The sequence below is a fragment of the Neopelma chrysocephalum genome, unplaced genomic scaffold (assembly GCF_003984885.1).
Source record: "Neopelma chrysocephalum unplaced genomic scaffold, ASM398488v2 Primary Assembly neopelma1_23b, whole genome shotgun sequence".
In the NCBI taxonomy this organism is placed as follows: domain Eukaryota; kingdom Metazoa; phylum Chordata; class Aves; order Passeriformes; family Pipridae; genus Neopelma; species Neopelma chrysocephalum.
Window position 1 is genome coordinate 1329272 of NW_020897692.1, and position 70898 is coordinate 1400169.

Genomic DNA, 70898 nt, shown 5'->3' on the forward strand with positions numbered 1-70898 from the left:
AAACAAGAACCTGTCAAATCATGTCTCTTCTGTGTTTAGTAATTGGAAAGCAGTGTCCTTCCAGAATGGAGTAACAACAGCTGTCTGGGTAATACTTCAGTGAACTTTCCAGATAAGACCTGGGAATAGATTATGAAAACGTGGCTTCTACAAAGTGACAGTGAATCTTCAGATACCTAGTACCCTTTCAGCTGTCTCCAACTGGCACTGGTATAGCAATGTACTCCTGTTTCAATATAAATATATACTTGGTGTGCATATGTATATCCTCTGAGATATATACACACGCCAAAATCCATCACTATATATTCTCATTCTACCTAGTAGGAAAGTGATTTGCAAATACTTCTGTATTTAGTAATTTTTCAACTTCATAATTATGACAATGCACAGCATATAAGCTTGTATATGTACAGAGTTTAAGCATAACTTGGTAAATTCTGTCACTTTTGGTTCCAAACATGAATTTGTTTATCTGTTCCTGAATACTTTTCTCACAGGAGGAATAAACTATAAATTCTTTTTGCACTGTGTGTGTGAGTTGGACAGTAAATTATGACTTTTGCTCTCTGGACTTCCTTTTGTCAGCTGTGGGGGACAGCAGGTGTCCTAGTGGCAACTGTTTTTTGTAGAGTCCTGTATTGTCCTGGTTTGAGTTGTTACTTCTTTTGGTAATTTCTCATTTCCGTCCCAGTGAGTAATAGATGCATTTTAAGGTAAAGAACGGATGACTACTGTGAAGTTATGTGGTAATTAACTTATTTAATAAGCACTTACTTAAATACTAATTACTTCTGTAACATTTCCATTCTGTCTGACTTGCTCTTTGGTAGAGAAAAAAAAATGTTTATTTCTGCTTACTGTTTTCATTTATGGAAATGTGGGGGTTTTTGTGGGTGAGTTTGGGGTTTTTTTGTGGGGAAAAAAAACCACAAAAAACCCCATGCCATCCATATTACTATCTCTGCCACGTGTTGTCATACCTATCTGCCTGACTCTCCTGTTCTCTAGTTCTGTTTCAGAGGTTCATCCCACCTGCATTCACTCTTTTGCATAAGAAAATGGCACAATCTGCAATAGCTGCATTTGCTCAAACTGCTGAGGTATATTTTACAGTCACATTACCTGCACATTCCTGTGCAGGCACTAAGGATTGTTAGGCCATACAACTGATTGTCATAACAGAGTGAGCCCCCAGTTGCACAGGATTTTATTTTCCAAAGGAAAACTCCTCTGTTTAGATCAAAATTAGGCTATGCATTTTGGCTGAAATGATAATTTTTTTCCTTCCACAAATTAAAATTGTTTCAGTCCACACAAAAGTAATAAAACTCAGAGAAACCAAGCAGTCAGCTTTAGCCATCTGTATTCCTAACCACATCTTAACCTGCACCTGCACTAAGTAAGTAAGAAAGAAAGAAAGAAAGAAAAATAATGTTTAGAGTTGGTTCAAGTACCTTAATTCTCTTTTAGGTCCTTATCTTCCCATACCCTGCATCTACCTATACACACCTTCCTCCTCGTTGTATGTAACTGATTGAAACTCAGAATTAGTTCTCGGTAACAGTCATAGTAACTAGCAACTAAGTTTCACTTCTGTGACATAATCTTGCTAGGGGAACACAGATGAGTTTATTTCCTCCACCTTAAAGCAGACTGAGCATTCCTCGTTTTTCTGACTTGCGTAAAACTACTGAACGTAAGTAACTGTATTAATCTCCCACTTTTTAGCCTAGATCTACCTCCCTAGACCGCAAAACTAGGAGAGAAACAGAACAAGGTTCTTGACCTGTTACTTCTTATTTTTAATGCTATTTTCAGGAAATTCTTGAGGTGGTCTTCACTTCTTTTTAACTGGAGTTTACAAACTGTTTGGGCAGCTGAAATTTTCCTAGACATACTGACTAGTATGCCATAAAAGATGCTGGCAGGATTATCTCATTAACAGCCAGGGAACGTTTCCTTGTATTAAGGTATTTTATAGAACATGGAAAGAAAGTGGCATGAAAAAACCCAACGCCTTTATCCAAGATAGCCGTCACTGTTGCTCCTGAATGAAGCTTTTTGAGTTGAAATATTAGCAGGAACTCTAGTAAGCACAGAGTCAGGAACAGGTATGAAAATATTATAGATGTAAATATTCTCTAAAAATGAGGGCAAAGGTGAAGTCATGCTTTCAAAATGAAAAAATTACAACTAATGCAAGATGTCGTATAGGATTTTAGATGCAAGTCACAGTGTCCTTTAAAATATAGGTTTGGGCGTGTGTGTGGGTGTGTGTGTACGTAAAATTTGGCTCCAAAGCAACTGATTGTACATAAATGTGTATACTGAAGACTTGCTATAGTTCCTTATCAGGAACTGCAAGAGAAGCTCATAGCATTCTGGGAAAACAGGGGTGTACATCCTTTGTGTGCTAGAATTCTGTAGTCTAGGAACTTGCAGTTTCCTGCAACTGCCAGCTGTGTACATGCTATTGAAAAGCTACATGTTTTCAGAATTTAAGTGAAGGGCTTGAAAGTTTAAGCCTACTTAAAATATCTTATTTTACCAACCAAAAATATTTTTAGGCCTACAGTCTCTACTCTTTACAGAGCTACACCATACTTTTGTGGCCCCCCACCCCAAGAAAGTGCAGTAGCCTGCATCTTCACGTGGAATAGCTTCCAAATGGCTTTCTCTTTGTACTACCCTTCTCTTCTCACAAGGGCACCGATGTTTTCTTCATCAGCCTCATCTGTTCTTTTTGTTTTCAGGGTCTCCATAAGCCTCTGTGTCAATGTTTTTCCTTTCATTGATCCTCAACCATTATATAGTGGTTCCCAGTCCCATCTCTTGTTTTGTGTGAACTCACAAAGCTCTTACAGGAAGAGTTACTGTAGCTGAAATCTGGCCTGTCCCTACCACCACACTGGCTCTACCTACAGACTGCAGTACAGGTAATTGAGAAAAGCTGTGAGTCCTGAGCAACTCTCTGCTGACCAGTCACAAGACAGCGCCTTTAAAACAATGAGGAAGAATGCAAATTAAGTATTTCCTCACTCCTCAGTAAGTAAACCTCATTTATGGGAAGTACTTGATTTGCATATGGGCAATTGGACCCCCCTACAAAAGTTTATCCAAAACAGAGGCACCAACAAAGTCCACTGCATCAACTAAGGAGTTAGTACAGATTATAAGTCTTTTTTCCTCAGAAAGAACTTTGTTATCTTTGGATTTATACATAATTTATGCCAAATGTGGCAAAACGTGATGGGAAATTTTATTATATTAACCCACCTACACCGGTACATGTACAGACATCATGTTTGCATAAGTCTATTCTCCTAAGAGAGGGCTACAAATAGTGGTGAAGGAAAACCAAACAAACCCTGAACTTTGCTGCCCAAAATGTACACACCGTAATTGCCTTTGTTTAGAAAATGAAATCCACGCAGTCTGCCAAACCTTCCTCCCTTTCCCCATCTGCACCCTCTGTGTGTATCAATGAAGTGCTCTTGCTTATGGATTTCGAGTGGTAGCAGGTGAGAGTGGTTTATAAATTCATTAAAAGGCTGAAATGTCTTAACTTCACCATTTGCTTCTCTTTAGACTTCTTTTTTATAGCAACACAAACTGAATCATAAAGGGACATGAAATTAATTCATCTACATTCTCAACCCACTATAAAAATCTTATTTGAACATATTGGTAACAAACTAAGATTTGGAAAGGAATATTTTCTTGAGGAGAAACTAAGATGTATTAAAATGGGAACAAAGCATTTGAATACAACTCTTCTGTTAGGAAAAATTAACAAATCCAATTTTAATGAAAATAGCACACCGGAGAAAAGAGCTTTACGGCAGCCCTGATTAAACAAAGATCTGATATTCCTCAGTTTTCAACAGCTGGACACTCTTTTGCTGTACCCTGTACACATTTTTGCATCTGTACAAAGGTTTACATATCCATGTGAAAGAAATGCCACTGATTTTCTGTAGAACCATTTCATTCTAATTATTTTAGAATGGATTATTGTTTCTTCTGTATCTATTTACCATGTCTTAGGCTGTCATTTTGCCAGCTGTTCTACCTGTTTGTACCTTTCCTGTTGGTGTATAAACAAACTGCAGAAATGGTGGGAAAGTGATTATTCAAAATTATTCATAATCTATTTTTTTGTAAAGGGAGATTATAAAATGTATTTTCAGATGGATGTCTATTAGTGCAAGTCAAAGCACTTCCCTTGCACGAGATTATATAAATCTATATAAATTATATAAAAAGTCTAAGTGAATTTTTATGTTACAACATTTGCAATACATTGCAACTACTTCAAAGCTACTTGATATACATTTCACTTATATAAAGTTATAAATACTTTTGTCTTCATGGATAGCAGTAGAAAAACTAACTTTTTAAGTGTCAAGAATGTTTCTTACATCTATGGCAGTTTCCAGTATTTTTCTAGTGCTGCTTCTAAAAGAAAACAGAAAACCACTTGTTTTGAGTAGGTTTACGACTTCTTAACAATTGCCTCATTTCTTTGCTAGCTTAGGGGGTTTTTTGGTTTTCAGCTGTGTAACCTAGGGATCATTGCAGTGAACTCTGTAATGAAACCACCATGTCAATGGCTGCCATTCCCCATTTAGCCATTCCACAAAGTTGAGTTCTGATTCTACTGTCATTTATGCATAGGGATAATCCCTGATATGTTCATGTGTGGCTGTACTTATACAAAAGACAATCCAATTAATCAAAAAAAACTGTTGCTAAGTCCAAAATACTTGTGAGCAATAAATCAAGTATGTTAAAAGTTTCATTTTCTTTTCATTCATTTCCTTTTTTTCATATGTTTGAACCAATAGTCTGTCTCTTCTCTGCAGGTATTTAAGGAACAAGTAGTATTTTTAGAATTCTACTACAGTACTGATACATGATGCATTTTTTATGTAGATTTCTAATTCCAAATATTACTAAGTAAACAGGGTCTTACAGACTGTATTTAAAAAACAAACACAAATCTGATCAGTTTTCCGGTCTATCCGAGGTGCTTTAACAAGTTTCTCAGAGTAAAGCTGCCATTTGTCATCTATTAATTTTGTCTTTTTGTCTGTTATATAGTATTTGACAAACATGTGAATAAAACATCCAGCCATTTGGAAAATTACATTGTTTATAAGCTGTTTGTTGTACAACTGAGTTCACATATTTTTTCCTTTCATCTTGTATGACGACATCACTGCCCATGGAAGAGCTCCCTAGAGATGATTCCGTATCCTTGAATACTTAAGCTACCTGGCTTGTTTCCCCTGCCTTGCCATCTGTGGCACAGGGCACAGATTAAGACACAGTTTGTTCCCTTTACAAGAACTGAGTTCTGTAATTCTGTGGTAAGACCAGGACCAAGAGTGGGGCTCCCTCACATCCCCAGTTTCAGTAGCGGCTGAAAGCTTGCCCATCCATAAGCACCACTCCACGGTTCCAGCTGGAACCTGGAACTTGGTTCCCTGTTGTGTCAGTCATCACTGGACCCACTTAAAACCTCTGCAACACTCCTGTCCATGGAAAGCCTTCTCGATCCTACCATTCCTTGCGACACAAAAAGGGAAAAGTCCAGAACACTTCAAATAACAGTAACATGTAGCATAAGTGGCACCGACAAATCTTACAGTGAAATCAGTACAAAAGTTTCTTGAAGCTTTTGATTTTTTATAGATTTATAGAGGATAACTTACTCTGTTACTCCATGTGGGTGTTAATGTTTACTTTTTGCAATGATCAGAGAGATTGTGGATGTTTTAGGCATTTACATCCATGACGCTAAAGAAAGGGAAGGCAGTGATCGCAGCAGTAAGTAATGTGCCGGCTAATGAAAATCCCTGTCCCACAAACGAATGCAACCACTCAGTCCTTGCCTACGGGATCACCCCCAGTGTCCATAGAAGAAGAGCTTTGCCGTTTGCCACGGGTGATTTTGGTGTATCTTTAACCATTAAACTAGGAAAATTTCAAGGTAGATCTCACGATAACTTAAAAGTTAATGTGGATATTGAGAATAAACTACTTAGGACAACAGTCCTGCTTCACGAACGCTCCATATACGCATACACTGACCTGACTTGGCATGCTGACACTCTGCAGCTGTGCAACACTGAAGTTACTTGTGTATTTCAATGTAGGATCCTTGCCCTGAGTCTGTCCGTTTATACCACTTATGTCTTCGTACACCGTCTTTTTGTACCTCTTCATGTCGACTCCACCCTCCGCACTGGAAACACTGGAAACTCTCTGACCACCAGTTAGACCACCTGCGGAGGCCACGGAGCTGATGAGCTTCCCACAGGTCTCCCCACATTAGCGCAGCCGGGGAGGTGAATCCTCCCCACGGCTCCCAGGCAGGAGCGTCCCCGCCTTCCCGCCCCGCCTCGGCTGCCATGGAGAGCCGCCAGCGGCAGCGACCGCCGGCGCTGCCCGAACTAAAGATGGCGGCGGGGCAGCTCTGCCCTACCCGCCGGGGGAAGGGAAAAGAGAAGAACCACCCTACTGCCCGCGAGCCCTCAGCAAAGATGGCGGGACAGGCGTCCATGTATGGCAGGCGAGGGTCAGCACCGTTACACGCTTCACTTCCGGGTGCGCGGCAGCGGGCGCCATATTGTCTTGTCCGTGAAGACGAGGAGCGAGACCGAGGGTAGCGCGGCCGCGGAGCGGCGGCACCGGCGGCGGGAGGCAAGGGAGAGCGTAAGTAGCGGGTCAGGCTGTGCTCGCCAGCGCTCCCGGGGGGCAGGCGGGTGTCGCTGACCCGATCTTCCCCCTTCGCTCCTCCTCCGAGCCGCGCCGGGAGGGCGCCGCGCGCCGCGGCGGCGGCAGCCGCTCGCCAGGCGTGAGGAACAGGCAGCACTGCCAGCGGGAACCGGCGGCCTGGACGAGAAGGGACGATCCTAGAGTCGCTCGCCCTCCCCCGCCGCCCCCCGGGGGGGGCGGCGCGCTGCGCATGCGCGGCGGGAGGGCCGATGGGACCCCCCCCCCCGGGATCCCCCCGAGATCCCCCCGGGATCCTCGTGCTGTGCCCCCCCCGCCACGGGGTCCCGGTGGGCACGGGCCGCCGCCCGCACTGCGCATGCCCCGGGGCCGCCCCGGCACGGGGCACCGGGAGAGGCCAGAGTGGAGCGCGCGGCCCGCGGGGACAGGAATTCCGGTAGTCTGGGATGCTGGGAGCGCGCACCCGGCCCGGCCGTGCCGGAGGAGCCGCCGGGTGCGCGGGGGAGAGTGTCCGCTTGTTTTAGCCGATAACCCAGTTAGGGAAGCAACATGTGCACCGGGATTCGGTAGTTGGCTGTGTCAGCAGCTTGGCTCCTGCGGATGAAATGTATTTGCAGGATATTTGTGCTGTTTCATGCGTTTCATGGCCGTTCCTGAGTTCGTTCCACTGGAGGGCTCCAGAGAACTAAAATTACCAATATCCTCACACGCAGCAGCAATTTTAAGATACCTGGACCTGGTTCAGTAGCTTGGCAAATGGATCCTCAGACAGACCACGGGATTGGAAGACTTTTTGGTTTCAGCACTTCCCCACGCAGGTTTTCTGTACTTCTTTAGACAATCCCACAGAGTTGTTGAAGTGAAGTTTGATGGGATGTGCTAGGCTTTAAGTTAAGGATGGAACCACAAAAATGGTCAGAGGGCTGGAATCCCTCTCCTATGAAGACAGGTGATGAGAATTGGGATTATTCAGTCTGGAGAAGTGAAGGCTCCAGGGATACCTTACTGTGGCCTTTCAGTACCTAAAGGGGCTGAATAAGAAAAATGGGGAAAGACTTGTTACCAGGGCACAGGACAAGGGTCAACAGTTTTAAACTGAAATATAGCTTTAGACTGGATATAAGGAAGAAATATTATAAGAGTGGTGAGAGAGTGGAACAGGTTTTCCAAAGAAGCTATGTGCCCCATGATTGGAAATGTTTAAGATCAGGTAGAATAGAGCTTTCAGCAGCCTCGTTTCCTGCAAGATGTTGGACTAGATGGTCTTTGAAGGTCCCTTGCAACGCAGACCATTGGATGATTCTATGATGTGCTACCCCAGCTGAAATTTACCAGGTTTCTGTAACAAATTACAGAGTATTCATCCACCTTGGTTGTTGTTCATTTCTTCTCTTAGGCTTATACCTGTAAATCTTTTCAAGCAAACAACTTTATTCGAAGGTGTGGGATACAGTGGTAAGTGTTGCCCTAAAGGATTTGTTTTAAGGCAAAGGGTCAGCTACCTTTCAAAGGTGGGTGAATGGTGGTCTTCAAGGCATAAGGCATGTCTGCATAAGGCAGACAGTGTTCAAACATCATTTTACCAAGACAGGGTTACAATACCAGTCCAGCCAAACTGTTGTACTGTTGGTAGGAGTAAGAAACCCCTTTTGAATTTTGAGGTCAAGCTGCACTAAAGGTGGTGCCTCTTGTGGGGGTTATAAATGCTGCAGCTCCCCTGACTGTGGAACAGAGGAGGAACTGAGGGCCTCAGATTTGTCCAGGGACAAGTTGGTGCGATAACTGACCATTCAGTGACAAATCAGAAGACAAGCCTCCTGAGTTCTAAATTGTTTGGTACAGCAGCAAGCCTTGTGTCATCTCTGCTATTATGTCATTACAAGACTTCCTGTATTGTCCTTATCTCATAGGACATGCAAACTCCTGCTCTGATAAGAGTGGTTTCTCCTATTTTGGCAGGGTTTAGGAATCCACAAATTTAGCACAGTTCTGCAATTTTTGGGGGATTAACTCACCTTATAAGCTGTAGTGGTAGAGTGGAGTCATAGCCATGTTTAATTTTTAGTTAGATGCAGGATTATGTAAAGATACTATGGAGACAGGAGTGCCCAGTCTCACTTCGTTTCATGACTGAGGTATATTGTGATCGTAAATCTGCCTTTGGTGATGCGTAATACTGTGGGTAGGTGCTATTAAGCATTTTTAGTTTCATCACTAGCTGGTCCTTCATTAAGTGACAAGTATATTTATCACTGGGGGCAATACCTGCTCATAACCAGCGAGGAATAGTTGTTTGCTTGCTTAGTTATTGGTACTATACGTTTTTTGTGCAGAGCATGTTGATCAAGGAGGAAGTTGCAGATGGACAGTTCACTTCGGGGGAAAAAATAACGCTATGTTACATGGCTAATTGAAAATCTAGCATCAGGATTTCCAGCGGAATGATACATGAAAAAAATGAGATCAAGACTTCTTTTTTTTTTTTCCCCCAAACTCAATAGATCCTTGACTTAAACTAAAGAAGTTATTATGATGTTTCTGTGGTAGTAAATATTCTAGCAGTGGGTTTGGTGCTTTATGATAATCAAAACGTGTTTGTCCTTACGTCTTTGATATACAAAAAATAAGGAAATTTTACCTGATTTGCCAATATCTGGTCCTTTTGTTCTTTTTAAAGAGTTGGCTTCAGCTCAGTGGATATGTGGATTTAAGTTTGAAATAACAGACCTTGGAAGCTATACTGTTTGAGTGACTCACTGAAGAAGATTTCATAGTACTTTTTTTTTTTCCTTTTTTTTTTTTTTTTAATTTGGCCCTTGTTCAGCCTACTTCATCTTGGTAGCACTGTAAATATTAGTCAGATGTGCTGACACGTGAACCAGGTTCTGGAAAACTTCATAGATACCGAACCAGCTGTTTTCATCAGTTGTTTTTCTTGTTCTGTATTTTGGATCTTGGTTACACATCTGGAAAGCCTCTATTCTTCAATCTGAGAAAGAACAGTTCTGATGTTAAAAAATGCAGTGGAGTAACTGAAGTTGACTTCCACCATTTTAGTGATACACAGCTGTAAATGGGCTGGAAGAATTTTACATGATTTTTGACTGGATGTCTTGCTACAGATGCCAGCAGGCACATTGGTGTAGCTTCTGGTCCTCAGGAGAAGAAAAGATGGGCATTAAATGCCTGAAACAATATTGGGTGGTGCTGTAGATGATGTATAGAAGTCTTTGCCAAAAAAGTGTGATGGGTGAAACAGAGTAGCAGGAAAGACAGTTACTTTAACTTTTTCTGATTTATTGCAGACTTAACTCAGGCCATAAATATTTAATTTCCCAATCAGTAACTGAGTATAATATAGTAGTAAATATTAACTCTCCCAAATAAAATGGAAACTGGTTTTGTCTGAGTGATGGCATGCAGTTGTTCTGACTCTGAATATGTCTCTGCAGCCCCTCTATAGTAACTTCTAGGGTTTGTTCCTATCCAACTGCATAGAATGCAGTGCTTTTCCACACTCCCAGATCTTTTCAACTTCAGAGGTGTTCTGAATTACCTGGGTCTCCCATGTCAAGACCTCCAGATGATAATTCTTGTGACACCCTTTCTGCATTAAATTATTCTTTATGGAAGGGGTGCTCCTTTTGGTATGTGAGGCCATTTTTCCTTTGCAGTTCTCTCTTCAACCACATCTGTTATGTATGGATTCTTACAGAAAAGTATCCTTTATTCCAGTGACACAGTCATGGAAGAAGTGCTGAATTTACATTTCCTTCCAGTTTGGAGTACATTGAGATAGATGTTCTTGGAGTTCGTACAACATGTGTCCTTTATTGTTTTCAGATTCCATCTCAGTTAAATATTGATAATACCATGGATGAGCTGCTCTATGTTGCATGTTTGGGAGAAACGTGAACTGTTGGTGTATCCCTAGAATATTTATTGAGGTCCTTCCAACTTCATCAGTGATGTCTGTGCTGTCATGACCCTTTTGAAGCAATAGCATAGTGGCAGGAAGGGGAGGGGGAAACATCCCCCAGACAACACTTGAGCTTGAAGTCATGGAGGTACTGGTCTGATTCCTGTCTTTTTATTAACTGCTTTGCTCCAGGTGTTGTGAAGGTATGATTTGATTTATCCTGTTTGCAACTGAACCGTTCCACAAAATTCATCATGGAAGTTCATCATAAGCCTTCAGTCACTGTGCTAAAACTCCACAGAGTCAGTAACAACTATCTTGAATGAAAGGAAAAGGTCTTACATTAGAATAAGGTGCTCACGTGAAAGATCTGTGGGTTCCAAGGAGCTCTGCTTCTGAGACGTTTCCGTTTTCCTTTAAATCCATGTCCACAGACTATGCTTTTGAGATCCTTCTCGAGGTGTGATGTGGATGACTTCTGCAGTCCAGGAATTCTACAAAGAGCATCAAGTAGAGACTGATGTGCCTTTGCTGCTTGTGTTGTCTTAAGCTCACACCAAGAGATTACCTAGCTAATGAAGCTGATTATTTAATATTAATTTGTTTCCAAACCAGTACTTGCAGTTTATGACAAATCAGGACTCCTATCCCTTGAGGTCTTTCCCTTCAACTATTCTGTAAACCTGAATATAGTCAAAAAGTCATGGCTGCACTGGCAGGTTATCTTAGAGGAGATGGGACATCTGCTTATTTGTTTTGTTTTTGGTTTTTTTTACCTGGATATCTGACCTATGAATGGAGTATCAAAAAGGAGTGTGTTGTCTTTAAACCCTGGGGTGCCAAGACTAGCTATGTAGGGGTTCTCAAGTGTGCAGTGTGCCCTGGAGTTTCAGCTTCTTTGTTTATTTAGATAATGAATACTTCTTTGCTAAAGTGCAATGGCTGTTTGGAATGCCTGCAAGACAAGATCTTTAGTCATTAGAAAAACCTCTGCAGCCATGTATTGGAGCTCAGTTTACAAGTAAAACTTGTTAGGCCATCTTGTGTCATATATTGACCTACTCTTCAGGAGCGATGTGTCCTGTGATGCAGCAGCCTCCCCAGAAATCACTTGATTATTGGCTGTGGTTCTGTAGGTTCCAGAGTTATTAATCCACCTGTCTACGGGGTTGAATAAACCGGACTACCGGATGCTGAAGATCTGGTCAATCGATGTTGATGTCTGATGTAGGAGTTCCCAACCGGAATGTCCAGCTCATGACACTGCAGAAGGTGCATGCCACTCTCCTCCTAGGGACAGCCTGAGTCGTAGGCCTGATTTCTTGGGAGTCGAGTTAGTCGAGCTTCTAACAAATACCTCATGTAATTTCATCTTCCAAAGAATACTTGTTGCTCATTGCTAAGATATTTGACTTCCATGAATTTCCTGGAAAGTCATTCAGAATCTCCATATCTCTGCTGCAGAAACCATGGATGTGTGAGGTATTCTGCATAGTTTCGATTTTGTGTAACATTCATGTTGAGGAGAAGCATATTGTCACAGTAATGGGAATTTCTTAGAAATAGCAAGGAAGTGTCTGCAGGAAGTCCTCATCTGGGCAGCTAGGTGTGGTTAGTTATCTTCCTGGTGGCCTTCTGGAGTGGAGCTAACTTCCTAAGTCTTTGTGCTTTTTGTCTTGGACTAGCTGTGTGAATTGGAGCAATTCAGATTATCCATTAAATTGATTAAATTGTATTAAATTGATAAAAAAGATCTTGATTATCTTTTCAGGGGAAATGTCTTGGCTTTTTCAGCTCTAATGCAGCGAATGTCATAAGGCACTAAGGAAGATAGTATCTCCGGGATAATAAGAAGGCTTTGTCTTTTGTCATTCACAGAACTGAGTCTTGACTGCTCCTTTCCATCGTTGAGAGGTCAGGGCATAGCTACCTCTGCACAAGTGCGTTTGGACTGGATAACAGATTTTATGAGCTTACACTATGAAACTGCCGAGGTAGAGTTGTTTGAGGAATCTGAGTGAATCTGTTACTGCTCAAGGGCTGTTGGCGGCCTTGTCTTAAAAATGACCCCATCTTCGATATCAGTGGGCAGTGAGCTGCAGTGGCCCTCACCAAGCACTGTGCTATTGGGAAATTCTCAGGAAACCGTGTGCTCTTCTTAACAGGTTGCATTCCTATTGGTGTCAAAATCTAATTTGCTTTAAGATAACTGTGTTTTGTGGGAAGTGCTGGGAGGAGTCTCCCGGAGTTAAAGGTGAGCTTGTGAATTATTTCTCAAAACTGTGTTTACTGGTAAGTACCTTCTAATTGTATGCTTTTCAGTGTGTGATGTGTCTGGACATATCATACCACTGCATCAGAAAATATCTTATGCAAACAAATGGACAGGTTGAAGGAGATGCCTTTTTTCCCTAAAAGAGCAAGTTAATACTGAGAGGTAATCTGTAACTGAGCTGAAGTCACAATCAAGGAGAGGAGTGGAAAGGGGCCTTTTAAAATATCTGATCTTTCTCTGTCTTTATCCAACAAAAAGTTAGGTTCAATACTGTAGTAAAGAGTTTGACAACAAGTTTAAATTTCTTCTGAGTGCTATTGGCTCTCGGAAGTTGCTGGAGATCAAGGTAAGTCCAATCTATGTTACTGTCTCAGCTTTTATCATTAGCAGGGGAGCCTTCCCCAGCAATCCTCTCAAGAGTGGCACTTTTCATACCAGTAATTTGCTTTAATGAAACTTCAGGAGATCCTGGCCCAGCCTTTGAATAGGAGAGTTTTTTTTTTTAAAATAAGCAACACGCAAAAGAACCTATTTCAGAATGTTTGCTCTTAAAAACTCCAGCAAAATTTTGAGATATAACATGAACTTTTCATAATAAATTAGGTGCATGTAACTGAAATTAGATGCGAGTTGATGAGGTGTTTTGCTCATGTGATTGTGCTTCTGTACAAAACAAGAAGAATCCTGAATTGGCTTCTGTTTCTTCATTGGTAAACAGATTTTTAATAGATTCAGGTTCCTGTTCCTCAGGGAATGGCTCTTGAAGCACCAATAAATGTTCTTTTGTTTGTTTGTATTAGCTAGAGAGAGAGAGAAAGCAAAAAAAAGGCTATGTCCGGTTGAATTGGAGGGTAGAACAGCTAAGTAAAAAAACCTTAACCCATCATCATGAAGGAGGGTAGTAGCTGCGTTTGCCTTTGTAATTAGGTACCTGTAAAATGGATCCATTCTTTGAACCTGTTTGCTTTTCAAACCTGTTGTGTGCAGTAATGATGTCAGAACCAGTGTGTCCTAATGACTTCTCAGTTGATGTACCCCTCTGTCAGTGTCTTGCTAATGTTTGAATTGAGTAGATTTTAGCCAGTATTCATCTTCCCCTCCCCCCACCCCCTTTCAGTGGAAAATAAGGCCTTTCACTGCGATTTGGATGCTCTGCTATGTATTTGGCCTTGTGTCACTAGTGGGAAATAGGCTTAGAGCTGTCCATTGTGTTAGGTGAAGCTTCTTTCTTTCAGGTGATACTGCTTTGGGAACTTCATTGGGAATTAAAACTTGTTTATAATTCGTGGGACAACAACCTGAGTTAGTGCTGGCAATGCAGATTTTAATAAGGTGAGAAAGGACATTGATTCTCTTTTCTGCATTATTAATTACTTGTGTCTCAGGAAAATAATGTTTGTTTCTTGTCACATACATTAGTACAAGAGGTTTCAGCTATTTCAAGCCTTGAAGTTACTGATTTGTTGGGAAAGAGGCACTGTTTGTTGGATTGGGATTTGTGTCCTCATTCCCCACCTCAGTACTGGGGCTGAATCCCTTGCAGTAGTTTTAAAATTACCGAGAACAAGCTCTGTTTTCTTCATTGTGTTTTGTGGGTTCTTTTTGAAGGAGTTTGTGCCCTTTTCAATATGTGGCACTGAGGTTCAAGAGTGTTTTGGTAACTCTCACATCTGGTTTGTTCATTATTGTATGACTTGGCTTGGTCTGTTTTTATTTTTGACATCTTTAAAATAGCATCAGTAGCAAAAGAAACAGTCAGTGATGTGTGATGGGACAATACCAAGAATCTGTTGAAAAGTTCTTGCATGCTCAGTAAAGTTTCACAAGCAGAATACAAAGTTTCATTACTTTTATGTAAAGAAGAGTAACATCAAATAGCCTAAGTACTTGTTTAGTTACCTTTTAGAACATGATAACTGAAAATGAAGAGCTTAAGCCAGGGGCCTTTTTGCCTCTGAAACTTAAAAGCAGATGAAACCATTAAACACTGCAGTGCTTAGCAAAACAATTTTTGAAGGTGATAAACCATCTTTAAATGCCTATAGCCTCCCTGTAGTAAGTGCAAAAAATTATATCAAGTACCTTTTTCATGTTTACCTTATACTAGTTGATGAAAACTTGGAAAAAATGCGGGAAAACAAGTGGAGAACAAAAAAGCAGGGGAGTCTGTTTCTCAGAAGATGATGGTGTCCTGTTGTTCCAGGTCACCACATAGACAGAGGCCTTAGAACAAACCTCTTCTGTTCACTGGCTCTGAGCAGTGCATTCTAAAATACGTCATTTAGTCTTCATTACTTAAATATTTGGTTACATGAGGTCTTCTCTTTTAGCCTGTATATGTTAAGATTAGTTTTATAAACATTTTAAGATGTTAATTTTATTCCTTCCTTGTCCAGTTCCTATTTTTGTAAAAACACGTTGCTCAATAACCAAGATGGGTTGAAATAAACAGAAAATTAGAAATACTTTTTGGCCAGTTTTCACGTGATATTTGAAAAAGGACTTCTGCAGGTATAGTTGCATAAAAAAAGTGATGTCACTGCTCAAGCACTTGTGTGGTACATATTTCTGATTAGTAAAGGATGTTTTTATACTGAATTTGGTAATAAGTCTGTGTACTTGAAAGCCAGCATGTTTTATAGTTGCCAGTCTATGAAAAATCAAGATTTTTTCAGGCAAACAGTAAAAGTACAAATGCAATACAGAATTAAAAGCTTTCAAATACAGTTCACAAACTAAAATTATCAGTTTCAAATGGCAGTGATTTTAAATCAGTCTGCTCTGGATGGCATAAATTGAATTAATCAAATGTTGAAGTTCTTCAAGGTATTATACTGTTGTTGCTGTCTTGTCATACTGTTGTGCATCAAAATAGAAACCAGTTCCATGCCTTGACCTATTGCTTTGCACTTCCCCACCTGATTTCTCTTCCCAGAATAGCAGTAATAAGGTGAAATAATCTCTCTAGGGAAAGTTGAAGACTGGGAGCCATATTATATTGCAGAGCCCTGGAGAAGCAGCTATGTATGCTAACAACTAAAACCCAACTGCGTTTTTCAGTCTGGCCGTGAAGCCAGCTGGCACTGAGTGAAAGCCTCTGATCTTCCAACCAGAATGGACTTGTTCTAAGTGCTCACTGGGTCTCAGGTTCGTGCTGACACCTGAAATGTGCTTGGGAGCAGCCCAGAGGAGTGCTGGGTGGCCTGGGGTCAGTGCTGTTCTGTAATGGGGAAATGGTGGGGTCCTCCAGCACCACTTCCCTTGGACTTGGCCTCAGTGTCCTAGGGCATGGTAACTTGCTGACAGCGAAGCTAGGAGGGGACTGAATGCTGCTGCTGTCAAAGGTCACTGTCTTCTGTGTCTCTTAGTCACCATTTCGAATGCCAGTTGATGCAGCTGCAATGTAATTTATCTCCCCCACAAAATTTATTTGAATACCTTTTAAAATAATAAGGCAGTTGCTGTCTTGAACACTGGTTATACTGAGATGTGGAGGCATTTGTTACTTTGGACTTTCTTAATGATCTAAAGTGGTACTTCAGTTTGTCCACAGTGAGGATCAAGGCCTGAGAATAAAAAAATAAAGGTCAGAATACTACGCATCCATTTGAGTTGAGAAACAGATAGGTAATTGTGTTAGCTAGAACATGTTAAAAAAAAAAAATCCAGAATGCCTAAGATTTTAGGACAGAGATAGAGCCAGTTCAGTAAAAATAAATCTCATCTGATCCTATCAAGTAAATCTGTGTGTAGGAGGTTCCAATTCAGTTGAATTTGTAGAGGTGCTTTTAATAGTGTTACACTTTCATAAGAGAAATTGATATTTAACAGTTTAAGAATTTTTTTTTTGCATTCAGTTGTACGCAAAGCTGTCTCTTACATTATTAGTGAAACAATTTAAACCCTTTGCTGAGTTTATTTTAGTGTAATTTCACAAACTTGTTGCAACATACCATGTATGGAGGTAAGTAAGTGCTACCAGAATGACTGAAATATATTTTTGTTATTGCAAGTGTGATTTAACAGCTAGAAACAAAGAGAGCAGCACTGTGAGGCTGTGCAGTGCAGTGGGAGTCTTGAACCCCAATTGTTACAAATTTAGGATGTAAACAAGTTTATTTTGACAATTGAAAGAATTTGTATCCTAGATGGAAAGATGAACTGAGAGGAGATAGAAACAGTTACCTTTTTCTTACCTTAGGGTGAAAATAGTATGAGAGGTTACTTCTTCATACATATGAAATATGTATATATGAATACCCAGAGAGCTAGTTGTGGCAAGGCCAGCTTAAATGTTGCTTTAAGTGCATTAGTAGCTACCCTTACACTCAACTGGTGTAAGAAAGTTATTTCCTAGGTACAGATGAAAATTAAAAAAAAAAGAGAGAGAGACAAAAGAAAGGGCAGGGTCTGCACTTATTAAAGGTTTGAATATCATAAAAATATAACTGAAATGGGAAGAAGCCACCATACTTTATTTGTCAGGAAAAGATAAAGAAAATAATAAAGTAGGTTTAGCCCAGTGCTCCCCTATGGCCAAAGTTGAACTAGTCTTGTTTAAAGCTGCCTCAAAAAAGGGCATTTGCTACTGAATTTTTCAGAGCCATGCATGTGTAATTTTTGTGCAGTGTTGAAAGTAAGTGGTCTCAAAGGTGATCTACAGTTTTTTAAGATAAAAGATTTAATTTGACCAGAAGTATGCAAAATACGAGCTTGTGTTCCTCTCTGCATGGCCCCTGATGTTACATACAGCTCTTTGTGTTGTGCAGTTCTGTCTAGTGATGCTTTCTTCCTATGCAGTCATGCAGTTATTTATGTGAGTGGATAAGCACTAAGCACAAGATGCTTTTGCAAGCAAGATCCACTGTAATTGCTTTCTCTGCCTGCCGAAAGCAGGCTCTGCCTGGGGTCTGCATGTGTCCTGCTCCGTAGGAGCGGCTGGGGTTGTGTTCCTGGCTGGCCACCCAAGTAGCACTGGCTGCTTTGAACTGGTTTGGTCTGAAGCAGACAGGCTCTGTTAATCTATTCTGTATCACACTTGGCTGTGAGCCATGACTAGATCTTGTATGCTGCTCCTGTGACTTCAGGGAATGAATTTTTGTCTTTCTTTTAAGTTTGGAGCATTTGAAACAACCTACATGGTTGATGTTTTAATGGCATGTGCTCAAGGATTGTATGTTAAATTCCATGAGGATATATTTATTGAGTGGGAAGCCTGTTGAGAAGTTCTTAACAGACTGGGTAGGACAAAGGGAGTCTCACTCAGTGTGTTCCTACCCATACTGGGTTTTGGGAACAGCTTCTTGAGAGAAGTGTTCCCAGAACCATGCCCAGTCTTTGCCTTCAGAAAAGCTGTTTGGAGCAACGTAGGTGGCCGCTGTCAGGTCCTCCATGTGTAGCAGGTCAGGTGTGCGCCAGAGGTACGAATAACTGGAGGGAACTGGAATGCCATTACAGGCGCACCTGCCTGGACTGCTGTGCCTCAGAAAATTCTTGCAAAGCTGGTCCTGGAGGACCACTTACAGCAGGTTGTGGAGCTTTGCTGTCTGGACCTAGGGCTGCTGCTCCTTGCTCAGTGAGGATATACAGCACAGCAGAAATTGTTTCTCGTGATTTTAGGGGACCATGTGGTAATTGTGCAGTCATATTTATTTTTCTTTCTCAGATTTGAAGGAATATATTATTTAGAAATTATAATGAGCCTGTACAATGCATAAAATGCATGTCGACACCATCTTGTACCTGTGCAGTTCTCCAGTGCAATCATTAACAATGTGTTTTACCATTTGGTGACTTCTGTCTTGCTTAACAGCCTTGCATGACACTTGTATAGAAAAATACACATCTTTTCCCTAAGAAGCAGGCAAAGACATCAAGTAATGCCTTTCATATTTTGACTTGCTTTAAATTGCATTTATTGTCAGATGAGTTCTTGTCTTATAAACTTGTCATATCTCTCTTTGAACATCATTTTGTTGTTAAGTTCGTTGCAAAAATACAGAGAAAGCATACTAGACTTCTGAAATCTTACAGTAATATTTTCAGATATTACTCTAAAGGATGAACCATTTCCTCCAGCTTAAAATATTAAGCCAGCATTGCTTCAGCTTGCTTTGCAAGGCTTAACTATATCTGCAGTTATGTAAGTTTCAGTTATGTGCTATTTCATGGGCATCTATTTAAACATACAACTATTATTTTTAGTTGAAATATAGACTATATAAAGACTTAAAAGATGTGGGATCAAGGTGGACAACCTTGGCAGCAATGGCCTTTGAACCAACAGCAGTGGATGCAGTCATTTCAGCACCAGCAAGATCCGAGTAAGTATATAGAAAGCTTTGTGGATTAATTTTTTTAATCTGTTGTCATTTGAGTTTTTGAATCTTTGTTACAGAGCATGACACATAGTTGCCCTTTTGTAGCTGCTCTCAAGATAATACATTTATGATGCTTTTCAGAACTCGAAAAAACAGAAAACATACGTTGAGTCCAAATGCTTTCACACCATTAATATATAATATGCAAAACAGAGGCAAGCAGCCTGAGTTATCCTAAACAAATTATCAACATTTTACCAGTCATACAGATCAACATTTAGAGTTCATTTACTTTTACAGAATCTATATCCCTGTCAGTTGTTTAGCCAAGTTGAATAATTTATTTGAGAAAATCTGCTTTTCTGTTTAGTACCTGTGTGGCAGAAGTACAGGTATAATGCAGATATATATATATATACAGAAAAACTCTCATTGGAAGACTACTGTGATGTTTGGTTTAGGTTACAACAGTGATAATCATGATCTCTTGTTTGGAATTTTTTTCCCCACCAAACACTTTAAACAACAGAACATAATATACCTTAAATTGAGAATGAGGTGACAACAATTCAAAATTTCAAGAGAAATAGAGAAAGAGATAAAGAGCATGGAGGTGTGTATTTAATACTAGGGCAGAGTGATGAGGCACACTGGTTTTACTCTTACTTAAATTTCTGTTAAATTCACTGGAACATTTTCCTGACTTGACAATGAGCAGAAGACACACTAGTGTTCTCATTTGAGAGTGAAATTTATTTACTGGTAGGAATGGCAGTAAAGAAAAAAATGGGGGAGAGAACTGTAACATAATATAGCAAGGGTTATACAAAGAGTATACATTAAAAAGTCATTTTGTAATGATGTATCTTTCTTGCACTCCAGTCTTCATTAATTTAGAATTTAAGGCTATGGATATTTATTTCTGATGTCAAAATTAGCTCACTTATGAAAAAAAGTGCATTTACTACCACCCATTCAGTGCTAATGTGAACCTAAAAATAATGTGCCTTATGGCATTTTGAACATGTGCAGAGAAACTCTACTTCAGCAAGTCTGTACACTGACATTTGCTTTGTTTCTTTTACTGTACACTGTGAATAAGTTTTAATGGTGCTCACAGTACTTGCTGAAGGTAAACGTTGCCCATTTCTCCTGAGCAATTAGACCTGTAATTAAAAAGTGGTGTTAAACTGTATTAAACTGTTACTGTGAATCGTAACCTTTTTAATTTCCTCTGTTTATTTTAGGCCAAATTGACTGGGCTGCATTAGCTCAAGCATGGATTGCTCAACGAGAAGCCTCAGGGCAACAGAATGTAGTGGAACAACAAGGAATGATGCCAAACGGACAGGATATTTCAGGAATAGAGTCTGGTCCAAACAACCATAATAATTTTCAGGGTGATCCCAACTTCAACAGAATGTGGCAGCCAGGTTTGTTTTCCCTCCTGTTCATTCCTTTTTTTCATGTAATGACATTTTATTCTTGTAAGACATTTTTGGGTGTGAATATGCCCTGTCCCTCAGGTTTCAAGAGGCAAAACTACCAGTTGACTAATTAACAAGTATCACAACTGCTACTTTCCAGTCAGGTGTTCTACAAAATGGGTTACAGTACAGAACAGTTATCAGAAGGGTCTGATAACACAACTCAGTAATAGGTTTATTCTATCCCTGTTGTAGGGATATGAATATTGTAGAAAGATGGTCTGAATTTCTTTATATATTTATTTCACTGGATCTTATTCTTCTTCTGTGTTACTCAGCTTTTCCTTAGTTTAAGCAATGTTATTCTTAATGTGTAAAAGTAGTCACACAAAACTGGATGGCTAGCCAAAGTTCTCTTGTATATTTACTCTGTTTCTACAAAGCTTCATCTTCCCTCTGTATCCTTCCAAGTTTCTTTTTGGATCCAAAAGTCCTTTGCACACCACTAATAAAAAACTAAAATGGCAATCTGAAAACCTAACCGGCAGGCAATTGATTTTGAAGGGATTCACGTCCCACTAGTGCAAACAGCATGTGTTATATGTTACTTGCAAGCTTTCAAGTCAGTTTGAACATGCAAAAAAAGAACAGCAAGTAGAAAAACTATGCTAACACTTTTTAGTTGCTACAGTTATGGATCCCATTAGGATGCAGATGGGAAGCACAGTGAAAATTAGAAAAATGGGCTAAAGAACTGGATGGAAGGTGAAAATTAACCTGAGAGGCTAGATATTAATTCTGTTACTGGGGGAAGTTACAAGGTAGCTCTGTCTATAGGTATCTGTACAGCAGACATAAGTTTTCTAAGGAAATCAGCCAAAAAATTATGGCCACATGGACTATTTATTCATTCCTTTGACTCTTTGCATTCTGTTAGCGAATTGTATGTTTGAGGGCTTATGACTAGCGTATGCTAGAACCTCTGCTAGGTATTGGACAATCCAAGGAATCATCCATTATCAAGACACAAGACTTTGGAATGTAGGTTTCAGTGGTTGTGCTGTTTACAAAACCATTTGCTTTCCATAGTAGGTGCTTCAAGTCTATTATGCAGAAGAATAAAGTAGGTAATTGCTTTGAAAGTTGAAGTAGAGAAGTAGGAGCAGTTTTTTAACAGTTTAAACAACATGTAAATCCTGTGGTGAAGTCACTGTCACTAAAAATTTATAAAAACAAATTTACAGCATGTCTACATCTGTCCAATTCTGTCCCTCCACTGCATGTTTTCGTTCAGCTGCAGCTATTTGTATTTTCTTCATTTAGTTGAAGAAATTATTGACAGTATAACAGTCTGTAGATGGATGATTCTTTTGAATTTTATTGTCTGTGATGCTGTGAGGAACGTTGTGATAAATACAAGAACACTGAGTGAGTGGTGACTCATGTAAATTATACTAACTTGGTATTGAATTGTATTCTAAATCCTAAACAGAATGGGGAATGCCTCACCAACCCCCTCACCCACCTCCAGACCAGCAATGGATGACTCCAACCCCAGGTCAAATGGAAATTGTTCCTCCATCTGAAGACAGCAACAGTCAGGACAGTGGGGAATTTACTCCTGACAACAGGCATATATTTAACCAGAACAATCACAACTTTGGGGGACCTCCCGATAACTTTGCAATGGGGCCAGTGAACCAGTTTGACTATCAGGTGAAACATATTTGTTGCTTTAATATTGTAGACGCGCAGAGTCCCTTCCGTGGATGTGTTCCTCTAATATCATCTAGCGGCGACTTTCATTCTTCAGTTCTGCAAACATCTACAGAATCTGTTATCTGCTAAGATACATTTTTCCCCAGTACTTTAAAGAAGAGCCTTTGGAGTTTTCAGTTCTGTTCAGAGGCCAAAGAGTTTTATTTTTCTATAGTAGTAATGAGAAATGGCTGTTGTCTTAAATGTTAAAATAAATCACTGTGTTCCAGTATATAAATTAACATTATGTAGCTTTGTGTTTAAAAAAAAAAAAGAGGAGGAGAAGGAAGAAAAAATAAAGTTCAGAAAGATATATTTAAATACACTAGATAATGTACGATAGGAAACAGCCCTGTATTTGCAGGGAGATAGACTGGATGATCCATTGATCTTTTCCATATCTATCTACTGTGATTCTTTGAATAAACAATGGTATTTCTAAAGAAATCCACATCCAATTTTTTTCTTCATTCTGGTATATAAGTCGCATAGCATAATAAACCTGTAGGTGGTTTTAGCACTAATAATGGCAGGAGGAATTGCACAAAATCTTTAAACACAAAGCAGTTTTGTATCTTCCCTCTATTTTCAGTATTTTTCTTTCAAAACACTTGATATAAATGACAAACTGTACCTGTTAAAAAAACCTACATCCTGTTCATAAGCAAACGCAAGGGAAGATGGGCAGATATGTTTTTCTATCTTCTGGGCTGTTTTTTTCTTGTAATTCTGTTGTTCAGCAGTATTGTTAGGTAGTGAACAAATAATTTTCCAATATATTAGTTTATTACAATAATAATATTCTTTGTTTACTATTATGGTACAAACTCTTAAAATTAATTTCTCTAAATACTACAGAAAACTTGTTTTTGCAGTGAATAAAAGAGAGATGCTTGACCTGAAATTGTAGTGGGAGAGTGCTTCAGCACTAGTGACTTTAATAGTCAGTAGAATATTTGATGCTATAACTTTCTTCCTAAACACTCTCCTCTTAAATAGTTTCATTAGGCATTTCTGGGCAGCAAACCTTAAAACAAATAACTCCTCCTCTCGTATGCCTCAAGAGTTAAGGCTTTTGGATTGTGTACAGCTTGTCCAGAACCCAGGATCTATACTAAAATGACATAGTAATGAATTTAATATTTTAATCAACCATACTAATAAGATCCGTGAATGAATACTGGAAAATGCACAGTGGAAAATTCTTTTGTAATAAAAGGTTGAACTTTAAATTTTTGTCCTTATGTTGTAGCTAAACGGAAGGACTGCTAACATAGCTAGACTTTTAAATCTTAGTTTTGTATACTCTTCATTTAACTGCATGCTCTGATACTAAGCTGGCAAGGAACTGATGGAGGCACATGGTGATTATAGGCTTAATGTTTAGCACGGTATAAAAGGAGATCGGTTGAAGCCCTTTCACCTTTTTAGTATCCCTGCTTAAATCTAAGTTTACTCATTAAGTATTTAAAGGAAACTTGTTTCGTGGGGGTCACAGTAAAAGAGATTGAGATCTCAGTAGCCTAGAAATCGTGGATTCCTACTTGCATGGATTTTTGTAGACCGACTTGCTCACATGCTGCATTTGGTGTTACCATGTGAAGAAAAATAAACTGCATTACTCTTTCAGCATGGGGCTGCTTTTGGTCCACCTCAAGGTGGATTTCATCCACCTTATTGGCAGCCAGGACCACCAGGACCACCAGGTCCTCCAGCACCTCCTGCACCTACTCAAAATCGAAGGGAAAGACCCTCATTCAGAGATCGGCAGCGTTCACCTATTGCGATGCCTGTGAAGCAGGAGCCTCCACAGATTGGTACATGTTACCCACTCCTTAATGAAAAAATGTAAAACTGTGTTTTAAAAAGAATTGCAAAATTTGAAGACTTTTTCTTTTAATGGAAAGTAAAAGAGCAGGGAAAGGAAAAGCCATTGTAAATGGTTTTTTCCCCACGATAAGATGTGTAACTTGTTTGAGTGGGGGAGGTGGAGGGTTTGCTTCTTTGTTTTGCAGGGTTTTTTTGTTCTTTTTGGGGGGGGGGAGGTTTTTTCATCTTGCTTAATTGTAAACCTTGCTTATGTAGATGCTGTGAAGCGTAGAACTCTGCCTGCCTGGATTCGAGAGGGCCTGGAAAAGATGGAAAGAGAAAAACAGAAAAAATTGGAAAAAGAGAGAATGGAGCAGCAACGTTCACAGATGTCTAAAAAAGAAAAAAAGGAAAGTGAGGAGGCTGAAGAAGGGGATGGCCCACGGTTACCTCAGAAAAGTAAATTTGTAAGTAGAAGGGTTTGCTTTTTGCTCAGGTTTGTATTTCCTGAAAGGTATCAACTTTTTGGTTTCTTCAAAAGAGAGACTGTGTATTCCTGATTACCTCTTTGGTTTTGTTGCTTGAAGTAAGGTTATGCTGCTACTCTGTTGATAATTACTTGCTGTTTTGAAGTTTTTTATGTCTGAGAGGTAAAATATATTATTTGATCCATAGTAGCAAAAAAACAATGATGAAATTGTTCTTTTCTCCTTTTTTTTTTTTCTTTTGGAACATACAGAGTTTTTGAAAGCCTGAATTCTAAGTCAGCAGCTGAAAAAATTCAGATACCTGTATTTTCTAAACTGAGCCCATTTAGGGGACCTTGCATTGCCTTCACTTTAGTAGTTATCTTGTTTGTAGTGCTAAGTACATGTCTGGCAGTGAACTGACAGCTATGTATTTTCTTAGCTTATGTGGGTAGAGGTACCTGTGTATTTTTTAGGAAAGGAGAAAATAAATAGTTTTATGATAACTGTAATACAGATTTCAGTACAAAATAAACTAAGTTGACTATTACAAATAGAAAATAAGGAGCTTGACATCTACGTTTTTCCTGAAATGTATGATGCTGTTCTTGTAGGACAGTGATGAGGAAGATGAAGATGCTGAAAACACAGAAGCTGTAAGTGTTGGGAAAAGCAGCAGGAGTCCATCCCCAGCTCCTCAAGAGGAGCAAAGTGAACCAGAAATGACAGAAGAAGAAAAGGAGTATCAAATGGTATTAATAATGTAGTTCTCACTAAATGTTTCTGTCTAATTGCTCATATTATTTGCGTATATCAAAGTAAACCACTTTTTCCATGCCTGATATTGTCCTTAGAGGTACAGTGCACATCATACAGATATTTGCATGTCTCTTCATAATGCTGCCTTTCTTATAGAATCAAGGATATAGGTTATATAACTCATGTTTAGCACAATAGTGAAAGAATATAACAACTGTAACTTTTACATTGATTGTTATTTATTCTGTGGTTTTGTTTCACTTGTCAAATATCTGAAAACTTTAGTTATTAAGTGCACCCATCTCAAATCCATGCTTCAACCTCAGTTCACGTGAAAGGGAATGTAAGAAATGTATTCTTGCGAGAAAGAGCTAGAATCCTAAGTCCTAGACCAGCAACAGTTTCACTTTGTGTGCAGAACCTTTGTACTTTGAAATCACAGTTGAATGCTAATTGTACAACTGAAACCTTGTTAATTAAGGCCCTGAATTCTAATAAGTTTGATGAATATATTTTTGTAAAGCATGTGGCCAGACTGAGCATCTTGAAGAACAAGCTACCACCATTTCAATTTTTGTAGTAAATATGTAATAATAAAATCCTCTGTAAGTAACCTCTGATGATTTTTGCAGGCAGCATACCAGAGAAATGTGCTAGTTATTTTTTGAAAGAATAAATGGGATCAGTCTAATTACATTTCTGATTTACATATTCATTTGTTGTATGATCTTTGACATTAGGATCAGTGCCCTGGATACCTGTGTGCAATACATGCAGATACAGTTCACAGTCAAAATACAAACCTGAAAGTTTTGAAATCAGGTCACATTTAAACAGTTTCAGTCTTAGGTTTTTTTAGTCATGTCTGTTTAAAGAAATCATTAAATAAAATGTGTAGGAGACTACTTTCATAGCTATCAAAAGAAGTGAAGTCCTATGTATATAATTTGAATACAGCATTTATTCAAGATGTTTTGGCCTTCAATTGTATATACCATTTTGTTCAGATGATGCTGACAAAAATGCTGCTGACAGAGATTCTCTTAGATGTCACAAATGAAGAAATCTATTATGTGGCCAAAGATGTTCACCGTAAAGCAACTAAAGGTATGCCAGCCTCTGGGTTTTGTTTTTTTTCTTTTTAGTTTCTTCTGCGAGTATTCTATATTTGCATGTCTTTAGAACATTTAACCTCCATAGTTCTCCCTCAAGAACAATTCCAGTATAATGCATCCAACTTGGTAGAGTTCCAATCCAGTAATCATGTACTGTTGTCCTGTGCAGTGTATTGTGAGTTACTTCAGTTATTCCATTTTTTCATGCAATTCATTTCAGTTAAAATGGTGCCTGTGTGTCAATGGCTCCTGAGTTGTAGCTGTTTCCTAATACTATCATCTTTATCTCAAGGCTGTTCAGAAGTGAAAAGAGATGAACTTTGAGTCCTCAATTAGTAATTAATTTGCTTTCACTATTAATGTGTATTGTATTTACATAACAGATTGTTTTAACATAACAGAGTTAATCTAAATATGTAACTACTGAAATTGAAAATTCTGTGCAGATGCTGTAACTTGGAAAGTGATTTATGAGTATATATTTGGGTTTTTTCTGTTCACTGTTAATTTGCAGTTAAATTCTAAATCTTCGTGGTCAGAAAATCTGGAAGTGGTTTTAAATGGATGATACGTTTTTAATGTTTCTTCTCTCCCTCCAAAGAACAGCAATAGTAGTAGATTTAACAATACCATAGACTCATGACTATGAAATCGTGGCTATTTGTGTTAACATGTTGTTCCTGTTGTTGATGTGATACAAAGCTCCTGCAAAACAGCTGGCACAGTCCAGTGCACTGGCTTCCCTTACTGGACTCGGTAAGTATGTTCCTTATTTTTGAGAGGGCTTAAAGGGGGAGTTTTGTTCTTGCCTTGCATTTCTAGAAATTGTATTTTGAAACTATATTTTAACTGCCCGGGAGTATGGGTCACTTTCTGATAACTTTATCATTATCAGCACCTTTGTTTGTTTCACAGGTGATCCTACTGATATGTAAGTGGGATAGTGTTTGGAGTAAAGGACTAGGCAGTTAGTGTATGAGAATCTTACCCTAATTTTGAAAATATGTAAAACTTTTAGATAAATTTACATTTTGAAGTGTGATAGTTTCAGAAGCACACTGCAGTCTTTAAAGAGAGGAATACTGTTTTATATTTTTCTCCTCTCTTGATCCATCCAAAACAGAGGGGAAAGTTGATAGAAGAGTAATGTGAAAGTCTATAAATGAAAATATTACAATCTTTGTAATTATTATTTTATTGAAAAGCTACATAAGCGCAAAGGCTCCCATATCATATATTACCATAAACAACACGGGAAAAATAGATTGAAATTCTGGCTTGAGAAACAACTGCAAAAGATCTTTCCCAACATTATTTTTATCATCTAAAACATACTACAGCAGCGTCAGTGATCAGTTATATGTTCGTTACATGTAATTTTGATGAATTAGATTGAATGTTATCATCACAAGTATTCACGTTACAAAACTAAGTAAAGATTCTAAGAACCTTAGACTGAAAGAAAGTAAAATATCTCTGTGTCAGATTTAAATTGACTTTATCCTTCTTATCAGTCCAGTAGTTATTAATCTCTGGGGGAGAAGAAAGCCTGTTTCTGTTCCATGTCCATACCTATCAAAGTCCAGTGTTTGATAAATCAGTATAGAAAAATTGATATGGCATTCAGAATTTCTGTAGCCTGGACTACAGAGGCGGCTGAAGTCATTTCAGAGGTGTCTTCTGGGAAAGATCCCAGGCATTTTCTGTCCGGTTGCTGATACAGAGGCAGGCACTATTACAATCTTCACAGGGAGCTTTTTTGCCCTTCCATACAATGGAAAAAAGTATCGTGATCATAGTGGTTGCTTGCCGAAAATAGACAAGCTGTTCCAGAAGGAGTAGAACCAGACAGTGAGCGTCAATGCAGATATGGGAGCCTTGAACACACCAGTCAAACAACATTGGCACTTACCAGAATAAAGTGACTTCTTCAGAGAAGAGGAAGTGAAAGAAGGGAATGTTACTCTCCTCTTTGCCTCACAGAAATATTAAGAACAAAGCTTAACCTTTCCTCGTGATAGACTGGGCTTTATGCACGCAGGTGGACTGGGTGGTTATGGATCAGGAGACAGTGAAGATGAGAGGAGTGACAGAGGCTCTGAGTCATCTGATACTGATGATGAGGAATTACGACACAGAATCAGGCAAAAACAGGAAGCGTTTTGGAGAAAAGAGAGAGAACAGCAACTACTACTAGAAAAACAGCTAGAAGGTAAATCATATAGTGTCTTCGTACTGTGCTGCTGTATATGGAGTTTGCTACTTAGTATATTTAAACTGATGGAAGAGAAAATTCATTTTATGCCAAATGTAGAAATAATGTTATTTATTTTTAATTAAAATGTTTTAACAAAAAAGATGTTTGAGCTACTTGATCAAAATGGGGTTTGCTGCTTTCTTGTTAAAAAGAAAAAAATGCATATAGCGTTTTCCATAAATTTTTCCACTTCAGCGTATAAAGGGGAGGCATGGTGCATAAATGCATGCTCTAGATATTGTACTGTACAGATATTGTATAAACAATCATAGCACTTTATAAAAATGCACATGTGTGTATACTGTATTTTTAAAAATTATTAATATCTCAGTTGTGCCTGGGGGATAAATTTCACCTTTCTGCTTCGCACTGCAGTTTATATAAACTTGATTCCTTAAGGTTGAATACTCTTTAGTATATGAAGCACATTTCACATCATCTGAAAAACTTGCTTTTCTGGTACATAATCTCAGGCAGCATGTCTTTCAGAACGTACAGTGGGACCTGCAGTTTCTTTGAACTCATTGACCTCTGTTGTAGTTGAGGTTTGTTTCCATATGCTGCATCCTCATAACTGGGTTTTAACCTAAGAACAGGGAAAAATTACTGAACTCAGTCAGTTGACACTTAGCCTATGAAGAAGGTGGTAGGCTTGATTTAAAAACAAACAAAAAACCCCCCCAAAAACAACAACAACAATCTGTGATTTACTTCTGCTTTTCCATACAAGGTAAGGTTTATTCTTTTGTACTAATAAGGTAGGTCAAAAGGGTATCACAGTCATCTTGCAGTGCTGAAGAGCAGTCTAGATCAACATATGAATTCAATGTTAACAAGTCATGAACCAAGTTCATAGGCTGGAGGAGAAAGTGCTATTATGATTAGCACTTTAAGATTGATGATTTCCTCCTTTTACTTTTTATTTTAAAGGCTTGGAAATAAAACAGATGCTGCTGTTAATGAAAGGCTGAATTAACTAAGCTTTTGGTTTCCTTAATATTCATGTTTCTCTCTGAGTGTTTTAAGATGTATGCATAAAAGGGTAGTCATATGGAGAGTGACCGAGTGGTGGCTTATGACCTCTGTCTTCCCGGTACACAAAACCAGATACCAATGTGGAAACATCTCCATGGAACTACTTCCAGAAATAGAAATCTAGAGTAAAGCAGCTGATTCTATATATCCAAAATATGGAAGAATACTAAATGCAGAGTTTTGGAAAGGCAGAAGATTTCTAATATACTATACAGCATCTTCTAACATACACTGGCTTTTGCCTGTATTGCCTAATAACTTGGGGACCAGATGGAAATGTTTTCTGGGTTAGATTTGACCATCAGCTGCCATTTGAATCACTGTGTGTTTCTAGATGCAATTTTATCCCCTAAATCAATTCAGCAACTGATAGCCCACATCAAAAGGCCGTGTTTTGGCTAGAAATGTTGTATGTCACTTATTTTTTTCTGGGTTCAATTTAAAATGGGAAGGGGAGATAAACTTGGCCAGTGATGCAAAGGATCCTAGGTTGAATAGAAATAATTTTTTTTTAAATTTTGGAAACCTCTGGAAAATGTTCTGAGGGTCTGAAATCATGGCCTGATACTCATTATGTTACTTTCAAGAAATGTATTTTTAATTCATCTGTTGTCATCTTACCATATTTATCATATTTGCTGACTGCCAAACTTACATCTAATCTCAGCTGACATTAACTTTTCGCTTTGTGCGAGCTTCACCAAGTACCTGTGTTACATGCTGTGGTCTTAACATTTGAGCTGGGTCTTAAGCAAAGAATTATCAACAAGTCTCCTTTTTTTAATCCTATTCCTTCCTTTCTTGGAATTCATCAGTTATAAAACCTACAAAGAAAAATGTTGATTGTTCATGCTGGTTAGCATTTAGGATTTAATCAAAATTATCCTTGAAAAACACTATATACCTTATATTTTATTTCAACAACCCAGTATGTCACTACAGCAGAAGGTACTCCTCCTAAGACTGTTTTGGGCACCGAGGCCTACAAAGTATAGAGGTACAGCCAACATTGTTCTGACGTTGAGAGGCCACTCATGTGCTGTGTGGGAAATACAGCTTTTTCAGACCAGCCAAACCCAGATAAACACAGCTGGAACGAAGGCAGGAAGCATCAGTTCCGCTAGAGGGGTGTTGTAGGATGGAGAAGGAGAGAATCAGGTGTGCAGAAAGGTTGCAAGAAGGAAAAAGTCGTGTGTGTAGATGAATTCAGGAGGCCTGGTGTTCCAGGGTATTTGTTTGAGAACTTCTTCTTAAACCACTGAAACATGAAATAACATCAAGGACTTCTAAAACTGTCTAGGCTGTACACATTTTCTAAACCAGGACAACTTTTCTAGAATTATAAGAAAAGGAGTGGTTTGGTATGGTGGTGGACAGTGTTTTAATTTTAAGTATTATGAAGGTGCTTGGAAATTTGGTTTTGTCAAAGTAACAGTATGGAAATTATTGACATACTGCTCCAAATTGATTGCATTATTTCTTCTGTGTACCTTTTTTTCAGAAGAGAAGCTACAAAATGAAAAAGTTTCAAAAGAGATGAGTGAATTTATCAACAAAGAACAAAATAGTAACTCAGCATCACAGGAGGCAAAAGAAATTGAAGCAGATATGATTCATGAAAAGAAAAGATCTCCAAATGCAATCACACCTGATGTAGAAGTTAAGAAAGAGGGTAAAGACAGGACAGGAAGGAGTGGGTCCAGAAGCTCCAGCAGTGGTAGCACTAGCAGCAATAGTAGGAGCAGCAGCAGTAGCAGCACAGTATCTAGTTCATCCTATAGCACTAGCTCAGGTAGCAGTCGCAGCTCTTCACGTTCTTCCTCTCCTAAAAGGAAGAAGAGGCACAGTCGCAGTAGGACGCCATCACATAAGGTTAGGCGCAGCAGAAGCAGGAGTTACTCCCACAGAAATAGGAGAGAGAGGAGTAGGAGCAGAGAGAAAATACGGGAAAGGAGAAGATCTAGTAGAAATCACAGTGCTGAAAGAGGGGAGAGGCGGAGAAACCGGAGTCCTTCAAGAGAGAAAAGCTGGGATAGACGTAGAAGCGGTAGCCGCTCAAGAGACCGGCGAGCCAACCGTGCAAGCCGCAGCAGAAGCAGGGACAGACGTAAAGCTGAAGACCAGCGTAGAAGCCCAACTGGAAATAGGCACAAACATAAAAGTGAGGGTAAAGATCAAGACAGGAAGAAGGAGCAGGGTGGAGGTGTAGATAAAGACAGAAAAAAGAACAGAGAAAGGGAGAGAGATCAGGAAAAAAGAAAAGATAAGCCCAAAAAAGAGGAAAAAGAAAGTAAGGCTGGCAATCATGATGACAGTAGATTAAAGAGAAAAAGAGACAGTGAAAGAACTTTCTCTCGCAGTGATTCAATATGTGTGAAAATAATAAGACAGGATTCCAGACAGGAAAGCAAAAAAATTACTACCAAAGACAGCAAAAAGCGGTCAGGCTCTGAATCTAGTGCGAGAAGTAGTTCTGAATCACCAGGAAGCAGTAAAGAAAAGAAGGCTAAGAAATCAAAGCATATTCGGTCATGCTCCATGGAGAAATCTCAAAGGTCTGGTAAGAAGGCAAGCCGCAAACACAAGTCTAAGTCACGATCAAGGTAGTATACTTTTTAAGTATTTTGTCTGACTTTTAAATTTTTTTTTATATTCGTCTTCATGTGTTCGGCATATGAACTTTTTAAATACAGTATGGTATTTATTAAACTTTTTGTCTTGGGCAAAAGTAACTTTGAAAAATCTTTTAAAACTATTAATTACTAAGCCTAAAGTGTGTGGGGGTTTGGGGGTCTTTTATTTTTTCCAATTAACTTTTCCCCCCTTTTCCTTTATTTTTCAGATCAACAACTCCTCTTCGTCGTAAACGCTGAGGAATTTATGGCACCAGTGCTATGACGTTTAAAAATTCCATGAGTTATAAAAGGCTTGTCTCATTATAGAGGCACATTGTGGCTATGTAGGTGAAACCAGAATCCTTTTTTTATCTGTACATAGGTGTATTTTTTCCAAATGCTGCTCAGAATTAAATACCTAATAGGATTTCTTTGTATTACATTTTTTCAAGAACGGTAGTGCTTATTAAGACTATAAAACAGGCCATTCTCTTTCAGCTGTAATGTTCTTAAAATTACTATTGAATGTACTGTGATGTCAATAAAGCTCTTTAGTTAATTTTTGTTTAAAATTCTTGCACCTGAATTTTGTGTTAAATGGTAGAAAGTACTTAAAAAAAAAGGCAGCTTTTTTGGTATAACAAATTTTTAAAGTACTTGAGAAAGATTTAACATAAAACACTTGTCACAATATGTAATTCATGGATTTGATGAGATTATTGGGGTTGTGGAAGAACAGAGCAAAGACGTTTTCCTTTAGATATGTGTAATAGATTTTTAATAGCCTTTTTTTTTGGTCTAGCAAGTACTATATGCTGTGTGTGTAAAATATGGGTCACTGTAATACAAGCTATACTTAAACAGACTGAACCCCATTAGGAATATGTGCGACTAACTGATCTCATGTGACAGTATTAAGCTCTGGAACTATATTCCTCACCCAGATTTCAGAAAGAACTTTCTGGATGTTCAGGGATATTACACGAACATATCTCAGAATTTTAGATGTTTTTATGGAATATGTTTACAAATGTCACTGAGTACACATTAGAAAACTGACAATAGGTTAACTTTACATTTTGGCACATGCATTAATTAAATGCATAGTGAATATTAAAGCTGGTTATTTTTGTTAGCATTACGACAATTGCAATTCCTGTAAGGATAATACATTGATTAGACAGCAATTTTTGGGTAGTCAGTAAATTTTTGGGTTTAGTATCACTATAAAGTGAAAGAGGTCACTGATTATCTACTTTGGGAAATTGACTGTTAGTAACAAGAGTGTGAAATAATATCCGTTAAAAAGCAAACCAACAATACACAACCTTAGGTCAGTGACTGTTGCAGAAGAACATGAATTCAGGGAGAGATCTGTGCCTAGAAGGTCTGGTATGACACCAGTTGTGAAAAAGAAAAAAGGCCTAACAACAAAGTAAGTTTTCTTTAATTGGCTGTATCCTCTAAGAAAAAATATACTAGTACAGGCAACTTGCGAAGCATGTCTTCATAAACAGATTAATCCATTTAACTAAATTAGAATTAAGCTATGCAGCATTTTTCCACTGTAATTTTTTTCATAAATTAGATGCAGAAATAAACTGTTTCAGTGCAAAGAATCACATTTTAACTATGCCTTTTTTAAGCAAGCTAATGGCTAGTGAATACATGCATGTTTATCAAAACAATGTTACAGATAAAGAATTAGTTAATCAGTTATAAATTATAACACTCCCCCAACGCCCAGTTATGTCCTTTTACATAGACTAAACAAGTCATACCTATTAGCAAAATAAGGCATAATTTGCAGCACATCACTTCTACTTGCATCGGTAGGGGTATAAATAAAAATATGTTGATCCAATCTTGCTACACTCTTTGCTCTGGGTAAGAGTGAGGATTTTTTAAAAGTGGGTAGCGTAACAGTTCAGATATTTTAGAAGGATGCCTTGAGAGAGAAAGAAAGAAAGAAAGAAAGAAACTAGAAGTAACTTTAAGAAAAACTGTTGAGGAATACAGTTTCCAGAATGCATTGAATTTGATTTTCAGTTCAGATTTTATATTCTCTGTCTAATAATAAAAAAGATTGTGTATGAAAAGCTTTATATACTCTGCCAACAACTGGAACTCTGTCACTTCCTGTAAATATGAAAATTATTTTTTTGACACAAATGCACTTATATGGGTAGTGACTGTATGCCAATAAAAAGAGCATACGACCTCTGTATTTAACTGTTTCAGAAATCTTACTATAACAGCCTACTCAGTAATTCAATATCATCAGTACTCTGTCAGCATCACATACGTTAGACTTCTTTGGGCTTTAGTAACTCCCTTAGGAATGTTTTTCAATGGAAAAGGCTAAAATAACAACCAGACTTTTAATTCTATGCTTATGAAGTGATCCGAAAATATGCAAATATATACAAAAATGGGTATGTATCTTTCTGGAAAAGTCTAAATTGGGTTGTTGCTCTATTCTTTTACATTTTAAAATGAACGCCGCAAAAATGTTTCAGGGCACTGCAGGAAAGCAAGACATAGGATTTTCAATGTTATGCAGCAACATGACACTTGGAGGCATTTCCCTTGAAAACTTTTTTAATAAATAAGGGATAGTGTGGAATCAAATGAACAATGATTTCCATGCAAATTGTTCTGAAGATGAATACAACAAAACCAATGTGAATATGTACCCCAAGGTCCCCGCTATGGCATGTAAGAACAGGAACCAGCTGTGTTCATGGATAGGCCAAATAAAGAGTAGTTAGGTAAAATATTCTGACTTTAAAGATGGAGCAACTACATGCATTTTGAAATATGGCACAATAACAAAAACTCTGTTCTGTCTTTGAGGCCCTGTACTGTGGACAACCTCTAGTTTGAAACGAGCTTATCCTCTTAAGTAGAATACTTGCCAGTGTGCATATATTTAATTGTTTGTTACTGATTTTAAAATCACAAATATATAAGCAATGGCAACGTAAGGATTTGCTCTCGCCCAGATTTTGTGTTTCCTTTGCTAAATAAATGACAAGTAATAAATTAATTTGTATAAGTAATACTCAGATGCACAGTTTGAAAGAAGGCTTAGTCTTGTATCTTGAGGAGACTGTCCTAGCATATAGGATTTCTTTGAGCTCTGTTTTTTTCAGTAGCTCTGAGGTGTTATTAATGACTCTTAAGTTCAGTGCACCATGAGCTTTGTTGGATGGAAAGTAGGTGAGTAGAGAAGTGATGCAGGTTTGCAGTAGGTTTAATTGCTGTTGAGATAAGTTTTTTTGAGCCCTTTCAGCAGTCCGTATTTAGCTTTAAAAAGAAAAAAACCCAAACTTTACTACATAAATTATACATGGATTTATATACATGAATTTATAGAAGACCTGTAAACAGGCAGATTTCAAGCAGTGAGGGTTGTAAGCACCAAGCAAGGTCAGTTAAAGCAGAATGGCATTAGAGGCAAGAGCAAGTCAAACCAGGACTGGTTATACTACTCCAAACTTCCTGCGGTCTGGAGGATGCCCCTGCCCTTGGCTTTGTGCAGGCCGTGCTTCCTGCCTGCGGATGCCAGCATCCGCATGGCCAGGCAGGGAACCCGGCCTGTGATCACCTGCCTGGCAAGCACGGGCGCGCTGCCAGCTGCTGTTTCCACGGCTTACCTTTGTCTTGCTTTGCACCGCGCCCTTCCAGCCAGCTTTGGTTCTTTTTGGGCTTTCCTGTGAGACCTGCAGCTCAATAAAGTGTCAGAAAATGAATCTTTTTAAAAACTGGCTTAATTCTTTTCCATTTTAAGCTTGTTAAACTATCTCACCATGGGGATTTGAGAATCCTGAAGCCCAAGCTGGGGGGAAAAGGCTCCCCGTATCTGTCAGCCCTGAACTGCCAGAGCTGCTCACCTGAACCTCAGTCCAGGGCCCTGGGCTGCAGTGCCCGGCAAAGGAGAAGGGAAGGCATCCTTGTGCTTCCTGGGCCACAGCCTGGCTTTGTCTGCAAAAGATGACACGGCAGCCTGTGAAACTGGCAGCAGCAAAGCAGCCTGGATGGTTCCCAAGAGGAAGCGCTCGGGCGCTTGTCTCGAGCCCAGCCATACTGGGAGCCCAGGAGTTCTGCTCCATCCCGCAGCGGAGCACTGCAGACTGCTGGGAATCGCTTGCCTGCCGTGCCTCCCCTCTCCTTGAACGGAGGAGTCGTGTGGTTTTTGCCCTGCTCTGCAACTCCAGTGAGTTTCTTGGTAATAAAATAAACTGAAAACTGTTCATCGCTGTGTCATCCGAACGAGCCTCTGCTCAGGGAGCCTTTTCTTGTTCCAAGACAGGCAAGGATCAGGACTAAGGGGGTACTCACTTAAACAGAGTCGCTCCAGGTGAAGCCCTGGCGACAAGTGCCACCGTACGGGTTGGCATTCGCAGAGGCCCCAGCGCCGGGCGGAACCTTCCCGGCTCCCGCCCGAGAGTCAGCCGGCACGGCCGGGAGCGGACCGGGGCGGGGCGACGGCGGCGGCGGTGACGGCGATGTGGGGCGGTGGCGGCGTCGGGGCGGCCCGAGCGTTCACCCTCGCCCTGCGGCGCCGGCGGGCGGCGGCCGCGCTGCGGGGGGCTGCGGGCGGTGAGCGGGACTGAGCGGGCGGGAGGGTCCGGCGCGGCCCGCGGTACAGGCGGAGTGACGGGGCGTCGCTTCCCCGACTACCCCGCAGCCGGGACTCGCACACCTCCCGGCGGGTGTGTGTAGAAGCTCCTGGATGCGTCCCCGGCACCGCCGGCCGGGCTGGCAGTGCCGCACCAGCCCAGCAGTGCCGCACCAGCCCAGCGCCCGCCCGGCGGGCCCGGAGCGGCAGCCCGGGGCGGAGGAGGGGCTCTCCCAGTGGAGGTGTTTGTCCCCTGCCGCCTCCTTTGCAGCCCAGAGGTGTCTGTGGATCGCTCCATCGCTCGCTGCAGCTTAAAATCATCCTCAGGGGTGTTTTGCTGTGGGTGTGGTGAGGTACTGCTGTGGTCTTGGGGGCTCAGGGGACCGGGCAGCAGTTCGATGTAAGCGCGGGTGCGCTGTGCCAGGAGAGCTGAGCTCTGCATCGGCAAACGAGGAGGGGAGAGCAATTTCAGGACAGTGTCCTTGGCCTGTATGCACAGTCCGTGAGGTTTTCTTAGTTACGTTTCCTTACGAGTTCATACAATGCAAAATGGGTGTGCAGCTATGTATTTGTCATCCCAACACGTAATAAACCCACTGTCGATAAGTGTGTGTATGCACACCTTATGGTCAGAGTAAACATTTTGGGGAAATTCACACTAATTGAAACATTTCAGCTGCATGAAAAGCTCCATTCAGGTTCTGAAAAATGGCATTGCACGTGGTGGTCAACTAGTATACACTCTTATTTAATGCCCATGTACTCCTGAAGTATGATAGTGAACAAATGTGCAAAGATTTGCATGGTTAGTATTGTGCTAGAGCACCATTGTTACAACTGTGTGTTTTGCCTCTGAGCTCTCCTAAAGCTGATGTTTTTCGTTGGGTTGTCTTTTATTTATGCAGATGGCCATACTGATCTGTCTTTTCAGACAGGCCTGAGAGGTATCCTTCAGGACTACAACTGGAAAATACAACTGAAATCCAGTAGTACTCTGCCTGTCTCACTGACTGAAATGAAAAGCAGCATGTAAGTATTGCATCTAAAATAATCCCATGTGACAGGGATTACCATTTTCTATAACAATTTAATTTTACTTTGTGACAGTGTCACATGGAGCTATTTTTACATCTCATTCATGTTTAAATGTTTGAAGTGACCTATTCCTATTTTGTTAATTACCGACATAAAAATTACAGTCATGCAGCCATCTGTTTGGGAAGATGTGTCACCCATATAGTGTATAAAATCTGTGTGCTACTAAACAAGTTGAACTAGAGTCTCTAAAGGAACATGAGTTTTGCCTTTTTTCATTTTCTGATACAGAATTTGTTTTTCCTTAATTTCAGCCAACACAAAATATCGGTATTAGTTTAATGACATTCAGCTTTCATTATTTAGGCTCACTGCGAAGAGGCCTCTCTGCACTTCACACTCATCAGTGGATTCAAAGGAAATAAAAAAATTCCAGCTCCTCGCGGATAAGTGGTGGGATGAAGAAGGAGAATATTCAGCCCTTCATTCTATGAATGATATTAGAGTGCCATTTATTAGGTATGGTTTTGAAGACAGTTTTTCTTAAATGTACTATTTCTGCATAACCTCAGAAAACTTGTAAAAAGAAAAAATATAAAAGAAAAACAATTATCAGTACTTCAGGTAACTGAATATTGCATCTACTAAAGCACCTTGTGTGTTCGACCTTAATCACATCCCTTTTCTTTCAGAGATACTCTGTTGAGCATGAGTTGTAATTATCATCTGGGAAATCCACTTTCTGGAGTAAAGATTCTTGATGTTGGCTGTGGTGGAGGACTGCTAAGTGAGGTAAGAAACAGCGTGCCCTGTGTTTTCTGGTTAAAAAGTGTACAAGGTATTTGAATTGTTTTAATGTTACACTGCTTAATTTCTAATATTCCAAGGAGGACCTTTTCTCTTCTTTGTTATGTTAGTTACTGAATATAGTGTAATGTATCCTACAAACCCTATGGAATATTTGGTTTGCATAGTGGTGGTGGTGGTGGTGGTTTACAGAAAACAAGAGAGGTGGTAATGAGAAATTCTAAAATTCTGAGGTTTATCAGTAAAATAAGATTTCAAACACTCAAAAGGGAAGGAACATTAAAACGTCTTTGAGTTTGTTTTTTTTTTTTAATTTACAAGCCTAGGCAAGAATACTTAGAATCATGACAATCCTCGTTACCGAAGAAGTATTTTCTGATGTTACAGAGGCTTCCTGAGAAGTCTGCACAAACCTGGGACTGAGAAGTTGCTGTTTGTGATGGAACTCTTTGTCCACAAAGGCTCTGAACAGTGCTGTGTCCCATCAATAGACCAGGGATGGTTTGTGAATTTAGGGTTACAGATCTGGCTGACTTTCTCTGGGAACTTCATCAGCATCTGAAATGAGGTGTTACAAAGGGACCTGAATCTCTCTCCTGTTTTCTTTCTTTTTTTTTTTTTTCTCTTCTAAACAAATCCTGTAGCCTTGTGAGAGTGGTCTCTCTGACAAGGCTGGCAAAACTGGTGTGCTGCATCACCTTCTCAGGCTGAACAACCGGTAAATTTCAGGTTGGAATATCATACATGTGGTCATGTTCTGCAACCTGTTTCAGTTTCAAAAGAGGTGATGACTGAGGTGTTAACCTAGGAGTAAGAAGACACTGGAGAAACCTGAGTGACAGCCAAGGCTGATGCTATCCTAGTAAACATCAGTGTTTAGTTCTCAGCAGTGAAAAAGTCCCAGAGATAATCATATATTAAATAACCATTAAAAAGATATGAGGATTTACCATTACAGGTGGATGTTGAAGAAAGTAATGACAGTAATTAAATACGGCATTGTTTTCCCCCCTTTAATTACTGTGTTGATTTCCTCTCTCTGTTTTTTCCTCTATCAGAGAGTAAGAGTGGAGGAAATCTTTATTTGATGTAACAAAATAGATTCAGAATAAATTATTCTAAAAGACAAGTATATTCCAGTATATAATATGTGTATATTTCAGTGTATAATTTTCTAAGAAAATTAACACCACCTCTTCCAAATGTAAGGGTTTTCTCGCTTTGATAAACATTTAAAATAAAAGTGCTGGATCAGAGCTCATCATACTGCTGTTTGTCTTGTTCTCTGATGGATTTTTTCTGCATCATGTATGTACATTGCAAAGTTACCCTTAAGTACATTGTTTTCATGCAGAGAATAAATTATACTCTGTTTTATTAGCCTTTAGCTAGACTGGGAGCTTCAGTTACTGGAATTGATCCTCTGGAGGACAACATTAGAACAGCAGATCGGCACAAGTCATTTGATCCAGTCCTTGCCAAGAGAATACAGTACAAGTCCAGTTCACTGGAGGAGATTGTGGAAGAGTCTATGGAAACCTTTGATGTAATTGTAGCTTCTGAAGTAGTGGAGCATGTGGCTGACCTTGAAACCTTTATCAAGTGTTGTTCTCAGGTGTTAAAGGTAAGAGAGTTTTTGCTTTCATTATTGGGAATATTTATTCTCTATTATTACGGCTCTTATTTAAAGGAATGCGAAAGCATGTCTTCATTCATTTCTCCACTTTGACGTCAGAAGCACTCTAGAGGTGCCTACCATTCTTTGTGACACAAGTACATCTTCCCACCTTTAGCTGGGGAATTTATTTCCCCAACCCTGCCTTAGCAAAGTGTTAGTGTTATTAGTGTTATGACCTAGTATTGCAATGTTGTATTGCATCAAGACTTTAAGAAGTCTGGTTGCATCTGATTTCACCCAGGTGAGAGAAAACGTGACAGAGCTGCTGTTGATGGACAGCTATGGCTCAGACTGCATTGAAACTGAGGTGTAAACCTAGGAGTAAGAAGACACTGGAGAAACCTGAGTGACAGCCAAGGCTGATGCTATCCTAGTAAACATCAGAGTTTAGTTCTCAGCAGATGTTTCTGACTCACAAGATGCTATTGCAGCTCCAGCATTACATCAGATGTGCTCCTGGATTGCTTTTAAAGGGTCATAGTTATAATCAGGTGGTTATTCCTCTTGATATTCATTTGTGAAGAAGAATGGTAAGCTCAGCACACAAGGAGCAGCTTTCCTTTAATCTCTTTATCTTTCTGATCATCAGAAGGAATATCGCTTATTTGAATGGAACTAATTTTTAGCCAGATAAGGACAAAGAAATTTTCATTTATTTCTACCAAACAGCCTTTGAAGACTTTAATTATTTTCTGGCCTTGTTTTTTTTAACCATGTGATCACTAAAACAAGCACAGCACGGCACTCAGGAGTCTCAAAAATTAGGCAGCGTTGGACATTTTACTTTGATTTCAATTAAAAAGTGGTTTGGGGGTTTTTTTGTTTGTTTGTTTGATTGCTTTTTGGTTTTGGGGAGTTTTTACAATAGATATTGTATATGCCTTAATACCTTTTATTTAACCATTTCCTGGGCAAGAAATGTTATAAGTGACTTTGTTCTTGGTTAGGTGTTCTTTGGGCAAGGAAATGGTTTTTAGGCCATACAAGACTCTGATTATGTTGACTCTTTGAGGACTACTGCGTCATACTGTTACATTATATTCTTTCTTGTATTTAAATGTTATATTTCTAAATACCTATCTTGGGAAGAAATGACTTCTTTCTTTTTTCCATTGTGTAGAGTTGCAGATTGACAAATTCTATATTTTAAGGTGATTAAATTTACAATTTTTAAAATTAGTATTCTTCTAATTGAACATTTTAATCTTCTAATTAGCCTGAAGGTTCTTTATTCATTACGACAATCAATAAAACACAGTTGTCCTATGTCCTGGGAATTGTGGTTGCAGAAAAGATAATGGGCATTGTACCAGAAGGAACACATGAGTGGGAGAAGTTTGTTCCCCCTGAAGAGCTGGAGCACCTCCTGGAATCAAGTAAGTTCCAGGCCAGATGATGGGAATGCAGAGAGAGATATCCAAATAGTCCCTGTAGAAATCACAAAGGAATAAGCTAGATGGGATGAGTGCTAGCAACAATACACAGTTTTTCCTGACTGAGTTAACAGTCATATATTATGAGTATAATTTCTGGTTTAAAGACACTGCTGCTTACTGGATTTTGCAAAAAATAAATAAACTAAGTGAAATCCTAAGAATGCAGTGATTACTCAAACAGATCATGTTACAGCTGCCCTCTCTTTGATAGTCTAAATAAAAATTCCAAGGTTTTCCATTGTGTTCTGGTGGCAGAATATATGCTCTGAAGTGGCTCATGTGCTCTAGGCCAGGTCTGAGGCAATAACTGTACTGGCACTCCAGAGCTGCACTGCTGCCACTGCATTGTTTGTGTCTTTCCCTTGGGAGGAGACATTTTTAGTTGTGGTTGCTGCTCCGTGTTCTCTATTCATATTATGTTGCTAAAATATTTCTTCAAAAATGTGAAGATAAAACCTACCACAAATTCGTTACTCATTTCTTAAGAAACTATTATACTGATTTTAATTATTTCTAATTAAATTGCCCTGGTTTGATTGCTTTTAAAATAGACAAAGCACTGAGCTAGGAAGAGTTCTGCCCATTGCCCTTCTTCGCTGCAGATGTCTTAAAACCCTCTCACGGAATATTTCACTTTGCTTTAGTTCACTGCAAAGAAACTGAAGTATGAGTGAAGCTATTCTCTTGGCAAGATCTTTTCCTGGCACTTTGTAGTGATGCCATAAGGAACATGACTAATACTGGTTCACATACTGGTGGTTCTTTCTGTTTTTCCTTCAAAAGGAGAAGCAGGTGCAGTGGAGTGATTTGTTTTGATAGGGTGTTTGTTTTCTGCCTTCCATCCTGTATCCTGCTGGGACACAGCGGATCCATGCAGTGAACTGAGCACTGCTCGGCAGGGACTGACAAATCGCTCTTTATTTGCACTGAACCCTTGATGGCATTCTTCTGCCTCTTTCTTACATTTTTCCATTCCTAAAGGGAATCTGCAGAATCCTTCCAAATATATGCTCAGATTTTGATTCTGGAGTGTGTGACGTCAATCTGAAGAATGACTCTGCTTACAGAAAACGTTACCAGTCACGCAGGTGTGGTGGTGTGAAGTTGGGGTTTCTGGCAGAGCACATTGCAGGGGCTCACGTGTAGCATGCTGATGGTACGTGGCCTGGCACAGAGATGTTGAAGCCACTGCCAGGAGCAGGACCTGCTGTCATCCGCAATGCCAGTGGCACTGCACGTGGTGGTGTCTGACAAGGCCCAGCTTGTGAAGTGCTGCTCCCCAGCATTCAGGAAGAAGTGTATTTCAGTCTTGCTCTTCTAAAGAGCTTGATATTGCAGTGATTTACAATATTTAAGAACATCAGTTCCTTTATATGGCTTCTTTCTTTCCTAGATGGCTTTTCAGTCAAGACTGTGAATGGGATGTTGTATAATCCGCTCTGGGGTTCGTGGAGCTGGATGGAAAGCACGAGCCTTAACTATGCAGTGCACGCCGTGAAGTCTGGGGCTCAGGGACAGTCAGGCCCCACAGATGCCCCATCAGAGATGGACATTCAACAGCGCTCAGCCACAGCTGGCACAGCTGGCACTGCCTCAGACATCACTGTCTGAGATTTGTGGTGATGGACTGTCACCAGGACAGAAAAGAAGGTTTTACTCAGATGGACATAATAAAACCTTTTCTAACAACAAGCTTCCTGTTTGCATCAATAATACTTGTGCTATTTTTGGCCAAATATTTTAGGGCAGTCTCAGAAAAAAAACAAGTGCCCATTATCTCAGGAATCTTTTAAGATTGAAATGATCAAAGCTTTTAAAGAGTAAGTATTTTTATGAGAAAGTAGTGTCAAATTGTTGGACAGGGAAATGCAAATTATTCTATCAGTAGCTTGGAGGAAGCTCCTGTATGTGGAGGCATTTTCAGTCCTACTGGGACTCAGATCTTCACAGAATAATAGTGTAGATGTAAACTGAGTTAAAACCCACAATGATGTACAATAAATAAAATGCATTGGGTATTTAAGATACTTAACTCTGTTATGATGCCTCAGAGCTTTTTTTTGATTCTTAAACTTTTAGAGATTTTAGAAGTAAATTTGTAATGAATGTAGATTTTAATGTAGCTGTATTATGTCCATTACCCTGTAGCATAATGTTTACACATACTCAACTCTATTATCCCATTTCATATCAATCCCTCTAAAATTCTGTTAGCGTGTTTAGTCTTCTTTTCAAGGTAGAATTGTAGAAAAACACCCTAAGGCCTGGACCAGAAGATATCACAGAGACACAGTGACCTTCAAGCCCAAAACTTTGGAGGAACTCCAAGGACTGTGCATGCTGAGAAGAAGATGAGGATGAGGAAGAAGGGATGCCAAATGCCCCCAGACCCAATTCCCGAAGGGGCATGTTGGGGGGCAGAACTGGGGGTGGACAGAACTGGGATTGGATGGACCTTATTATAAAATCATATAACCTCTATCTAGAGGCACACGTGGTATGTATTCCCTGGGCCTTAGGCCTGAGATTAAAGAACCTGCTCTCTTTATCTTATACACTAAATTGGCCTGGAGTCTTTTTCTCTCTGCAGTCTTTTAGGCAACAGTTAAAATGTATGAAACACTTAAAAACGACAAACACTTGTTTCTATAATATGCCTTTCTCCCTGAGAGGAGGGGAAAAAGAAAGAGCAAATCTTTTCTGTTGAGTCCTGCTATATCTGCAGTTGATGTGAGGTAACTGTGCAGTGGAAGAAGAGTCATAGATCAGAGTGCCTAAGAGTCGTAGATCAGAGTGCCTCAACTGTCAAAGCCTCTTCACCATAAAGATTCTTGTATTTGTGCCTATAATTTCAACTTTCTCTCTCTATCCAAATAAAGGGAAGTAAAGCTGTGGGTAAAATTTTACTAAGCAACCTGAGCTTTATGCTAGAAAAATGACATATTAGCAGCCTGTCCTAGAACTGAAGTGCCATATCTACTCAGTCTTAATGTCCGAGAGCCCGGGTAAGGAAAAGTGATTTACAATGAAACAGAACTTTCTAAATAAAGTGTGTGTCTATGACTGTATCTCCTTTTTCTTTCAGCTTGTACACAGCTAGAGAGGTGGCTTGTTTCTGCAGGCATGAAAATGAAACTTTTCCCTTCCCTTATTTTTCTCCCTTTTTTGTTTGCTGCTTCATTTTTCCTGCTGTAGAGGTGTGGTGGGCTAAGTTATTGTTTTACATATTTGCATTCTTGCTGCTTTGCTGTATCTGCATGTTGCTTTCAGATCCAAGTTTCATGATGGATTTGATGATGCCCAGGAAAATGTAGTTAATTTATGATGGAAATAATAGTAATTCATAGGTATTAAGAGTACAAAGGATTATCTGGTGTGATCGTTTCCATGACAGTAAGTTCTGCTTCATAATATTTCTTTGGGCTATAGCTTGGCTTTGAGCAGGTGGTTCATCATCATGTAAAGTGCTCAGTGATGGAGAAGCCATCACTGAAGTAAGCCATCATGTGGCTTACTACATCAGTAAGTAAATTGTTCCAAAGGTTTGTTGGTTGAAGTGGTCTAAACCTCAGAACCTAGCCAGTGATGCCTTAACGTCTCCATTTTTATGCTTAAGGATCTGTATCAGCAGCAGTTTTGAGTCAAGTCACCCCTTAATTTTCTCACAGATAAATGGTCTGAGATTATCTCTACAGCTATTAGCACTGCATATGAGTTCCTGTAAAATTTCGTGGTAAACATCCTTTCTGAAGGATGACGGTGGCAATGGATGCAGCATTTCAGTAATGGTTTCACTAATGCTGTCTGCAGGAGGAGTACATCATTCTCTTTCTGCCTGACCACCTGTATGGGAGTCACTGCTCCACTGGTCATGCATGCAGTGTGGTGCACAGCCTTGAGGAGAGGAGTGACACTGGGGAAAAATGTGGAGCCTAAGCAGATAAAACAGTGGTCTTTGATCCTATCAGTGTGTGAGTAAGTTCCCCTAACCAAATTACCAACTTCAATCTAGGTTACGACAACTGTATGACTGTGGTTTCAATTTTTGCCAACAGTGAATTGAAAGAAATATTCTGAAAAGCACTGAGACCTGGGCACATTCCTGGGGTAGCCCACTAGAAACACCTCCCAAGAGGGACAGTTCCCCCTCCACCAATTTGTTTTGAGACCTGTCAAGTGAAATATAAATAATGTACATAGAACTCGAATAGAAACAGCTGATTTTTCTTTGCTTTAAGGGCCCTAAATCCAGATGTTTGTGTGACCAGCTGTTATCTTGGTTTTCTCATCCTTTTCTTTTTTCCCACTTCACAGAATCAAAGAATATTCTGAGTTGAAAGGGACCCACAAGGATCGTCAAGTCCAACTCTTAAGTGAATTACTTGTTCAGTAATTCTCAGAACTGCTTGCAGTTTTTCGTTAAACTGTGAGCCACCTGGGGAAGAAACTGCTTTGTTGGGGTTTTTTTTCACTGCTATTTCTATTGCACATGGCACAAAAAGCCTTTGATGCTGCCCAGGTTCTCTGTCCAGGCTCACAGGAGGGATCATGTACCTAATGAATAGTGGTTTAAGCAACAAGCACATAGACCTGGCTATCCATGGATATTTCTGGTTTTGACAAAAACCTTATCACAAGCACCCAACCTTCTGCTCCTACATGCCTATTGGAGCCCTGTCAATCCAGGAGAGTTTTGTGACCAGTGTGGTCAAAGGAGTGGGGACTGCTATGCACAGGTCCTTGTACCCATAGTATGTCTCCAGATGCCCTGATGTGCTCCATCCAAAGTCTCTAACCCTCAGTTTTCTTCTGGTGGATTGTCCTAACTATTCTGGCTGTATTTAGCCCCCCTCTTTAAAACAGCCTAATTTTAAACTAGAAAGTAAATGACTGTGGTAGAGATAATTTTAGTGAGATAATAAACAGTGCAAGAATACCCTACAAATTCAGTACTGTGCACTGAATACATACTACGTATTTGTGCTACAGAAACCTTTTTCTTAAAATCTGTGCATGGGAAACCAAGTTTTCACTCTTCTCTTAGCCCAGTTCCTGCAGAAATTTAATAGTTCTATTGAAATGTGCAGTGTATAAGTCAAGTAAATTTGAAAATCTTTTTGCTTTCATGTTGTTCATGATTATGAAACCATAGCTTCAATGCTTACATGAACAGTGACGGTAGGAGGTGAAAAAAGCAATGTTACAGCAACTAGGCGTGCACACAGAACTGGATAAGGCAAGAGGTTATTCTTGCCATGAGATTGGGAAAAAATTGTATTTGGGGCTTGCTCTTTACCAGCCTCTTTTTATTGCTCATTGTAGACTCTTGACTCTCATGATCCCAGCCATTTGTTTCTGCAGCACAAATCAGAGTAAGGAGCTGGTCTTGCAAAAAAATCCAACAGAGCAAATGATGGTGTTCTGGGTGGTCTCAGCTCTTCAGCTGTGGTTTGGCTTGTCATTTTGTTTCATCTCTCCCACACTGCTCCACATAGTCCCAGTTCCAGCTCTTTGCTGAGACGAGTTCTTGTCTGAGGCATAAATATGTATGTATGTAAATAAGTATGATAGCCTCAGAGGAGATTTGCATTTTATCTTCTTTTTAAATAAAAATACAACTTGAAGTTTCCATGATTTCTGTTACATTATCTTGTTGTCCACTGTTCTTTGGTGGTCCAGTGACATTTCATGGCCATTTTTGCAGGACTTGACAATTTCTTTCCTTACATTTTCACTAACACCCTATGTCAGGTTCCTAGGGGATGGAAAAAAGAAGAGAGAAAGGAGTGGGAAAGGAAATGTGCAGTGGCTGTAAGTAGCGATAAGAATAAATATCCTGTAGAAAGTTCTTCTGAAAATGACTTCTGAAGTTTTTCATTCTGTTGAAATCTCAGCTTTAATAAAAAAAACCAAACCACACAAACTTATTTTTCATACACTTCTAAGAAATGCTTGAAAGGAATAATGGCATGTGGTCTAGAGGTTCAGAAGTCAGAAGACTCTGTGTCTGTAATTAGCCAGCCTGATGAAGCAGTCAGGAAGAGAAAAAGTGAGACAGAACATGAATCATCACATGAGTGCTGAAACTGTAGATGCAGGCGTTTGAGAGGTGCCCAGGAGTACCTGAATGGGGGACAACACTGAAAAGCCAGAAATAGTAGAAGGAATATGAGTGATGCCTGGAAGATAAACATTATTCTGATGGAGACGAGAAATGTGAAGCAAAGGTATAGAGGGCAGTCTGGTTCTAGTGGGCCTTTCAAGAGGAGCTATTGGTGGTCAGAAGAGTGGCTCTGTGTCAGACTGAAGCACAACAGTTCAGGTATTTACAGCTTCCCCTCGTTTTTGCATGGTAACTTCCAGTGCCTCATTCCAAATGTCTACACTCTCACTGAGCTCCTAGAAGGAAAGGTGGGCTCCTCTCACTTCAGACTGAAGGTTGGTGACTTATTAATCATGGTGCTCTCCACGTTTGTGCAGCAGAACCCTTACCCTTCACTATCTATTCCATGATGCCCACAGATACAAACAACTTTTTTCCTAAAACTGCAACACTGTGGAATTGAGTCAGCATTTATTTAATAAAATTACTAACATTATCTTCTTAAAGGGAAAAATGCAGAAGTCCAGATGCATAATTTCTTTTCCTCATCACCTCCCCTTTGAAGTTCTCAAACTGCTTCACAGCACTGCTTCTCCCTTACTGCCTCTGTTGGGCTTTGCTGAACCTGCAAGGGAGCAGCAACACTTGGTGTACAATCATCCCTCAGTACCTCTAAAGCAGAGCCTGTGGTTTATTTGGTTCTGTCCTGTCTCATAATGACTTCCTATTTTTCTAGCTTGGGATGACTTTTGTTGCATTGTCTCCTGCTTCATGATAAAAAGAACTATTTCTATTTTTTAGTGACTTGTGTAATGCACAGTCTTGTTACTATAATATGCTTCATGTTTTCCCCTAAACCCTTCTCCAATGGAAAGTAGAGTGCTGCTTTTATAACCCTTTCAGAGTAATTTGGTTCTGCTTACACTAAACAATACTAAACATTTGAATAAAAATAACATTATTTCCAGATTAGGATTTTGTGATAAAAATCGGCCTGTGTTTCCCCAGGTTTCTCCAGGTTATGGGACAAAATTCTAATCACCTAAAGTTTGTGCCAACAGTAGACTTTATTTGTATTGACATGTGTCCTGTTTTCTTGGAGCAATATAAAACATCATGTTTTATTCTGGCTGGAAGGGCTGAGATTTCACCTAGGCTGTAAAATCATCTGACCTGTCTTGACTTACACATGCGTTAATTGCACAGCCACCTCTTAATGCATTAGGAATTCAGGATATATACTTTAATATACATTTTATTGTGCTTGTATTCCCCCATGGAGTCACTCCAGCAATATAATCAATATTCACTTGTTCTAAAAAGATATAATATTTTTTTCTTCTTAAAAGGATTGAAGACCATTAGTGTTCCACTAATAAATCTGAAACCTCTGTTGCATCCTCATGAGATGTGCTAACTTGAAAAAAACCCCGAACAAAACCAAAAAACAATCCTGAAATAACTTGGAGATTGAACTGCTAATATTGCCTTGTATGGCAGTTGTATTATGAAAACTTACAATAATAGAAGATATAGAAAATGATATGGTGTTTATTTTCTGAGTTAGAAGATGCACGTACAACCTGCAGACATGTACAAATTAAAGTAAACAAAACATACAATAAAAAGGAGACCTCAGAACGATGTATCCAGCTCACACAAACATCAGCTAGTAGATTTACCCCAAATGCCCTCTGATGCAGCATAGCCCCAGCATTGAAACTTGGGGTTTAATTTCCAGCTTTGCCTTCCAGCTCTTGGAGAAGTGGCTCGCCTCTCTTGATCCGCTTTTAAGTTATGCTTTACAAAACTGATGGGACCTGGCTACCCCATAGCCCTGGGGGAGCCCTTCAGGGTGCTCCCTGCCCTGGTCCCCAGCTGTAACTGAGGAGGACTGACCAGGATGGGCATGTCCACACCCACTGAGTTCTTGTCACTGCTGCAGAAACACAGAGCTCTGTGTCTCTCCCACACCTAGGGATGTTAAAAACCAGTAAACCCTTATGTTGTTCTTTCTAAACAAAGCACCACCAGATTTTCTTTCACTGTCAAAGACAGGTACGTGTTCTTTGCCCTCCTCCTCCCCCCTCCCAGTCCTAGCAGCAAGAACATCTAATTTCTCAAGAGCACAAATCTTTGGAATACTGAGGTGGTTCAATGATCATGGGCTTGTCTGGAGGCCTCTGCTCTGCAGCCAAGAAAAAAAGACCCCTTGAATTTTGAATCACCAGAACAGCATTTCTCAGTCGGACTGAGTATAAGAAAAATCCTGCCAAAGCTGCCAGCAAAGGGTGTCCACTAGGAAATGTGTGAGTGCAGGATGAGATTTGGCTCACCCTGATGTGGCTGCAAAGTACTCTGGAGAAACCTTGTTTTTGCCTTGTCCAGAGGAAGCGTGAGGCCCGAGATGAACCTAGATGCCAAAGTTTCTGAAGGTGTTGTCAGATGAGATGATGTCCCATGAAAGAACAACAAAGGGAGGAAACTACATGGGCTGAAAAGCTTCATAGCAGGTAATGGAAGAAACTTTACATGGCCTGTCTAGGCAGGACAGCATTTCCATGGGGGTTGTACAGCGTGTCTCCCTTATTGAATCTTACCTGAAGATAAGAAAAATGCTTCTGTCTTCAGAACTACTTGGCAAGCATTTTTTCAAGAACCAAATTCACAATAAACTGAAGTCCTGCTATCTACTACAGTGTTCAACAGTTCACCTTCTTGGAGGATGCAGACTGCAGGCCATTGGCTCTGCCACTGTCTCTCCCATCCCTCTTTGTTTCCAGAGCTCTCAGGAGATGAAAGCACAGCCTTGGCCTCAGGGATATGGCCTCTGGAAGGGGCTCTCCTCCTCCCTGTTCCCATCCCTTCTTCTTCTCCTCCCACTGCCTTCAGCTGAGAGTTGATTTCCAGACAAATGTGTCATGCTGAATGACCTCTTCTTCCCATTTTGTGGTTCTATTGCCCTGAATTCGCAGGGTTTGTTCTCACTAGTGGTATATTGCTCCATTCTGCAGTGTCTGCAGCAGTTAGCGCTTTTATCTGTTATTACCACCTTAGGTGGGTTGCAAGCTAATCTAAGGCAGATGCATTAAAACAACATTTCTTACTTAGTGGGGTAAAATCTGAAGACCACATAGATCTTTTGAAAAGAGTAAATACAGTAAGGAAAGGAAATCTCTGTAAGGAAATCTGCAAAACCTTCACACACCTCTGTTATTAGTTTAATATGAACTGAGACGCCAACCAGATCACAGCAGTATGTACTGCAAATCTTACTTCTTCTGAGGATGCTGTAAATCAGAGAGCACTTACAAATGAGCAAAGACTGGGAGCTGCTGTACCAGGCTCTGGCAAGCAATCTGTAAGCTGGTTCCCAACACTATTCCACTACTGAGAAAGTGTTACGTGAAATATCTGACTACAAAAGTATGTAACTGGCCCTGTGACATTGTGAGGGTTGTTAGTTGTCCAAAAAGCTTGTAAAACAGTGTAACAAAATTAAAAACAACGAAAGAATTGTGAGACTGTAGGTCTGTCAGCTGACTAGCAGTCAGCTATACTCAGCTGCCAGCCTGAGTATTTCCACCTGAAGAAAGCAGGAGGTTTCATACAAAGTGGTTTTTGGGTTTTGTTTTTGTTTGGCTTTTTTTGTTTTTTTTTTTTTTGAAAGAAAGATACCCTGACTTACATCATTCAGGACAGTCTGAAGGTATGGGTTGCCTTAGAAAGTGGCTTTGTTTGCCAGAAAGCACAAAGTAAATGCTGGAATTGCTTTTGATGTGTACAGATACTTCTGTATAGCACAAATATTTCTGTATAGCACAGAAGTAGTTTAGATTCTGGATGTTTTGCATTTTCTATGTATTTGTACCTTTGTCTATCATGAAAGTTACATTAACTCCTTTTCTAAATCCAATCTGAATAACACAGCATGACTGTTTTGCAGCTATACCTTGGCTATTTTTATCTGAATAATTAAAAAGTCGCATTTATGAAACTCAAGCTGCCCAGACAGATCATTAATATTACAACAAAACCAATCCCGGCAGCAGTCAGCAATTATTTCAGAAAGATCTTGGGAGCCTGTTGGCAATGAAAAAGCCTTTTTTCACCCTCTCATAAACTCAGCCCTCACCACAAAACCCCCTTAAATTACATCATCTGCAGCCAAGGGCTCAGTGAGTTTGGGCTACTTCAAAGAGAAGGAAAGCATTTCCGTACCATTGGAGGATGCCCTGGCAGCACATGAAGTGAGAGCTCAGCTTAAGCAGGGGTGTCACTTTGGCTGGTGACAGCTGGTCACTGTGCCTGGGCACGGAAAGGGGCTTTTGCTTCAGGCAGAGCAACCTGTAAGACCAACCTATTCTCATTTCTGGAGCTATTAAAACTCCATGCTGCCCAAACTTTGACCACTTAGGAGAGAGAGAGGCAGCAAGTAGGAGCCATGGAGATATCAGTGCAAAAAACAAGTGGAAAATGGATGGCCCTGTTTTATGAAGCTCCAGGAGAGATCTGGCAAGTGAAGCTCTGCTGTTTAAACCCAGCTGGCAGCAGTACAGGAAAGCAAAACCTGGAGCAAGGCATTCAGCGTGAGCTCTGATTTTTAAAAAGCATACTTAGTTCAGCTAAAATACAGACAGAGCAGCTTCTGCAGTGGGACTCCATAAAGACCCATCTGAACTACTGGGTTCAGACTGTGGTTTCCACACGCCCTGCCACCTCTGTGGGCAGCCTGCCATGGTAACCTCAGGCTTTTTTAAAGAGGTGTAATGAACCCAAGGACATTACAGAAAACAAACCCAACAAGCATAATGAAGATCAAGAGTCTTTTGCAAACATACAGAATCAAGTGACACTAATGAGTTTATAAGTTCCTTCCTGCCTCTAAATCAAACTGCAGACTTCAGAAGAAAATTTGGCTTGCTATATTAACAAAGTAAGCTTAGATTTACGTTAACTAGAAAAATCTACCTATTTAGTCCTGTTACTCTCTCTTCCTTTAGGCAGCTGCATTAGAACAGATTACAGATAAAAGTGTACTTTAACGTTTTAGGTCTTGTTTTGCTGTGTGCTGTATCTGAGGGATGACTGTTCCAGACTGTGCTGCACTTGGTGTGTGTTTGCAGCCAGACAGGCTGTGGGTGTATCATTGTTAGCTCTCATTTTCCCCACTCAAAAAAATGAACAGTGGTAATTTAGCAAACATGAAGAGCTGGATTCCCACCCTCCCTGAGCAAGACCGTGAGGCAGTCACCAGCCCAGCGGGCATCACCTGCAAGCCACTTTGAGGCAAAGTGGGAAAACCAGGGCATATCTGTGGAACCAGTCTGAGACGGCAGCACCTGCAATGCACAGGAGCAGAAGGCAATTCTCAGGTTCATGGACACTGCTGCCAGCTAAGAATCCTCTCTAATACAAGTCATCGGCCATGGGCAAAAGGCTTTGCACCTTCCCTGGAGGAATGGACACTGCCTTCTTCCACAGTCAGGGAAAAGGCAGGCTGAGGACATACTTTTTGATGTTTTGCCTGCAGATAAGCTTGGCTATCAGACTGTCAGGCCAAATGGATTCAATATCTGCTGGGAGGAGACTTTAAAACCCCAAGAAAGAGAGGCTGTCAGAGCACCACTAGCAAGACAAGTGTGAGGGACAGGTATGAGGGTACTTGTGTTTTATCTATGTTCTTTATTTGCTGTTAAACTCTGGCAACCAAGATATGACATTGGGATCTTTTAAATGGCCAAGTCCAGTCAGCATCAGGCAGGTCATAACCAACTTCCAAAAATCCTATTTATGAGCAGGGCAGCAAGGCTGCCAGGGTATCTGTGGGGATTTGTATCCGACATACCATGAGGCACATGTGCTCTACTGCTAAGGCTTCCTGCACTATGTTCTGAGAGGCATTGCTGTGTTCTGGACCCTTGCAGGTTCCAGGCAACACGGCACACAGAACAGGATTAACACAGCGTAAAGTCCTTCTCCAAAAGAGGGGTATCAGTGTCCTTACTGAACAAACGTTAAACATCTGACTCAAGTACTGCTCTAATAATCCTGAGGCAACTAGGCACAAGCTGGACTACCAAAACACAGCATCGATTTTCAGAGCACAAATTGCAGTAATGCTTCCTTCAAAACACCAGGTTTGCCTACCTCATCTGGGTCAGCACTGGGAGGTGAATGATTTGCTCCTGCCTTCCCTCTCTCCTCTCCCTCACAGGTCTTCCCAATTGTGCTAGCCACTGATTAAAACACAGATTTTAGGATAGCTCATTTGCCTCTGAAAGTCAAGCAGTGGAAGCAGCTGGGATGCAGATGCCCAGGACCTTTCTTCACCCTCACAGAAACTTAGATCCCACCTGTAACTGGATCCCTCTTATCAGTAACACAGCAAGCAATTCCCATGGAGGAACAAAAGTTGAGACCAGCTACGAGGCTATGACAGTCCAGATTTGCTAGGTTGCCTGCCACTTGAAATAAATCTTCACCCTGAGATTTGCAGGTGCTGTAGCAGAGAAGAAGCACTTTTCTTCTTTGTCTCTTCATTGCACTGTTGTAAGAATTTAACAAAACCTCATGCTGCAAATGATCAGCTGTGGCATGAAGGGGCTGCTGCTCTCACTTTCCACTCTTACTTCATTACCTGTGCATCATCTGTCATGTGGGGTGGCCCAACAGCTGTGAAGACAGTGCTCAGCCAGCACCTCCCTAAGGATGAGTGCAATGAGTGCAAAGGAGGAGCAACTTGTTTGTGGAATGAGACTTATTGGGTCCCCGGGACCTCTGATTCCATTGATGCCCGAGAGCAGAATGTCATCACAGTATCAAACACATGCTATTTATCAAACACAGGGCTCTTGTGCTGTAGCCTGTGACTACTGAATAACCATAAACAACAAGATAAAAGTGAGGAATAAAACAAAATGCTTCAAGAAGCTACTGCAGGAAAGTGTCAGCAGATAGACGCCTTCCTAGTGAGGTCAGGCAGGAGGCAGAGACAGTTCACAGAATCATAGAATATCCTGAGTTGGAAAGGACTCAACATAAAGATCCTTGAAGTCCAGCTCCTGGCCCTGGAACAGGACAGTCCCAAGAATCACACCACGTGTCTGAGAGCTTCTTGGATTCTGTCAGGTTTGGTGCTGAGACCACTTCCCTGGGGACCCTATTCCAGTGCCCACCACCATCTGAGTGAATAACATTTTCCTAATACCCAACCTAAACCTCCCCTGACACAGCTTCAAGTTGCTCTCACTGATGTTGCATAGCAAAACTAAACACAAAACTGGCCACCACTGGCACTTGGAGAAGTCGGCATATGGATCTGAACTTCACAGCTTCTCTCAGGGATCTTCTCTTCCTCATCTGCCTCCTTTGTCTAATCTGTCCCACATCCTGAGGCAAAGCGTTTACAAAGCCCTGGTCACAGACTCTGTTCCCTCCTGGACACTGAAAATGCTTCATTTTTGTGAAGGATCAGGTCACTTCTATTGCCCCTGATGGCATAATAAAATATCTAATTTGTGGGAGCTTTTTGGAGCAGCTCTGTACACACCACAGCATTTGATGACAGACAAAGTATTTGGGCAGTGGTATTAATCAGAAAGTAAAGGGCATTGTTAAGTGTTTTGGGGTCAGCACAATATGCAGAGCCACGGATATTCGGCAGAACGTGAGATGAAATCCTGCCCATGCCACCACGGTGCACCCACGGCTCCCACTGCAGCGGGTGGCCGCAGGCAAGGGAGTGCCGGGACCCTCAGTGCCTGTAAAATCTCATGACCTTCTGGGCCGAGAGATTTGCTTTGAAGCCATTTTGCTTCCTTTTCTGTCCATCGCGGTGTTTTCCTCAGTCACCTAGTCGAGTATCAGAATAATAGAAAGAAAATCACCGTGGTGTTGACAGACGCAGTGTGGCAACGCTCAGCTGCGGCCAGGCACGGGAGTGGCTCCTCTGTCCTAAATACGGGATGAATACGAGGCTTCTGGTCCTCCAAGAGCAGCGAAGCGATGCTTGGACCGCGGGCATTTTAACAGGGCCGGCACACACGCAACCCCCCCGGCATGACACGTCGTCTTTTCCCCCTCAATTCTGGGCAGCGGTTACCGTGGCCCGGGCACTCCGCAAGGGCAGGGCAGGGCAGGACAGACCCGACTCGGTCCACCCCACCTCCTCCCTCTCCTGCCCATCCCCTCCCTCCCCAGCCTCGTCGCGCAGCCGCGCAGCGCGGCTAAGGGAGCCGCCGCAGCCGCCTAGCGCGGCGCGGCCCTTCCCCGCCGCCGTGCCGGGAAGGGCAGGACGAGGCAGGGCAGGGCAGGGCAGGGCAGGACAGGGCTGGGCAGGGCAGGGCAGGTGGGGCTCGGCGGCTCCGCGGCGGGGGATGCGGGTGCCGGGCGCAGGATGCTGTGGGGGGTGGGCCTGGCGGCGCCGCGCTCCTGCGTGGCGGACCTGAGCCGCAACCGCAGCCTGTCGCTGGGCTGGTGCGCGGGGCCCGAGGAGCCGCCGCCCGCCTTCTATGGGGGCGAGATCGTCGCCTTCCCGCTGTCGGGCGGCGGCGGCACCATGGCGGCGCTGGGCTCCGACTCCTGGTGGAAGAAAACGCTGTACCTGACGGGCGGGGCCCTGCTGGCCGCCGCCGCGTACCTGCTCCACGAGCTGCTGGCCATTCGGTGAGGCTGCGGGGGCCGCCCGGGCCGGGCGGGAGCGACGCGGGGGATGCGGCGCTGGAAGCCGAGGGCGCTCCCGCCGGGATGAAGCGGCACTCGGAGCCGCTTGTACCTGCGGGGGCAGGCCGTGGGGGTCCGGCGGGTTGGGTTCTGTCTTTCACCGTGTTTTTGCCATTTTTTTTTATTTCCCTTTTCCTCCCGTTCGCCCTTCGCAGCAGCCCAGGAGGCGACGCCGTGGCGAGCCCTGCGCTCGCCCCCACAGGTGGTCCAGGCTGGGCCCTCTCACCGCCTCCGGACCCAGGCGATCAAAACCTGCAGCAGCCCCTTAAAGGCAGACGAGTGTGTTGCCTTGGCCAGGGTTTCTCCTTTGTGTATTTAATTTACTGATGTATCATGCACCTGCCCAGTGTTTCCTTTTTTTAAATTCCATTTCATTTTTGACAGGAAAGAGGAAGAACTTGATTCAAAAGATGCTATCATACTGCATCAGTTTTCAAGGCCTAGGAATGGTGTTCCGAGTTTATCGCCATTCTGTCTGAAAATGGAAACATACTTGAGGATGGCTGATTTACCCTACCAGGTAAATTGTGCAGTTTGTCTTTGCATTGCAGCTTGCTGTAATTACGTGAAATGGCACATAGGCATCCCATCTCTCCTCCCCCCCAGTCTGTCTCACACAGGGAGATGTAAACATACACCTACAACTAGGTGGGTACACCAACACTTTTATGTCTCCAGTTAAATATGGTGTATAACCTTTAAAGACATGACTTGAATAAGATTGGTCTGGAACAGCTGTAGATTGAACTGGCACAGCTAAATGAATGTTAAGAAGTTAGCTTGGCTGGAAATGCTGAAGTGGGAGAGTAGTTTGGAGTTTCTATAACACTAAATAACACCCCAGAACTAAAGCGTAACATTATTTGATCTTTGAATTTCACCATGCTGAAGACATCATGATTAGATAGCTGCAGTTTCTTATTTTCCTGGAGGGTTTCTCTATGCACCTCTCCTGGGAAGAAGACTTTTGCTTCACCTCCCATAACTGGTGCTTCCTCCACAGTGAGGTAAAACAGGTTTTCTTCTAGAGGTCATGAATACTGCTCTGTAGTTGTGGTTGGGTGCTTCTCATGCCATCTTCCCACAGGGGATGAAGCCTGAGCTTCTCCAGTGAATGAAAGCTATGAGAGTGGAAACTTGGATCTCTTAGTCTTGCCCATTAGCATCAAGGGTTTAGTTGTGACACTACGAGTTTGGCGCACACCTTGTTGTGGTGTTGGCAGGCTGTGCAGCACACAGGCTCTTTGAAACAGGGTGGTTTTCTTTTTGTTTGTGTTAAGCACTGATTGCCTTTAAGATGATGCAACAGTAATGATACATAGAATTAAGATCTTTGGATTTTTGGTAGAAGAAATGTCTGCAAGATGTTAGGAAGAATGCTTTGTTTATGTCCAGTGTTGTACATAGGAAAACCAACCCTATTACAACTTTTTTTTTTTTAACACATTCATGGTTGTTATTCATTCAGCTTCATTTGTGATTAAATTCCTTTACATCAGAAGTGAAAGAGAACTTAATGAGTACATTTTGCTTAACTCTGTATAAAAAGCTTGAGTTTAATGTTCGTTATCTTACAATTTAATGATACTTGAATCAGATACTTTGGATTACTAAAGAGGAAGATTTCCATCCCATGGGATGTATTTTCCTCATTTAGGTTTACAGAACTTGCAAGATACTGAAGTTTGTACATGCTATTGGAGCAGGAGGACTTTGTCTCCACCCAAAGTAATTTGGGTAGAAATTGCATGTTTGAAGGGAAGACAATGTTGGTGAGATCTATTTTCTTCCTAATGGCAGTTGATGCAGTTTAAAGGTTTGTGATGGTCAAGGTTGCTCTGGTGCAGAGTAGCTGAAGAAAGCTGCAGTATAAAAGATGGTTGTGATAAGATGTGGTCACTTACTTCTAAAAGATAACATTGTGCATTTGTGTGATTCAGGATGGAGTTGTTTAGGGAGCTCATGTGGGTTATAAGTGATTCACCCAGCTTTTCTGAGAGAGAGGAATTTTCCAAGGGTTATCCTCCCCTCTTTATTTTCTGGACTGAAGGTCAGCATTGTTTTTTGGTGTTGCATCTCTCTCTATCCCTACTCACTAGCTGTGAGCACACTAAGCTGGCATTGGTCAGCAGGACCATCAAAAGTGATAGTCCTACCTTCAGCTGCTTCCTCTTGTCCCTTCCTGCTCGTGCTTTTCTGTGGCAGATCAGGCTGGATTGGAACTGGCCTAGCTGGAGCCAGGGAGGTTTAGTTAATTTGGTTTTAACCAGCTTGGTTCCCACATGCTCCATGTGCTATGCTGCAGGAGCAGGAACGGGTCTCGCAGGTGCTGGGAACGCCAGGTTGCTGCTTTTAGCCATGCTGGCTTATACAGATTTAAGGTGTTTGTAGGGTTTTAGAGGTAAGTTTGGTGGAGCTAAACTTATGAGCTGAGGATGGAGCTTTTTTTTCTGGAAGAAGCAGATTTTGTTTCTGTCCCTGAGTACGTTGTTGCATTGGGCTCTGGCAGGTGGAGGAAGGTGTGGATGCTTCTGTGGGACTGAGTGGGAGGGGAGCAGGAGGTAATGTTATTCTTGGCTGGAATTATGGAGTTTTCTATACCGAAGTACCTGGAGACTTTTATTTTGTTCCCTCATGACTGTGTTACCTGTAGGATGCTGTAGGTGACAAAGGCATGTGATGGCTGCCTGGCAGGCAGCAGGGTGTGTGTATGTGTGGAGTATGGCGTGATACAGGAGGAAACACCTCGCTTCCTGCATGCTGTCAGGGGCTGTGATGGGGAAGCACTGCAGGTGGCAGCTGATGCTCCTCTCAGGAGACCTGCTGTGGTCATCACCCTGCAGGGAGAGGCTGCTTGGAAGGGAGGGTTGTGGAATAGAGTGAAGAGAAGGCAGCAAGGTGGTCAGACTGCTTTTACTTTTTCAGTTGTTTATGTTTATACTTTATTATAGTGCATCAGGCTGTTAATGTGCTGTGTGTTTTTCACTATGTGCCTTAATGGTGTGTGAGGATTGGAATAGGGTGACACGTTCCTGCTTTCAGCTGATTTTCTTCCAACAGATGCACTCTTGTAATGTGCTTACATTTTCTTGAAACTACCTTTCTACGTGTGAGTTCTCCATCAAAAATCATTTGGGCGGCCCCACCCTGACTGGGCTGTCACAATGCCTAGCTGTTTCTTCAAAATGTTTGATGCTTTTCTTGATAAAGCCTGCTTTGAAAGAGCCCATTCTGGGTGCTCATAGAGATGTTTTGGATGTTCCTTGATTTCCTCAAGAATATGAGGAGCTGAGCCTTTATGTAATATGATAAATAATTAGCGAGCAGAAATGTGCTGTTTTCATGCCAGGTCTGTGAAGATGGTAGCTTTCTTGGGAAGAGACATGAGTAAAATAAGAGCATAAACACCAGTAATTGAAAATGTGAAACCTAATTTCTTCTGGATTATACTATAAAATTACCCCAGAAATACCTTGTGCCATTCTTTTTATAAATTCCTCTGTAAATGACGTTCTGTGGACCTATTGTTATTGTTGCTTTGCAGGCTGCAGTTCAGTTAATGTACTGTGAGATATGAAGGGATATTTTGTTGGTTTCTTTTTTGGTTTTTAACAATAACGTAGCTTTTCCCTACTTTGCAGCTGGAACAATTTTAAAGTGGAAAATTGATAAATATTTGATGACAATTAGTAGCAGCCATAAGGATACTGAGGTTTCAAGCTTAAAAATGCCCATTTGAGAACAGTATAACAGATTTCTCAAGAAATTAAGGTTTTTTCAGGTCACTGAAAGATGTTTCCTATTTTGTTTGATAAACCATATGTAGTGAAACATGAAAATCTTCTTAGGCAATATATTTATATGTTTTAGATATATGTGCTTGAAGAAATGTGCAGTTGAATAATAACAACTTGCTTTTTTCTGGGTTATGAATTGTATGGACTGCAGTAATTGCAAGATGTAATAAACACAGCTTCAAGTCCAGTAGCTTCTGCAAAACATCCATATTTGTGCACAAGAAGGGAAATAAATGAAGATTAAACCAGCAGTGCTTAGTGCCTTCTAGACACACTGTGTAGTTCCAGAAAAAGCTTGGGCTTCTGTAGTAAAGTCATAGTGAAAAATTATGGAATTCTATCAATCAGTCTCGGTGCTGAAACACTCTTTGATGAAAGAAAGGTCTTGGAAGGTGGAAGGATGGGGCAGTGCTCTCCTTTGTTTTGGATGTGCAGTGCTTTTAGAGTTTCTCCATTGGAAATGATCCCCAGGTCACCCAGACATGCAAGTAGGAGGGATTCAGGTGCCTTGTTCTCCCATGCAGGGGTGTGGTAGATGAGACATTATATAATCCAGTATCCTTGCATGCTGTTTGTTTGGGCACAAATCCCAGAAGAGGCTAGAGCCAGAAGGCATTGTTTCCCAGCAGTGTTACCCATTTGTCTGTTTTCATCCACAAGGGAAGAATCTCTGGGAATGGCTGCATGATTGTAGTGCGTTGCACATCTGCATTTTGAGTGGTAAACAGGGTGCTGGTGCTTTCAGACTGAGTGGGAGGTATGTTCTGGTATACACTCCTTGCTGTGAGAGTACCTTAATCCACCTTAAGTGGATTCAGGAAGGGTAAATACTTAAGACCCAAACAGATCAGTCCAGAACTGCAAGCCCTGAACCTCCAGACTTGAGTAAAGAGCCTTTATTGTAAGCCTTTATGGTTCAGCTATCTAGGCTAGGAATTTTCATTTGCTGAATAACAGGATGCGGGAATGAGAATCACAAGGAAGGAAGAAAGTTCTGCCTTGTGTCTCTGCTGTCAGGAGTAAGAGAATTGAAGCTAAATGTGTGATCATGTTTGGGCAGCCAGCAATTCCTCTCTAGTTTGTCAGAGGAGACATAAATTCTGTAATCTCTGTGTTTCACCTTCTCCAATGGGGAAAATACATTGTTACAGATTCTGCGTGAGAGCTCTGCTGAGCAGGTATTCCTCTGCCAGTATTCAGCAATGCAGTAGTGCTGTACTCTGTGCTGGGCTCTTGGAGGCCCAGTTGTAACAAGTATATTTCTGAATGTGTGAGATTTCTAAGTTCTGAAGTTGCAGAAAGCAGATTTCCCTCCTGCTCAGTAAGGGAATGATATGCCTTTTGTATATGCTTGTGATAGTGTGTGTTTTATCCTTGGAGGTAATGCAGGCATCTATGTTAGATAGTTAATTAATTTTTTTAAAGTACTTTTAACATGAAAAGTGCAGCTCTGTGCAAGAACCAAATTTAATTGTGAGTCCTGTGATTAAAAAATTGTTTAGAATAACTAATCCAGTCTTCTGGGAGATCTGAGCGTCTCCAACCCTTAAATAACCTGGGTATTTAATAATATTACATCACATGGCATCCAGCATAAAAGCGGGTAACACCTTTCAGGGCCTGGAAGTAGTTTTATTTGAATTGTCACATAGGGTAAAACTGCTGCTCTGATTGAATAGCTACTGCTGCTCTAGAGTATTAATTAGAAAAAAAAGTTTATTGGATAATGTTGGCTTTAAAAAGAGAGAGCATTATTTTAAAATCTTTATTTTCATTGAAACAGAACCTGAAGGGTCTCTTTTGTCTGTATATTTGTTTGTTTACTCGATTTTTTTTTTTCTTAGAACTATTTTGATGGAAAACTTTCCCCTCAAGGGAAAATGCCTTGGATTGAATACAATCACAAGAAAGTATCTGGCACCGAGTTCATTATTGACTTTTTGGAAGAGAAGCTTGGAGTGAATTTAAATAAACACCTTGGTCCACATGAAAGAGCTGTTTCCAGAGCTGTGACAAAAATGGTGGAGGAGCACTTGTACTGGTAAGTTTGCATGGCAAAGCTGGCTGCATTCCTGTGCTGTCAGCTCTGCCCCTGAGCTTGTACCCGGACATGAGTGCTTATTTTCTCTTGCAGAAAACTTGGGTACCCAATTGTTAATTTCACAACTCTCTTCATCCTAGAAAACTGCTGCTGCTTTCTGTGTACGCTAGTATGAGCCAGGGGTAATTTCCCTGAGAATTTGTTACACTGTGTAAGGAAGGTAAAGTCAGGCCCTTTGCCTGCAGCTTTGTAGAAGGAAGCAGCAGTGGGATGTTCCTTCGTCCTGTTTAGTGTGACCTCCATATAGAAACAGTCTTTTTAATAAAGAGCAAAACATCAAGGTGGCTGAATACATCTGTGGTTTGGGGACGCAGGGGAACAAATCCAGTGTTTGTAGTGAATCTGGAATATTGTGTTCTTACAATTACTGATCTTAATTCTGTGTGTGCAATTACAATATGGATTATTGCCTTTCCTTGTAACACAGGATACTCCTGTAAATATGTATTGTTGACGGTACTGCCAATTGATAGGACACAGTATTAGTCACAGTATCCTGAAAAGCTGAAATATGTGTATGAATGGAAAATAGAAATGGTACTTTATGCATTTTACTGACACCTTTGAAAATAACACCTGTCATTCCCCTTGCTTTACATTTCAGTCCTTTTTAAGTGCCCTATCCTGACTGAATTCATAGAAGTATCAGGTGGACATGGCATCTGGGATGCTGCATATGATGCCTCAGCAGGCACAAGGCTTCTTCCCAATACTGTGCTTTCTAGTATGGATTTAAGCCCTTGCTATACTAAGTTTTGCATTTATGTTGCACTTCTTTTCTTAGAAACAGTGTGCGATTTTAAATTGAATGCATTTACTTGCTTTTTCTTTCACCTTGTGATCAAAGATGAGCAGCAACACGTGTACATATAGTTCTTCAAATAATTTTTAGTGTCTCCTCAGAACAAATTTAGCATTAAGTAGCCAGATTGAAGCGATTTGATTTAGAAGTGTAATCTCTGCCTTCCAAGAAGTGCGACCTTCACCAATTATATCCATCTGCAGTGTCATAGCCTCAAAAACGTGACACAAGCAGCCTGCAAGTGTAACCTTTATTTCATTTTTCCACCTTCAGTTACTATAGCTGCCAAAGGGAGGATGAAGCCTTTTAGTTCCCTAATGCTTCATCTCTCTGCTTTAGTATCAGTTGTTTCGTGGTTCACAGATTTACCTGCTTTAAATGTATCATTACTGATGACAAGCTAATACTGCTGTTGTGTCTCAATTGCAAACTGTGCTTTGTTCTGTGAAGCTGTTGTCTGTCCATCCAGGCTCCCTCAGAGCTGATTTGGCATTGCTGGACATGACACAGGGGAGCGTGGAGGACAGGTATTGCAAATTCAGGCACTGACCCAGGGAAGTGGTGTCCAAACGGATGGACAAAGTTACATCAAATAAGGACAGAGATGTGCATACCTGGCTGTGTATCTCTGTTGCCTTTCCTGTCTAGTCACACAGCTGAGTTTTTCCAAGGCATGTATTTTTGCTGCAGTGTAGTAAAACATCCAGCTGCAAGTCTTACTTTATGTCCCTGCTGTGTGGCTGTAACAGAGGCTTGATGCGTTGGTGAGGTTATATCATGTGGGTTCCCTGTACTGGGCAAAGCCTGAGCCGTGAGGCATTACAATTGTATTGCTGTAATTCCTGGATAACAGCTCTGACCATCTTACAGTTACACCAAAATAAACCAAGGCTTTCACTGTGTAGGGCCACATTTCTCCTTGACAGCATTTTATCTGTGGTTGTAGGATCCCTTTCCATCAGTCCCTGAACCTTCCCACTTCCCGCCAGAAGCTTAGGGTTTGTTCGTTGTGTCCTTCAGTCCCACAGTAAAGAATTTGTAACACAGTGATGCCTGTCTGCAGAATAAGGTTTATCAAGCCTCCAAAGCAGTGATAGAAAATGTGATTCGTACTGTTTTATTGCCAGCAGCATGCAAAGTAACTTCATCATAAATAAATAATACTGCGTTACATTTATCGAACAAGGAAGCGAAGTACATCCTGTCTCTGGATGGAGCTAATCCTGGTGGGTGCTCAGCATTCCTCTGGAAATGTTTGGCTTTTGCTGAGGTAATTGCTCATCTTCACCAGTTGGTGCCCCTTACAGGTGGAAATGGCTGCTCTGGCTGTTGTGAACCTCAGCCTCTGGACACCCTGCTTCCGGCCCAGACTGTGGCACCTGGCAGGGGTCAGGCAGAAAAACAGTGAGTGAGTGTGCTTATTTTTGTGCTGGGATTAGAGCATATCTGTGAGATGCACTAGGCTGATTCGGAGCTGATGCTAGAGCTCCTGCCCCTGGAGAATGCCATAACCATTAGGTTTTTGCTATGTTTAAATTTGCAAAAGAAAAAAAGCCTGCTAACCTGAATGGCTGTTGGGCCAAGCCAGCAGGGAAGAGATGGGAGTGGAACAGTTTTGTGGCTCTCACCTCAGGTCCTGGATCCAGTGCAGACCTCTCATCTGCTGTAGGCTTGCTCTGGGTCTCCTCCACTGCCTGCAGTGACCTGTGGGCCCTCAGAAACTAGCGGGGCACCCATAGCCACCTTTGGGGATGCGTTGAGTTTTTGGTGTATCTGCAGCACGTTCATGGGATTGGACCTCTATGTAAGATGGGTGTGATCCTCACTTCCTTCCGAAACTGGCATGCTGGGCTTGATGACACTGCTGGGATTCAGGCCAGGCAGCTCCTGGTGCCTGGAGGGGTAGCAGTCTCCTGTCACTTTAATCTCAGGAGAGGGATCTTAGGTCGGTGACACTAATGTGCTTAGCTAGACCATAAAGCCTTGAATATTCAGCTTAAGCAGACTATCCCATTAGATTGCTTTAGCTGTATTGTCAAACACAACTGTAGTGATAAGTGTATATCTATATATACACACATATCCAGGCATATATGTATTTGACTCATTTCTTGCTTTGTCTTTCAAGAAGAACCCGTAAACGTCATATGTGACTTGAGTGCTTGAAGTACAGGAAAAGCGTGGTATGAGAATACAAATGAATATGACTCTGGTCAGTGTTCAGACCTGCTATGTGTTAAACATAAAATATGTTTATAATGTAAATATGTTTAAATACATCAAACCAGTTGTAAGCACAGTGTCTCTCCTACTGCTAACAATGATGAGACTTGAGTGCTACTGGTGGCATAGAAGCCAGTTGCTCTGGGAAGTCGCACAGCAGGTGGAGTTTCTACTGCTGATTGTGGAATGAATTTGTTATAATCCTTTTGTATATCAAGAAATTCTGGTTTGCACACGTTCAGATAGGAAAAATAACCCCCAGTTCACATCCTTGTGAATGCTTTCCCCTTGCCTTGGTGTTTAGACAGTTTTGGGATAATCAGGCAAGCTGCTGTTGATGAGTCACTTTCTTCATCTCCTCGCCTGATTTATGTATTGAGGCCAAAGCTGCTGTTACATTTAGACTTCAGATTTACTTCTCCTCTACAGCATTGCTCTTTAATGCATTATTTTTTTATTTATACTCTAAGATTTGTACAGATGTGCTGGCACAAATGGGAGTGTTAATGTTTCCCAAAATATTCTGTTCAGGCCAATATTTAAAATAATTATGTCATCCCATAAATACTAACTGTAGTATAAAACATATAGTTATGTGGTGCTGAAGTAGATTTTCTAGACTACCCGGTTTCTGGCATTTCCTAATATTTTGTAATGTTGATAATACTCAACTGATGTATTCTGAGCAGAAGAGTGATGGGTGAAATTAAGTGCTCAGAAGCATGTTTTGGTAGGAAACACAGATTAATGAACCTTTGAATAGAATTCTTTTAACAAAGTGCTTGTAAAGTCAGTTTTAAAAGTGTTTTTAACTCTCTGTGAATCTGAACCTACTTTTTTCCTTGCTTTTGTGTACTTAGAGCTATAAAATTTTAGAAGCAAACTCTGATTTTCTATTTAGCTGTCTTCATTGCCCATGTACATTTGAGATCTGGGACATCTGACAGTTCTACTCGTTCGAAGTCAGAAGGTAAATAAGGTAAATAGGGGAAGAGGAGGGGCAGGCATGAACTCTTCTCTGTGGTGACCAGTGACAGAACCTGAGGGAATGGCCTGAACTTGTATCAGGGAAGGTTTAGATTGGGTATTAGAAAAAGGTTCTTCACCCAGACAGTGGTTGGGCACTGGAACAGGCTCCCCAGGGAAGTGATCACAGCACCAACCCTGACAGAGTTCAAGAACTGTTTGGACAATACTTTCAGGCACACGGTGACAAGCAGATGTCTTAAGATTTGTGCTTGACAGTTTAGCCTAAGCAGGATTACCTAAATCCTGTGCAGTTTTGTGTTGCTGTCCTGGTTGTTAAACACCTGATCTGATTTCTGCCTGTTCCAGACCCAAAGATCTTCTCCCCCAAGAGCAAGCAAGTAAGCTCTAGGGAAATGTATTTTTACTTTAAAGTATAGGCTAATTAGCTTTGTGGGAAACCTTGTTGATTCTGTTTTATGAAATTAAGACCATCTTGGACATGGTTGGTCATTCAGGGTGCAGTGCTAGCTCACTGGTGTGGTTGGAGTGAGCAATAGTAGAGGCAAGTCCATATGGCAAAGTTAGTCTTGTGCAATTGGGGTGACTTCTAAAAAATGCTGCAGTGAAGTCTCCTGTCTTCTTTTTCTGTTTTGTTTTGCCTTCTTGTTGCCCTTCTCCAGGCCAGGCCTGTTGTCCTAAAGCAACTGAGTTGTGTTGCAGAGTTGCTAGATGAAGCAGGTCAGGTCCGTGCTGGGGTAGGAGGGTCTTTGTAGCATGACAGAGCAGTGCTTTCAGTGACCAAGTTTTTCTTTGCTTATTCAAGTATTAAGTAATAACTTACAGACTGGGAGAAGAGCTCATTGAGAGCAGCCCTATGGAGAAAGACTTGGGCGTTCTGGTGCATGAAAAAGTGGACAAGAGCCAAAAGTGTGAGGCGGCCAACTGCATACTGAGCTGCATCAAAAGAGATCAAGAGAGGTGATTCTCTCTGTGTCATCAGACCCCACCTACATTGAGCTTTGAAGTTCCCAGCATAAGAAAGATGTGGACCTGTTAGAGAGGGTCCAGAGGAGGGCCACAAAGATGAAAGGTGCTCCAGCACTCTGATCCTGTGAAGACAGGCTGAGAACTGAGTTGTTCAGCATGGAGAAGAGAGGCCTCAAGAAAGACCTCATTGCAGCCTTCCAGTACCTAAAGGGCACTTAGGGAAAAGAGGAAAACTGACTTTTACATGGGCAGATAGTGATAGGACAAGGGGGAACAGTTTTTTAGATTAGATGTTAGGAAGAGAGTGGTGAGGCACTGGAACAGGTTGCCCAGAGAAGTTGTGGATGCCCCATCCCTGGACATACTCAAGGCCATGTTGGATGGGACCCTGAGCAACCTGATCTAGTGGGTAACATCCCTGCCCCTGGAGTGGGAGTGGAACCAGATGATTTTTAAGGTCCCTTCCAACCCAAGTCATTCTATGATTCTATGGTGTAGACAGTATTTGTAATTATTTCCTAGTGTTTGCATCAAGGCCAGAGTTTTTCTTCCTATTCAGAACTGTACCTGCTGTGAAACATGACTACTGCAATGTTCCACTCTATAGAGTGCCCTTATGCTTTAGGCCAGTCTTCTTTCCATCCTTCTTAAATACTGTTTTACTTTGTTCCTGGAGCAGGGTAGTCCCACACCACATCTGCCCGACAAAGTTAATGCTTTAGGAGCTTCAGTAGCTGTTTGCTGCTGTGCTTGTTGGCTTCATGTTCCTCCTGTGTTGCTGGTGCCTCTGCTGAATCTGGCTGTTTCGAACTCTGCTGTGCTGAAACCAGCTCAATGACTTGAGTTGATCCATCTAGTTTGAAAAACAAGGATTGTGCAGAACACCCCCATTCAAAGAGAGGTATTGAAGTGTATGAAATGTCAGCGGGATGCTTTTGTCATATTAGTATGGTGCAAGAGGTTGTTGAGAAACCTATTGAGGGTAAAAGCCATTAGAAGCATAGCAGGTGCATTTTTGTTCTTCATTGTTTATACATTTGCAGCAAAACCTGTGCATGCCTCACTATTACTAACTTCAGTGAAACCAGTTTGAGCAGAAGGCAGTGAACTGCTGTGGACAACTTGTAATAGAATTAAAATACTTTTCACCCATTTTGTTGGGAGCATTCTAAATTTGAGCACAAAGTGGGGTTGTTTTCAGCTATTACAGCAAAATACTCTCCTTTCACCTCATGTTATTAGTAATTCAAGTAAAGAATCTGTGGAAATTTAAAATATTAGAACATTTTCATGGTGGAAATGTAATTGTTCCCTGATAGTAGTGCTGAATTCAGCATTTACCGTGACACATGGGAGTTTGATAAAATGTACATGATGAAAAAAAGTTATAGGAGTTCTTCAAGAGATACTGCTTTTTTTTTTCCCCTTTCCTTTTTTGAATTAGGTGATCCATATCAGCACTAAGAAAATTATATGGAGTTATAAATATGTACAATGATTAAACTGAAGTCATATTCCAAACTAAAGCAATGGAGCTCTGGTCATATTGGAAATGGAAACATTTGATTATTAAATCAATATTTAATATAATTGTGTACATGAACTTGCATCTTTTGATATTTCAACTTTTCTATCTAGCTTCACTAGTTTGTCAGTCTCCACGAGCCTCTTTTCATACAATCTCAAATATGTGAATCCACTTTTAGGGTTTTTTCCATTTGGAAATTGTTACAAACCTAATAGAATATGGGTCCCAACTCCCAGTGTTTCTGAGACCCTGCAGGCATCATATGTCTGTCATGTCTACTTTGAGATGTCTTTAGCCCTTTTTCCAACATCCCTTGAACTTGGTGACCAAAGTTGTATATGTGGTCTCTTTGGTTTGTTTGTAATTTCAGGAGATGCTGGTTATTAAAAAAGTTAATGTTTCTTTTTTTCACAAGTTTCTGGAGTTGCAACAGCAAAAAATCAAGTTTTTGTTTGTCTATAATATTATTAAAGAACAAAAATTCATGTAGGAAACAAAAATTTTAGCTGGTGAGAAAAATTTTTATAAAAAGACTTTTCAAAAGAATATTATTTGCCATTCAATAAAGCATGGGATACAACAGATATCCTTTAGAAATGTCTCTCTCATAAAATCAACATTTTGAAGAGAGGAAAATGTACAACAGAAAACCAACCCAATGACCTCTACCCCTTCATTTTTAAAATTTTATTTTTAAAAGATTGTGTAATCATTACTTTCTGAGGAGAAGAGAGATCTTCTGAAAAATTACTGTTGGAGAAAAGTTATTGGTTGGCTAAGTTTCAGAGTATAGAGAGTAAGGAGAACATGTTGGTGAGAAAGATTGATACCTTTGTGGGCTGTTTTGTTGTTATTGTGTTCCCCAGGTCTTTGCAGTCAGATATCTTTAGCTAATAAATCCCTTTTGCACTGCATTTTGTTACATGAGTTTAGCAGAATTCTACAACTTTTATATTTCAATATGAATCTCATTTTCTGTTGAAGTGAATAATGATTTACTGAGAGAATAAGCACTGGGCAGTCTGTGTAAGTACTGCAAAGTCGGTTTGCTCTGCTGTCACTCCAAGTTGCCCCAGGGTCTGCTGTTCTGCTGCCTCTCCATCGGGGCAGTGACTGCTCATCTGCCTGACCTTTGAGCCTTGGCAGGGTGGTGGTGGGCTGTCTGGGGATCACACTGCTATAACTTATCTTTGCATCCTTTTAGGACTTTAGCTTATTGCCAATGGGTGGAAAATCTTCATGAGACACAAAAGATGGTTTCTCTTTTTGGCCCCTTCAGCGACTTGCTGAAGTGGATCTTCTGCCATCTGACCAAAGGAATCGTGAAGCGGGAAATGTACGGCCATGGCATTGGCCGCTTCTCGGAGGAGGAAATGTACACGCTGATGGAGAAGGACATGCGGACTCTGGCAGGCCTCCTGGGTAAGGTACAGTGAGTTGTGTGTGGTCTGTTCACAGCTCTGTCCACAGGATAAAACTGACTTCAAGTGCTTCCTGACAGCTTGATCACATACACAGATAATCTCATTTTGGCAGAAGGTAGAGGCTGCACTGCTGCTGTCATTCAGTGCCACCCCTTGCTCT

At 40.9% G+C, this 70898-nt stretch overlaps 4 protein-coding genes across 9 annotated transcripts in view; all 4 read left to right on the forward strand.

Annotated features, from left to right (window-relative positions):
• Positions 1–1430, forward strand: part of USP45 (ubiquitin specific peptidase 45) — a 51783-nt gene extending 50353 nt beyond the window's left edge. For all 3 annotated transcript variants that reach the window (XM_027694579.1, XM_027694570.1, XM_027694588.1), the window contains one exon: positions 1–1430. This exon is cut by the window's left edge and continues 593 nt beyond it. The gene's annotated coding sequence lies outside the window, so the exon portion shown is untranslated.
• Positions 1431–6601: 5171 nt separating this feature from the next.
• PNISR (PNN interacting serine and arginine rich protein) lies at positions 6602–34727 on the forward strand. Of its 2 annotated transcripts, none has more exons than XM_027694612.1 (12): positions 6602–6723; positions 19143–19261; positions 20506–20691; positions 22178–22401; positions 24074–24260; positions 24529–24719; positions 25334–25471; positions 26486–26585; positions 27296–27349; positions 28635–28805; positions 31387–32488; positions 32728–34727. In XM_027694612.1, exons 2-12 carry the CDS (start codon positions 19174–19176, stop codon positions 32756–32758), a joined length of 2472 nt encoding a protein of 823 aa, XP_027550413.1. In that variant the 5' UTR covers positions 6602–6723; positions 19143–19173; the 3' UTR covers positions 32759–34727. The 2 variants fall into 2 exon arrangements, with proteins under 2 accessions (XP_027550413.1, XP_027550423.1); XM_027694622.1 differs by lacking the exon at positions 6602–6723 and adding an exon at positions 7242–7253.
• Positions 34728–36481: 1754 nt separating this feature from the next.
• COQ3 (coenzyme Q3, methyltransferase) lies at positions 36482–44123 on the forward strand. 3 transcript variants are annotated; one of them, XM_027694635.1, is made up of 7 exons: positions 36482–36719; positions 38030–38153; positions 38526–38678; positions 38852–38951; positions 40348–40590; positions 41861–42020; positions 43474–44123. In XM_027694635.1, the coding sequence occupies exons 1-7, from the start codon at positions 36497–36499 to the stop codon at positions 43689–43691; spliced, it is 1221 nt and encodes a 406-aa protein (XP_027550436.1). In that variant the 5' UTR covers positions 36482–36496; the 3' UTR covers positions 43692–44123. The 3 variants fall into 3 exon arrangements, with proteins under 3 accessions (XP_027550436.1, XP_027550444.1, XP_027550453.1); XM_027694643.1 differs by lacking the exon at positions 36482–36719 and adding an exon at positions 37002–37105; XM_027694652.1 differs by lacking the exon at positions 36482–36719 and adding an exon at positions 37383–37477.
• A 12452-nt stretch (positions 44124–56575) lies between these two features.
• The window catches only part of FAXC (failed axon connections homolog), a 22029-nt gene continuing 7706 nt past the window's right edge, over positions 56576–70898 (forward strand). The window contains exons 1-4 of the mRNA XM_027694698.1: positions 56576–56850; positions 57292–57427; positions 62549–62745; positions 70519–70736. Of these exons, the coding sequence (XP_027550499.1) occupies positions 56582–56850; positions 57292–57427; positions 62549–62745; positions 70519–70736 (820 nt within the window). The 5' untranslated portion in view covers positions 56576–56581. The remainder of the gene's footprint in view (positions 56851–57291; positions 57428–62548; positions 62746–70518; positions 70737–70898) is intronic.

Bases quoted from the DNA above. Each gene is read 5' to 3' on its own strand.
- COQ3 (XM_027694635.1), top strand. From the start codon at position 36,497: ATGACACGGCAGCCTGTGAAACTGGCAGCAGCAAAGCAGCCTGGATGG. The intron at 38,679-38,851 runs GTATGGTTTTGA...CTTTTCTTTCAG, and splicing joins ATTAGAGTGCCATTTATTAG to AGATACTCTGTTGAGCATGA. The intron at 42,021-43,473 runs GTAAGTTCCAGG...TTTCTTTCCTAG, and splicing joins GGAGCACCTCCTGGAATCAA to ATGGCTTTTCAGTCAAGACT.
- PNISR (XM_027694612.1), top strand. From the start codon at position 19,174: ATGTGGGATCAAGGTGGACAACCTTGGCAGCAATGGCCTTTGAACCAA. The intron at 22,402-24,073 runs GTGAAACATATT...TTACTCTTTCAG, and splicing joins TGAACCAGTTTGACTATCAG to CATGGGGCTGCTTTTGGTCC. The intron at 28,806-31,386 runs GTAAATCATATA...CCTTTTTTTCAG, and splicing joins ACTAGAAAAACAGCTAGAAG to AAGAGAAGCTACAAAATGAA.